The sequence below is a fragment of the Impatiens glandulifera genome, unplaced genomic scaffold (assembly GCF_907164915.1).
Source record: "Impatiens glandulifera unplaced genomic scaffold, dImpGla2.1, whole genome shotgun sequence".
Taxonomy (NCBI): Eukaryota; Viridiplantae; Streptophyta; class Magnoliopsida; order Ericales; family Balsaminaceae; genus Impatiens; species Impatiens glandulifera.
The window spans coordinates 967,301-1,039,389 of record NW_025919140.1 but is presented as its reverse complement, the minus strand read 5'-3'; positions in this window follow the sequence as shown (position 1 = coordinate 1,039,389).

The window sequence follows — 72,089 nt, the reverse complement described above, 5'->3', positions numbered from 1 at the left end:
CTAAGGGATTAGTGGCTAGCAGGAAGTCGTCTACTAAGTCAAAATCATACGCATTAATCACAACACAAAATAGAAAATCCATTAGAATATCTCAGATATGGATTCCTAAGGGACTAATTGATCAAGGACCCAATTGAATATGGGTACCAAAGTTTATAAATAGTTTCTTATGTAGGTGATGTAGGTGGGCTGCAGGAAGGAAGCATGGAGAATACTCTTTTGAGTATACCTTTTAGAAGATCAACAATGGCATCTGCCATTCTAGAAGACTAAATGTTTTTCTTTTTTGTTGTATTAAAAATACTTTTGGTCCTAAGGACCTCAAAACATTTATTTATTCATTTTGTTCATGCACAAAATGAGAGGGAGAAATTATTTTTTAAAAAAAGATACTCTCAAACGAAATGCCTTAATCGGTCTATTTGACGAAGTCGTCTAAAGAAAGAGGCATGTACTTAGACGTATTTTTGCTCACACTCTATGAACCTAAGTCTATGTGTTTTGGTTTAAAACATGCACGGTTAGACGTACACGTCTAATAGACATTAGACGTTTTTACGTCAAGAGCAAGTGGATGCTCACGTTTAACCAAACACACGTCTAATACGTGTTGTGCATGCATAATTAGACGTACACATCTAATAGACATTAGACATATATATATATATATATATATATATGACACGTGATTAAACGCTTGCGTCTAATATACCCATGCGTCTAATAGACGTTTAGTTTTCATTGATGGGTGAAGTAAGAAAAATGTCTAACTACGTGTGTAGTAGACCGATGAAGGACAACTGGCCCACGTGAGGAGATATCTATTTTTCCCGCTCAAACATAAAAACATTCATCTTCAAATAACATGAAGACACATGTCTTTCAATGTTAAGAGAGATTGACTAATGTACCCTAATTTTAATGATGACTCTTTGGAAAGGACGTCTAAAATTAATTGATGGGCCATACCCCTAGATTTTCTCATTCAAGATTTCTAAGAACCCTAGATTTCTCTGATTTTTTCTGTAAAAAACCCTTGATCTTTGTGTGTCTGTTCGTATTCTTCTGAAAAATGGGAAACAAGAGAATCACACTTGGCCATTGTACTTTGTAGGTGGATTTTCCTTCTGTTTACACGTTAGATCAGCATGAGGTGGTCGAAATGTTCAAATCCCTTGAATATTCTGGCCTGGGAAAGTATCTGAGAGGGCCGTTCATCTTCCACGAAAAGGAAGTGAGGGAGTTCTTCAAATCTGCAACAATGGTGGGCGATTCCATTATAGCAACCATAAATGGAATCGAAATCTCCTTCAATGAAGCGGTCTATGCGGAGTTCTTTGAACTTACATCAGAAGAGCATACGTTCAACCAACATCTGCCACAAGTGGTGACAGAGGAAATGAAGATGGTCTTATCTGCCGACGGCTCGACGATTCATATTAATGGGTGTAAGAAGGCTCTCAAACCTCAGTTCATTTTACTGAATGATGTGGTGGCAAAAGCGTTTCAGGGAAAGGTTGGGTTGTTCAATCTCTACAGTCAAGATCGGTTTGACTATATGTCTTCCATCTCAAAGGGGATTCAGGTCAACTAGGCCCCAAAACCTTTGCTTCTCAATCAACCTGGAGAACAAAGAGAGCATAAACTTTCCTGCTCAGCTAAGTCGATTGCTGGAACATTTAGGGGTCCCGATGGAGGATTATGAACCGATCAACCCGACTAGGGTGTACACCATCTTCATAGTTGCTAACACCCTAGTCAGAATGAATAACAAGAAAGAGTCTCTTTCGGGAGCCACAAGCCAATAGACAGCAGGAAGGTCTGTTACCTGATCCAAACATCCAGCGGCTTCTGTCCTGTCTATAGGAGCCAAACGAACCAAAATGGTGAAGGAGTCTGAGGCTAGCTCTACCAAACTTAAGAGCTCATCGAAGAAGGATTCTGGAACAGTTGATTCTAGAGTCAGGCAAGGTCAAGTAGAACTTGCCACCATTCCAATGTCTCCCCTGTCTCCGGCTGCTAGTCAGTTGCAGAGATCATCAAGGTCCTCTGTTTCTAAAGGAGAAAAGTCAAAGGCGCCCCGCGCGTCTAAATCGATGAAAGTGTCATCGAAGATAACCTCTCCCCAATCCCTGGCCAAAGTGCCCAAATTTAATGTTCCTGAGATGGAACAAGAAAAGTCCGATTTTATTCCTGTTAAGGAATCTACTATCGGGCCAACTGTTGAGCTAGTTGGTCCAACTACTGAAATTCATGACAGGGTTGCGTCTCCTGTTCAACAACCTGATCTCGTAGCAGGGGGTGCTACAATTTCTACTGAACCAGAGTAGGGTGCTGCTCTTACTTCATCTGTTGATGGTGAACTTGAGAAGGCTACTTCTATGTTAATAGAACTACCTTACGATCCAAACATTGTCCCAACGGAGTCTTTGGTGAGTGGGAAGATTGTTCCAGCCGAACCTACACCAGGACGTTTCGACAAACCCTTGGCTGTCCATGAAATCATGCATTCGACAAAGCCTGTTGAGGTTATTGGAAAAGGGAAGGATGTTGCAACAAATCTTGATGAGGAAGTTTCCGAGGCAACGTGTATTGTTGACTTCATGATGGATCAGGCCAAGGCTGTTGCTGCTGAAAAGATATAGATCTTCGATAATTGGGTACTAAATAGAATGTCTATCAAGTACACTAGGGTCATCAAAGGAAAAGAAATAACCAGTCAATGGTTGCAGCTAATTAAAAATGAAAAAAGGGTCTTGAAGTGGGCTAAGACTTCAAAAGTGTATGAAGCTCTTAAGAGGAAAGATCTGGTGGAAGCAAACTTAAGAAGAAGAGCTATCTTTCCTATTCTCTAGGCCAGAAGAGCCAACTTCAATCCTAATGAGAAAGGTGCTGAAGCAGAGGCAAAAACTTTGAAGAGATTAAACGAGATTATGGAAGATTATATCTCGGTGGTTACTCGGTACTTTGATGGAACAAGATGCTCAGGAGCTAGCCCATTTGGTAGTTCCTCAGATGAAGATGAACGAATGGACATCTCTGATGATGCCGCTGTAGATCAAGATGAGCAAGATGTTGCTCATATGATTGAACTAGGAAGATTTTCTGCAGAAGAAAATCGTCTAATGGTTCAACCCTCTTTTGAGCAAGCCGAGGAACCTATTCAGTCGAACCCATCTAGAGAAGAAGAAGTTGTTCAAGAGCTCGTTCAAACTTTTGTAACTCAAGAAAAAGAAGTTGTTGAAGAGCCCGTTCAAGCTCTTATTACTCATGAAGAAGAAGTGGTGGAATCCCCTGTTGTCCGAACAGAGAGATCTCAAGAAAAAGAGGCTAAAGTCAGTCATCCTGAGGTTGCCAGATCAGAGGGAGAACCCTCAAAAGACAAAGAAGCTGAGGAGAGTTCCTCATTTGAGGGAGAACAAGATCAAAATGATCAAACATTCAAGCCTCTACCATTTCCCAATATCAATTCTGCTAACATTTATGAGAATATTCTCAATCCTTATCACAGTTTAGGGAACTTACTTGAAAGGATTAACAGGGTAGAGAAGGAGTTGGAAGAAGAAGAACAAGATAAATCTGATAGTGAATCAGAGAAGGATGAACCTGAGCAGTCCATGCAAGTTCATACTAACATCAACCCAATTCAGATCGTTGTTGCAGATCGTTGCTAATGGTACAAATCTCATTAAGTCCATGTCAACTCTGTTAGCAATGCTCCATAAGAATATGGCAGTTATGCAATCCAATATGATGAAAATTATGAAGGCCCAGAAGGAAGACAAGAAGAACTTTGCTGATCTTGTTAAAACTCATAATGAGTTGGAGCAAACGTTGAAGAAAAACACGTACGAGGTTCAAGTCTTCAATACAAATTTTGCAAGATTTGAAAAGAAACTCTTTCATCGACAATCTGAAATGACGAGCCTTGAAAGACAGGTCAATCTTGATAATCAAAGAGAGATTATGGAAGGAATGGGCTTGATCCAAAATCAGCTGGTTGAAATTTAATGCAGCATGAGAAGAAAATATGCTAAAAGACTAGAGTATGTTGATTCCATTGCAAGGAAATTTCAAGCTGAAGAAAATGCTAAAGCTGTTGAGAAAGAGTCGAATCTTATCTCTTAGGGCGAGGCTGTTAGAGATAGAAGAGGTGACGATGCAGCAACCGACACCAGATCTAAACGAAGGCCAACCAATGATGAAAACCCAAGGCCAACTAAAAGAGGCAGAGGTCGCAGTGATGGTGATCGCGGAGGCCGAAGCAGTGGAAGTGATCGCGGAGGTCGAAGTGCTGGCAGCGATCGTGGAGGACGAAATGGTGGAAGTGGTCGTGGTGGACGCGATCTTCCTCCATTCCAAAACCTGTTAACTGGTAAAGGGATGAGCGGTGAACGATTCACCTATCCAATTGATCCTCGAGTGAAAGGGAAGGCCAATAATCTCTCCTCCTTAAACTACTCTTTTGTTGGTTTATGATTTTGGTTTTCAAAATATGGTTTCTGAATATTGGTGGTTTAGAAAAGTTTTTATGTAAGATGGATGAACAAGTTTTACTTCTAATTTATATGATGAATGTTTAATTTGTTATCTATACAAAGGTTTTAACAACATCATCAAAAGGGGGAAATTGTTGGGTCAAATTATTATGACTAAATGTCAATGTAGTTTGACTATTATAATTTTGATGATGAATGTATATTAAACTCAAATCTATGTCGTCTAATTGTTCTTGGTGCAGGTGTTTCGAAAACAGGTTATATTATTTGTTAGGATCTAGGTCGCGGTTGGAGGACCGGGGTTGGGCCGGTTAGCGCGTCTCACTCAAAGGGTGGTGATTAATCCGGTTAGAGATTAACATCGGGGTTTCAATACTACACAAACTGTCACAAACCCTTGAACCAGGTTCAAGCGCGGAAGTGGTTTGTTTCAAGTTGAAGCGGCACAATCTTAGGATAGGTAGAACCGGTTTTTAGATAAGACGGGTTTGGAAGTTGCTGGGTCGGTTTTGTAACTTGGTGATTTGGTTTAGGTAGTGTAGGGTCGGTCAAAGTGATGTAGGTAGGTTAGTATAGCTCGGTTATAAAGTAAATTAGGTGGAAAGTAAATAACAAGACAGGTTTTTAAGGATGTTCGGAGATAAAGCTCCTACGTCACCCCTTCCTCTCGAAACCGCGAGAAGGATATTCACTAATGAATACAAACACAATCCGATCGAGACTTATTTCCTGCTCGATAACACCAGTACAATTTTAACTGGAATTGTAAAAATTACACTTCAACTTTAGCACTTATGCTTTCTAAAGATAGAACACACTCTTTTCACTTGTAGATTAAATGTTCACTGTGTCCCGCATTTACTCTTCTTCAGCTGCTCCTTTTATAGGTGAAATATGCCAACGGTCATATTTCGCTTCCTTGAATTTGATTGGTTGAGCAGAGGTTCAGTGATTCAGACCTGGCGATCAACCTTTCAGACCTGGCGGTCTGATCTTCCAATATGTAGGGCAAACCAGCTAGGTTTGTCTTTTACTCAATATGGTGACTGTCGGTTAGACAGTTGTCTGTACTTGGAGGATTGCCTTTCTGATTTATCCTGAAGTGGAAAGATCTTGTAGGACGGTCTTCTGCAGCCTGCAGACTGTCCTCAGACTTGTATGAGTATGGCAATGTTCAGTCTGTTCCTTTGGTATCATTCTCAACAGATACCCGAAGTATCTTCTTATGCTGGTCGGTTATTTGTCTTAACCGGATGGCTTCCGGTTATTGCTTTGGCTTCTGGTTGGTTAATGACCGACTATCTGGTGTTTCCGGCCTTTAGTTTTGGCCGATCTTGCCTTCTTTTGTGCGGTCATGTTTCTGGTCGGTTTGATAACTTGACTGGTGGAACTTCTTAATCCGGTTGATTACTTTGACCGGTCCGGTTCTTTGTTCCTGTATAGGAGGTTTATTTATGTTAAGTTCTGTTAACCGGTCTAATTTTATCTAACAATTTCTCCCTTTTTGATTATTTTATTTAAAATTATCAAAATCATGTAAGATTGCAAGTGTAGGCCGGTTCTGTTTTTTTTTACCGGATTTTTGAAACTGACTTGGGAGAATTTTTCGAAAAATTTTGGAAAAAGTTTTTGAGAAAAATTTTGGAAAGTTCTAATCTTTTATCTTATCAATTTCTCCCTTTTTGATTATTTTATTTAAAATTATCAAAATCAAGTAAGATTATAAGTGTAGGCCGGTTTCCAAAAATAACTTTATATATAAAGATAACCGCAAAGGGGGAAAATATTATATATGCAGAAACCGAAATAAACATAAATAAAAAAAGAGAGCCCCTAGTTCAATTTAGATGGCAGGAAGTCATCCATCATGTCATCGGTTGGTTGTTCCTCATCCGGTTGAGCCGGCCCTGAAGAAGAGCCTCCAACTTGCGGTTGACCGACCGTGCTTATTGGAACCGCATTGAGAACTCGCTGTCTTGTAGATCGCGGCTCGAGAGTCTCTTCGATTTCATCCTCGGTTAGCTGATCCGGGTTCGGTGGAGTTTCAATAACCGTCTCGGTGATCCTCTCCAGAATCTCAGTTACTTGAACCATCCTTGAGGGTGCTTTCCTTTTCCGTTTTGCCGGAACCGAAGAGGAGGGAGCCGCCTTGGACTTCTTGTGAGCCTTGGCATATTCGGCGAGCCTTTGTTTTTCAGTGTCTAACCGCTCTGCCTCCTTGGCTTCTCGAGCTGCTATGGATTTTGCAAGTTCTGGATCTTTGGCCGTTAATAACCGTAAGCGATCGTTGAAGTTCGCATCAGACCGTGGTGCCTCCTTCTCTGTCCGGTTCTGGTCATCCAGGGCATCCTAAAGTTCTTTAGCCGCTTGAGCATTTGCCTCCTCAACCGCTTTATCAGCATTAAGCTTGGCATTTATCAACTCAGTCACCTGTTCGGTGACCGCCTTAAGGTCGGCTTCAAGCTTGTCGTTGCGCTCTTCAAGACTTGCATTCTTCTTTTCAAGATCTGTGAGCCTGTCAAGTGTCGAACCGACTTCGGTGCTTGACCGCCCTAGGTCCTCATTGACCTTTGTAAGCTGTTGTTCGGGTTTCTCTTGAAACCGTTCCAAGTCATCCATCAACTTGGAGGTCTTATCTTCCAAGTCTACGGTTCGCCTAAGATGAGCGTCGTACATAACCGTGTCGTCACGGTAGTTGACTTCGATCTCTGTGATCCGAGCATCTGCCTTCACAATATTATCCCTCGTTGTTTCGGCCTTCTTGAATGCCTGAACCGCGACCCTCTTAGCTTTCTTCTTCCAGGGCTTAACCGCGTCGTTGATCAACTCTTTAATGAGAGACTTGACTTTTTCTTCTGTGACGGGCGGTTCTGAATTCCCCGGTTGATCGGATTCAAGATTGTCGGTTACAGGATGCTCTGTCCTATCGTCGGTTTCGTTGATAACCGGATCCGCTAGAGGAGACTTATCACCCGGATTCGAACCGTCACCGGTCTCAAGAGTTGGAGAGTGCGTTTGATTTTGCTGTTCGCGCACCGCGTCAAGCCGCGCCACTTCGTCTATAAATTCTCCTTTCTTGACCGCAAGGATATCCAACACCAATAATTGTAGTTGAGCCTTCGATGTTCCTGGAATATACCTTTCGGTGAGCTTTGGCATATGCTCGGTTAACTTTTGTAGCCGAGCACGCGGTTCCACTATTGCGTGTCGGTCCATGGCTTCGTTGGGATCCTCAGCGTTTGTTAGGCTGATGACATCTTCCTCTATCTCCAAGATCCTTTCGAATCTTTGTCCGGTGGTTAGGCCCGGTAGCACATGTTTGAAGAATTTGTTGCACCGGATCTTGAACCACTCGCTGTATGCTTGGGATGCCGCATGAGCTTGCAGATCGATTTCCTCCAAAATTTTGCGTACTATGTTCTCGGCCACCTTCTGGAGTTTGTTTGTATTTTGAACGTCTTCTTCCCTAGGGCCGTCTGCACCGGTATCGATGTTTTCAAGACTTACGGCCGCACCGGCATTGTAAAGAATTGTGGCCGATTGTTCTTCTTCCGATGACCCCTTTTCTTGATCGGACAGATTTTCATCGGTTTTCTGCGAGGCGGTTCGGTCAGACGTGGAGGCCGAATCTTCCTCATCTCGTGTTTCCGAGGGCGGTTCCGTGAATATTATTGGTTCTTTATCCTTCTTGCATCCGGACCTGCCCTTTACCGGAGCCGGTTTCTTAGTGGCTGATTTCTTTATTCGGCCACCTGTAGAACCGGGGGCCGGTTTCTTCTTTTCTAAGAATTGTCGTGACCGTATAATCTTGCTTGAGGGAAGAATAACACCCGGTCCGATATTAATGTTGTTGTGAAGCATGATCTTCCCGAGTGGAATGGCGTATCCCCATGACCGGGGAGAATCAGGTGCTACCATTTCTTTAAGGTTGTGGAAGATCTCCTTTGCCCAGTTAACATTTATGCCGTTTAAAAGACCGGCAAGCATCTCGATTTTTGCCTTGGTGAGGTTGTCGAAATTTCCACCCCTCGCCTGAACCGACTTGGTGAATATGTCACAAAGCGGTATGTATTCCGGTCGCAATGTTGATTTCTTTCCGGAGACCTCTACAGGAGCCTTGGTTGCCGAGAGAACCTGGCAAGCCGCCTCGAATGTTTTCCGGTCTAGCTCCATCGAATCGTTGCGTCCATCTGTTGGAAGGCGTAAGATTTCTGCAACTGACTCTTCGGTTATATCGAATTGTTTACCGCCTACGGTTGCGGTTATTGTACTGCCAGATAGAGATGCAGTTTTAAAGAATTCTTCAACCGCTTCCTTGTAAAGAACGAAAGGACCGCCTAGAAAGTATTCGAGTCCGGCTTCGCAAATCCGGGATAGAACTTCCTTTGCCGGAACCGAACCGTTTCGTCTGATTTCCTAAAAATCCACCTGGATGATATGTTTGAATAATGTCGAATCACGACCCATTGTTGATGATTGAGAGATTTTGAGGGAGCAAGAGAAAAACCGCAATGAGAGAGTTTGAGAGCTAGAGAGAGAAGGCCTATTCGCGTAAGAGTGAAATGAAATGGCCAATGATCCTTTTTATAGGCGCGGTCTGGAAGCCCAACCGCCGCAAACCATCCAATCACCTTTTGGCGAGAATTTTCCCTCCAAGCCAAAAGGCGGCAAACCTTGGGCGGTAATCAAAAAGGCGGCAAACTATGGGCGCCAAAACAGAGGCGGGAAGTTTGAGCGGGAAATTTCCCTCCAAGGATTTGATTTCGGTTTTGATGAGGCGGTCCCTTTTTGAAACCGTTTTATGAAGTGATTTGTGAACCGCGATGCTGCGGTGTTTTGACCTTGACCGGAAAGTTCTAAGAACACAGGTTTGTTTATCGATTTTAACCGGTTATTTGAATGAGCTGAGTTTTTGCAACTTTGAGTAAGCGGTTCTTCTTGAAACCGTGTATAGCCGCGAAGATGCGGTTTCATTAATATTGACCGAATACTTCAATGAGAACGAAATTATTTGATAATATTAACCGGTTACCTAGATGTATAATCTGATTGCAGAAATGACCCGGTTATTTATACTGAAATAGATTTTTCATTGAGAAAGGTACAAGATAGAAACCGATATATGAATCGGTTTGAAAATATAAAAGGAAAGGAGTACAGAAGAGAAAACGGTACAACTTAGGCAATAACCATCCTAAAGAACTTGTCTTCCACCTCATCCACATCAAGAATGTTTGAAAAGGATGCCGGTGTACCCGGTCCAAATTCTGGTCGGTACTTGAGAATGAGTCGACTGATGTGAGGGGCGTAGCCGAGACCTCTTTTGGTCAACACCATGTTTTTCAGGTTGTTGAAAATGACCGATGACCAATTTATGGGAGCATAGCTCATGATGTAGGTCATCATGTTATACACCTTTTTGGAGTATCGCTGGTAAGGAGATTGGCAAATTAGCGAGCGATTGACAATTTCAAGTAATAGCTGGATGTGGAACCGAAGACAGGTCTTTGGCCCGTTGTTCTCCACCGGCACCCCGGTTCCGGAGAACATCCAAGCATAGGATTCCGCGGCGAGGCCCTCTCTTGGCGGAAAGTCCGAAAACCCTTCGGTGGGCAGGTTGAACATTTGAGCAAACTCGTCTTCATCCAGCCAGAAGGTATGGTGTCGTACCGTGGAAATAATATTGTTTCCTCTAATGCAAGCACTTCTAAAAAAGGTCTTGACATCCTCAAGAAGTATTGGGCCGGATTCTTCTAGAAAAGTTCGAAGGTCGGTGTCAATGAGAGACTCAAACAACAACTCCTTTGTTTCTTGATCATTGATTTCAAGGCATGAGTCGAAATCAATGCTTAGGAAGTTTGGTAGAGTTCGGCTCGACATGATTCAAACTTTGCTAAGAGAGAGGAGTTCAAGAGATTTTTTGATTTGAGATGTGTTAAGTTGATTAGGGAATGACTCTTTATATAGATCCGGTTTTGGAGGGAAAAACATCAACATTGAATGTCAGTTTTGTCTTATTAGAGAAGAGAATATTTATGTTTCCAAGGTGTATTGGGAAGAGGCTACTTTTGACCGATTGCGGAGCTCGAGGTAGGCATTTAGTTGAAAAGTAACCAAGTTAGTTGGATAGTATTTACTCAGGTGGTTGGGAGTTACTTCATTAATTAAATGTTACTTTTCATTAATGACTAATGCAACAACAAACTGAAAAGTAACCGATTGAAACCGAAGACAACATAGATGAAGCCGAAATGATCATAAAGGAGTTGAACAAAGATACAGCCGGTGCGTGCAGCAAAATGACCGGTTGTAGGAAGGAGTGACTTAATATCCGCTGGAGGTGACAACATCGTTGGGGTTGTTGCGGCGGTTCCTCCTCTTCCAAGCCTTCTCAAACCGCTCAAAGAAAGAGTCGGTGACTTCCTTGGTGAGCACTTGAGCTTGGTTCAGACCTTTGCCCGGACAGGTCGGAACTCCAAGTTCAAGAAGCAGACAGCTCAGTTGGGGAACGAGGCCAACTGTTCGAACACCAATCATCCAGATTAGGACGTCGAACAGTACCCTTGACCAATTAACCGATGTACCGGTGGTGATAGCAGCCATCATGTTAAAGGTTGCGGTACAGTAGGTGTTCGTCACATCTCTCCCTAAGATGCTTCGACCGATCACGTCATTGAGGAGCTGATATTCAGCCCTCAATAGTGACTTCATACCATGGTCATCAACGGGTTGGTTAGACCGTGCAAAGGTGAGGGAAATCTCGGCTTTTAAGTCGGCCGGAACATTGATATCGGTCAGCCCTTGCTTTGGTAGGCTGAAACACCTTGCAAAGTCATTTTCGGTGAAGTCAAAGACTATACCACCCACTTTTGATTGGATATGAGTATTAAAATGAGGAGTTCCTCTGAAAACCCTGGCATTGTAGAAGAATTCCAGGACAGATTCAGAGTAGATGACGTGCTTGTCATCTAGGAAATACTGAAGACCGGTGTCTTCAAGTGATTTGATCATCTTGAATACATCATAGTGTTCAGTGCTCAGGGCAGATTTGAAGTCCACTTGAAGGATGTTTGGAAACTGAGACATTTTTGTCTTAGTGAGAGAGGGAGTTATAACTTGTGATTGTTTTGTTTAAGGTTTGCTCAACTTATATATTAGTGGAGGGATGATCTTATTATCTAGTGTGTCACAAGTAATAATATATATTAACCATAGGATAACAGGTTTTGCATGAAATAAGCATGTCTATAGCCTGGGTTGTTGGTCATAGGCCTGGACTGTGAAAGATATCATATCTTCACGTCTTTTTAGGTGTGACCATTTTACTCCGAAAAGGTAATTTTTCAGAACAGATAAGTATAAACACAGATAATTATTCCACTTTTGTTCGAAGGCCAAATAATCCGAGATAAGCTATTTCCGAACCGGTAAATTACTGGTTGTTCGTCCCGATGCGGTTATTTGGTGCATGCACTAAGTAACCGGTCGGTTTACTCTAACTGATAAACCTTGCGGTTCTTCCATAGAAACCTTGGTAAATTTGGAATTCGACAAGTTAGGAAGAACTATCGGTTTTGTCTGTCCGAGCCGATTTCCCTTTTTAAGCATCCTTAGGGATGATCTGACTAATATCGGTTAAACCGAGTGTAAGTCTGAATTGAGAAAACTTAGCTTCCTGTAAAGGCTTTGTAAAGATATCGGCTACTTATTGATCTGTCGGTACGTATTCCAGCGGATATGCTTCAGCATGACATGTTCTCGAATAAAGTGATGTCTGATGTCAATGTGCTTGGTTCTGGAGTGTAGAACCGGATTGTAGGTGATTGCTATGGCACTTGTGTTATCACAGAAGATTGGAGACTCTTCGGCTGTGATACCGAAGTCCTTCAGTTGTTGTTGGATCCAAAGAAGCTGTGAACAGCAGCTCCCGGCCGCCAGGTATTCAGCTTCTGCGGTTGATGTGGCAACTGATGTTTGTTTCTTGCTGTGCCATGAAACAAGCCGATCACCTAGGAATTGGCATGTTTCGCTGGTGCTTTTTCTATCAACCTTGCAACCTGCATAGTCTGCATCTGAATAACTTGTAAGGTTAAACGATGAATCTTTTGGATACCACAGATCGACGTCAGGAGTTCCCTTGAGATATTTCAAGATCCTCTTTGCGCCTGTATAGTGAGACTGTTTTGGGTTGGCCTGAAATCTTCCACACACACCGACCGCAAACAGGATGTCCAGTCTCCTTGCTGTCAGGTATAGAAGGGAACCGATGATTCCTCGGTAAGCAGTCAGGTCTATCGCTTGACCCTCATCATCTTTGTCCAATTTGACCGATGAACTCATTGGAGTAGCCGCTGAGGAGCATGTGTCCATCCCAAATTTCTTTAGGAGTTCCTTAGTGTACTTGGGTTGTCTTATGAAGGTTCCTTCTTTGAGTTGCTTAACCTGAAGACCTAGGAAGAAACTTAATTCTCCCATCATACTCATTTCAAATTTGTTAGTCATCAGAGTTGAAAATTTATCACACAACTTAGGATCGGTTGATCCGAAGATGATATCATCTACATAAATTTGAACAAGTAGGATATTTTCCTTCTTCTCAAACTTAAAGAGTGTTTTGTCCACCGAACCGATGGTGAAGTCATGGTTCAACAGAAATGCGGTTAGTGTATCATACCAGGCTCTAGGAGCTTGCTTTAGACCATATAAAGCTTTGTTAAACCGGTATACATGGTTTGGTAGTTCAGAATTTTTGAAACCTGGTGGTTGCTCGACGTATACCTCTTCACGTAGGTCACCATTCAAAAATGCACTTTTAACATCCATTTGAAAGACTTTAAAGTTTTTGAAAGCAGCAAAAGCTAGAAAAATCGTAATAGCTTCAATCCTAGCCACAGGTGCAAATGATTCTTCAAAATCAATGCCTTCTTCCTGTTTGTATCCTTGTGCTACTATCCTAGATTTGTTCCTTGTGACCAAACCGTCTTCATTGAGTTTATTTCTAAATACCCATCTTGTTCCTATGACCGGTTGATCTTTTGATGTAGGGACTAGGTACCAGACTTTATTACTCTCAAACTGCTTTAGCTCTTCTTGAATTCCCAAGATCCAATCTGGATCTGACAATGCTTCATCCACTCTTTTCGGCTCAATCTGGGATATAAAGGCGGAATTGAAGTATTCCTCCAGAATTTGACGCCTAGTTCGAACAGGTTCTGAAGGGTCACCTATAATTTGCTCAGGAGGATGCTTGGTGTTCCTTTTGAAATTCGGTTCAGGAGTGTCTACCAAATTACCGTTTATTTGATCAAGGCTAGACATATCGGTAGGCTGAACAGGGATGTCAGACCGACCGATTTCCTCAGTTTGGACCGAAGTGTCAGCTTCCTGTCGTGGGACAGCTTGATCCGGCTGGGTTTCATCATTACCCATTTGGTCATGGACAAACCGCCTGAAGACCGAAATTTCATCTTTACCATCAGAATGAATATTGTTATTTTCCAATCTGTTGTGTAGATCAAAGCATGATGTAGTGTTACTTTCAACCGATTCATCGAAGACAATATGAAGTGATTCCTCCACGGTTGCAGTTCTGTTATTATACACTCTATATGCCTTACTTACTGCTGAGTAACCTAACATGATTCCAGTATCGGTTTTTGCATCAAAAGCAGATATATAGGTTTTGCCATTTATATGAATGTAGTATTTACAACCGAAAATCTTAAGGTACTTAAGGTTGGGAACCCTGTTAAAATAAACCTCATAAAGTGTTTTGTTGTGAAACTTGTTGATTAAAGACCGGTTTTGTGTGTAGCATGCAGTATTAATAGTCTCAGCCCAGAATTTCTGAGCAATACCCGAATCGGCTATCATGGATCGTGCGGCTTCCTTGAGAGTTCGGTTTCTTCTCTCGGCCAGGCCATTTTGTTGAGGAGTCCTAGCACTAAACAACTCGTGTCTAATACCGGATTCATCAAGAAATGCGGTTAAAGTACTGTTTGTAAATTCGGTTTCTCTATCACTTCTAATGCTGTTAATGCGTGTTGATTTTTCATTTTGCAAACGTTTAAGCAGTGTGATTAAGTTTGATGCAGTTTCACGTTTGGATGGTAGAAATATTACCCATGTGTACCTAGAGTAATCATCAATAACTACCATAGTGTAGAGCATACCTCCTAGGCTTATGACTTGAATCGGTCCAAATAAATCCATGTGAAGAAGATCTAAACATCGGTTAGATTGAATGTGTCCTTTACTTTTAAAGGTTGACCTAGTTTGTTTACCCATTTGGCATGCTGAACAAACCTTATCCTTATTAAACACTATGTCAAGAACTCCTTCGACTAACTTTTTACCGCGAATGTAGTTTAAGGTTTCATGTTTAAGTGATTTAGTCTTTTATGCCACAGCCAGGTTTGATCGATTTTAGCTATCATGCATACATGATATTCTACTTTAGTTTTTCAGTCTACCTTGTAAATATTTCCTAGCCTATTTCCAGTTAGGAGTATGGTACCTTGAGAATTCTTAACTAAGCATGCATGTTTAAGAAACTCTACAATGTATCCAACATCACACATTTGACTAATGCTTAGCAGATTAAAACGTAGGTTTTCAACTAAGAGTACATTATCAATTGTTAAGTTACCATGGACAATCTTACCCTTGCCCACAGTTCTACCTTTTGAATTGTCACCGAAGGTGATTAATGTACCGGTTTCTATTCTGATGTCGGTTAAAAGGTTGTTGTTCCCGGTCATATGCCTGGAGCAACCGCTATCCAAGTACCATTCAGAGTTTCCTAACTGTTTCTTTATATCCTGCAAAATGTACATATTTACAACTATTTGGTACCCACATTTACTTGGGTCCACATGCGATTAGTCCCTTGGGTACCCAGACCTTGACGAACCGGACAACTTTCCTAGTTAAGGTTTTAACTGTCTTTCTGACACTAGGTTTCGGGTCTTTCGGTTTTCCTACGAAGGCCTTATATGAGGGTGATCTTTGGTTTGTCCTATGCGGTTGTGGATTTGCTCTCCTATTTTTGAGCAGGTTGGCTTTTCTTTTCTCAGGGTCAAGCCACTTCTCAGAGTCAGTTGGACCTACATAGGTTAATTTTTCTTCCGTATAATAAGCAGTCAATTCCTCCTCAGCGGTTAAGGAACTTCTGACGAAACTTATGAAAGGAAGGTCATTCTTTGAGAGCCTTACTTTCTCTGCGGGTTTTTGGTCTTTGGATCTATCCTTTTTGTATCCTAGGCCAAACATGCAAAAAGGGTGTCTTTTATAACTACACATCTTGCTCACCATGTCACTAGATCTTTTATATGCGGCCATTTTATACTGGAGTCGGGCATTTTCCTCCTCGGTCAATTCTCGAGCTGGCTCATTAGACCGTTCGGTCTTAGGTGATGGTTCAAGTTCTGACTTAGTTTCTAAGATAGGGGTTTCATCAGGTTTTATGATCTCTGGTTCGGTCAAGATGGGTACTATGAGGTCTGTTCTAAAGTTAGGTTGCTTAGGTAGTAGAGCCAGTAGGTTCTTATACTCTGCTACCATATCATTCAATGCATTATATAACTCATCTTTAGTAAATTCTTCACAAGGAGAGTCAAATACCTGTTCCTCATTTGCCATGAGGCATGTGAGTTCATCATCACTGTCATTGTGAGCCCATAAGCTTCCTCCATCATCGGCTATCAGTGCTTTCTGAACCTCACTCCCTTCACTGGTGTGTTGATAGTTGTTTCGGTTATTTTGATTGTCCGGTTTCCGGTCATCCCTCCTCGGTTTTCTGCATTCCCATTTGAAATGTCCCAAACAGTTGCAATTATAACACCTTACATTTGATTTATCACCGTAGGTGTAGTTGTTTGTCGGTTGGCTCCTTTTCATGAACCTCCCAAATTTCTGTGCAAGCATTGACATGGCATCCTCAGTGAACTGTTCAGCGGTTTTGATCGGTGCAGGTACAACCGGTTCTGTGGATGTGATCAATGCTCTGGTTGAGGTTGAGGCTGAGACTTCTTCTTCTGTCCTAGATCTCATTTCAAACTCATATGCCTTAAGATCTTTAAATACATCGTGTAACTTCATCTTACTTAGGCAGTTTGATTCCCTCATCACCATTGTCTTTATGTCCCATGCACTAGGAAGAGATCTTAGTGCTTTCATGATAACCTCCTTGTTGTCATACCTTTTGCCAAGGGTTGCTAGCTCATCTAACACACCTGTGAACCGGTCACTGTATTCTCTCATTGTTTCTCCCGGTTTCATCTTGATGCTTTCAAACTTCTGAGTAGCTACCATTACCTTGTTTTCCTTGGTTCTTTCATTTCCCTCATGTATCTGAATAACGGTTTCCCATGTTTCCCTTGCGTTTTTGTAGTCTCTGATTTTGTAGTATGTGTTTCTATCCACACCGTTGGAAATCCGGTTTCTAGCATGGTTATCCAGGTTGTTTCTTCTCCTATCTTCAGCTGTCCAATCCTTCCTATCCTTGTCAATGATTATGGGTCCTTCGGCTAGAATGAAATGCATTTCGTCATCCATGGTTATTAAGTGTAGGTGCATGCGTGCCTTCCAGTTGGCAAAGTCATCACCTTCTAGCATAGGGGGCCTATCGAACGACATGCTTGCTTGAGTATTGAAACTAACTGCTCTGATACCAATTGTTAGGATCTAGGTCGCGGCTGGAGGACCGGGGTTGGGCCGGTTAGCGCGTCTCACTCAAAGGGTGGTGATTAATCCGGTTAGAGATTAACACCGGGGTTTCAATACTACACAAACTGTCACAAACCCTTGAACAAGGTTCAAGCGCGGAAGTGGTTTGTTTCAGGTTGAAGCGGCACAATCTTAGGATAGGCAGAATCGGTTTTTAGATAAGACGGGTTTGGAAGTTGCTGGGTCGGTTTTGTAACTTGGTGATTTGGTTTAGGTAGTGTAGGGTCGGTCAAAGCGATGTAGGTAGGTTAGTATACCTCGGTTATAAAGTAAATCAGGTGGAAAGTAAATAACACGACAGGTTTTTATGGATGTTCGGAGATAAAGCTCCTACATCACCCCTTCCTCTCGAAACCGCGAGAAGGATATTCACTAAGGAATACAAACACAATCCGATCGAGACTTATTTCCTGCTCGATAACACCAGTACAATTTTAACTGAAATTGTAAAAATTACACTTATGCTTTCTAGAGATAGAACACACTCTTTTCACTTGTAGATTAAATGTTCACTGTGTCCCGCATTTACTCTTCTTCAGCTGCTCCTTTTATAGGTGAAATATGCCAACGGTCATATTTCGCTTCCTTGAATTTGATTGGTTGAGCAGAGGTTCAGTGATTCAGACCTGGCGGTCAACCTTTCAGACCTGGCGGTCTGATCTTCCAGTATGTAGGGCAAACCGGCTAGGTTTGTCTTTTACTCAATATGGTGACTGTCGGTTAGACAGTTGTCTGTACTTGGAGGATTGCCTTTCTGATTTATCCTGAAGTGGAAAGATCTTGTAGGACAGTCTTCTGCAGCCTGCAGACTGTCCTCAGACTTGTATGAGTATGACAATGTTCAGTCTGTTCCTTTGGTATCATTCTCAACAGATATCCGAAGTATCTTCTTATACTGGTCGGTTATTTTTCTTAACCGGATGGCTTCCGGTTATTGCTTTGGCTTCTGGTTGGTTAATGACAGACTATCTAGTGTTTCCGGCCTTTAGTTTTGGCCGATTTTGCCTTCTTTTGTGCGGTCATGTTTCTGGTCGGTTTGATAACTTGACAGGTGGAACTTCTTAATCCGGTTGATTACTTTGACCGGTTCGGTTCTTTGTTCCTGCATAGGAGGTTTATTTGTGTTAAGTTCTATTAACCGGTCTAATTTTATCTAACATTATTAGACTTAGTCTGAGGTTCATTACACCGATTTAGCATTAGATGCATAAAGTTAGACGTGCAATCTAACTAGCCGAGTTAGAAGTGCAGTCTAACTAGCGGAGTTAGACGTGCAATATATCTAGCAGAATTAGACGTGTAGTCTAACTAGCGGAGTTAGACGTGCAGTTTAACTAGCAGAGTTAGACGTGTAGTCTAACTTGCGGAGTTAGACATGCAGTCTAACTAGCGGAGTTAGACATGCGGTCTAACTAATAGAGTTAGACGTGCAGTCTAATGCGCGGAGTTAGACATGCAGTCTAACTATGGAAGTTAGATGTGCAGTCTAACTAGCGGAGTTGGAAGTGCAGTCTAACTAGCGGAGTTAGATGTGCAGTCTAACTAGCAGAGTTAGACGTGTAGTTTAACACGCGGAGTGAGACGTGCAGTCTAACACGCGGAGTTAGATGTGCAGTCTAATACACAGAGTTAGACGTGCAGTCTAACTAGTGGAGTTAGACGTGCAGTCTAACTAGCGGAGTTAGACGTGCAGTCTAACACGCGGAGTTAGACGTGCAGTCTAACACGCGGAGTTAGACGTGCAGTCTAACACGCGGAGTTAGACGTGTAGTCTAACTTGCGGAGTTAGACGTGCAGTCTTACTAGCGGAGTTAGACGTGCAGTCTAACTAGCGGAGTTAGACGTGCAGTCTAACTAGCGGAGTTAGACGTGCATTCTAACTAGCGGAGTTAGACGTGCAGTCTAACTAGCGGAGTTAGACGTGCAGTCTAACTAGCGTAGTTAGACGTGCAATCTAACAAACGGAGTTAGACGTGTAGTCTAACTAGCGGAGTTAGACGTGCAGTCTAACACACGGAGTTAGACGTGTAGTCTAACTAATGAGAGTTAGACGTGTAGTCTAACTCATTCAGATTTGTCTGAAGGGATGTATAGTTAGACGTGTAGTCTAACTCCTTCAGATTTGTCTAAAGGGATGTATAGTTAGACCTACAGTCTAACTAATGGAAGATAGACGTGCAGTCTAACTCCTTCAGATTAGTCTAAAGTGATTTGTAATTAGACGTAAAGTCTAATCCCATTAAACTAGGTGGTCTAATGGATGCTGCTATTAGACGGGGGCGTCTAATTTAATTAGACGAGGTCGTCTAAGTGAAATACATCTTATGCAAAGCTTAAGCAGTTGCTTGAAGCTAGCACCCGTCTACCCACAATCAACTAGTTGTACGCTACTCCTGCTCCACTTTCCTGTGAAGATCAGTACGACAACCAAATGTAACCAATTGATTAATGCCACGTAAGAAAATATTCTTCCCACTACTTGTTTTTGAAAGAATATCCTTGAAGAATATTTGACGCACTACTAGTTTTGTACGGCCACGATCTTAGTGCTCAGAGACTGCTTTGTACTATGAAGGCGTTCTAATGGAAGCTCGCCACGTGTCCTTATGAAGATTCGACCGTTGGTAACTACTCTTATTTAAAGATCCTCAAGGACAACAGAAGAACTTCCAGAACTTTGAGAGAACAAATTGATCTACTGATATTCAGATTATTCAATCTTAAACTGTCATATCGAGAGATGCTTTCTTGCTTTTACTGTGTGTTCAATCAACAGAGAGTTAGAATCAAAGCATTGTATTAGCTGAGTGATATTCTTCATATTGTAAGTTATACAGATTCTGTTTTGTTCAATAGTGAGCTAGTCGTGCAACTGTATTTGATTCGTTGAAAGGTTAGTGAATCTTTCCGGTGGTTGGAAGAAGGGGTGACGTAGGAGAGTTAACTCCGAACATCCATAAATAAACTCATGTGTTGTTTCTTTCTGTCATTTTTTCATTCTTGGTTTTTAACTTCAAACCCAAGCAAACATTTCCGCACTTGATTCGTTCAAGAGTTTGCAAGGGTTTGCGCATAATAGAAAGTGATTTAAATCCCTAACAGGATTTCTATAAAATCTTTTGTCCTAAGCAATTATCAATCGCCAGACCCCCGTCTCCATTGATTACAACGATCCTATCGGTCTGACTTCATTTGGAAGGCATCTGCTTCCCAAGAGGTTTCATCAGACCTATATTAAAATGGAAATAATACAGTCTAAACATGTGAAGGCTCCCCTCTGTAATTACCGAAATTGTTCTACCTAGCACTGAAAGGGAAACTACCGACTGTGGTTAGTGTAAAGTTGTCATAACATAAAACCGGTTCCGCTTCTTGAATCTAACTAGTCAAACTACCGATCGGATTACCGATTTAGCCCTTTGTGAATAACCGGTCAAGTTACCGTTAGCTGGATATTACTGGTTCCGCTTCTTGGAGTTAAAACTGGTCAAACTACTGATTTCGTATAATACGGGATAAATTACCAATCAAACTACCAATTGCGCCGTCTTTTATGAACCAAAGATACTACCGGTTAGACTACGTGTTGGTTTACCGGTTCTGCTTCTTGACATATTACCTATAATTTTATCGAACAACTTGCTGAGCGGTAGAGCCGATTTCTTCTATCAAACCGATCCACTACCGCTTCCGTTTCTTGTATAAATACCGAATATAAAGCAGATCAGATAATACCAATTTGCGCCGTCTTTATAACACCGATGCAATATTACCAGTTGTAATTCTTTAAGTAGATGACTGAACGAATTACTGATCATAGACTAAAGATAATACCGGTCCACTAGCTGAGCGGTAAAACAGATGTCCAATTACCGAACCGAACAGATAACCGATTTCTCCTCTTTGATAGATAACCAAACACAATGCAGATAACACTACCAGTTGCGATTTTACCGAATTCTGCATTTTTCCTTTAAGAAGAAATTGAACTTCTTTGCTTTCCAGTTTTTCTTTTTATTCTGCACAAAATGATGAATTTAGTTAAGTTCTTTAGATAATTAATTACTTACTAATTAATTATCTAATTTATCTAACATAATACTTATACTTAATTAACTATTTTTATTTAACAATTTCTCCATTTTTAATTATTTTATTATATATATTTAAAACATTGTAGTTTTATAATTGTTGGCTAATTATTCTAAGTTAGTTAGCTATTTTAATTTAACAGTTAATGTCATGAAGATATACAAGGGAACATAAAATTCTAACAACTTTCATGTGGGTTACTAACAAATAACACTAAAAGTTATCATATATGTATGATTGTGAGACTATCAACATATAAGTTTTGGTAAAAGCTAACAAACTTACTAATGGGGATTACTACCAAGTAATGCGTTGAGCAATCATAATCATATGATCAGATTACTATCCATAGATAGATTTATCGCAAGAGCTGACAAACTTGCCACGAAGGTCACTCACAAGTGAGGTTGATCATGATCATGTATAAATGATCGTGGAATTATCGACAAATAGATTTTCTTGCTTTTGTGAATTAGAAGGAGAATACCTATAGAGAAATAAGATTCTAATATACCTATCGAGAGATAGGGTTTTGTTTTGAGTACCTATCAAGAGATAGGGTTTTAAATACCTATTCGAGCGATAAGGTTTTAAATACTTATTCGAGAGATAGGGTTTTGTCAGGATCATGTTTGAATGATCATTGTGCTTGTTGATAAACAAGGCTTGGATACCTATCGAGAGATAGGGTTTGGTTTTTGAGATATTGGGTCAAAGTGATGTTGCGAGAGGGTATACTTATCCAAAGATAGAGTTTTAGTAGATCGTATATAAACCATGTCTCGACCTATCGATATATAGGTTTTTCAAATGAAATCGTGTACGAATGATTATCGCGCCTATTAAGAAATATGATTTTTAGCGGAATCGTATATAAACGATGTCTCGACCTATCGACAAATAAGGTTTTTAAACGGAATCGTATACGAATGATTAACGCACTCATCAACATATAGGGTTTTTAGCGGAATCAAATATTAACGATATCTTGACCTATTGACATATAGGGTTTTTAAACGGAATCGTGTACGAACTATTAATGCACTTATCAACGTATAGGAGTTCTAGAGGAATTGTATATAAACAATGTCTCGAGCTATCGACAAATAGGGTTTTCAGACAGAATAGTGTATGAACGATTAGTGCACCTATCAAGAATTGTGATTTTTAGCATAATCATATATAAACGATGTCTCGACCTATCGACATATAGGGTTTTTAAACGAAATCGTGTACGAATGATTAGTGCACCTATCAATAAATAATATTTCTAACGGAATCATATACAAATGATGTTTAGACCTATCAACATATAGGTTTTCAGATAGAATCCTGTACGAACGATTAACGCACCTATCAATAGATAGAGTTTATAACAAAATCGTATACAAACGATGTCTCGACCTTTCGACAAATAGGGTTTTCAGACGGAATTGTGTATGAACAATTAATGCACTTACAAATAGGGTTTTTTAAAGAATCATATACAAACAATGTCTCTACCTATCAACAAATAGGGTTTTCATATGGAATCATGTACGAACGATTAACTCATCTATCAATAAATAGGATTCTAACGGAATCGTATACAAACCATGCCTTGATTTATCAATAAATAGGGCTTTGACTGGATCATGTACGTATGATCTCAGGTCTGTGTTGACAGACAAAATTGTTAACGAATTATCTTACAAATGATTTTTATGCTTGTTAACAAACAAGGATGTACAACAGAATCGTGTACAAAACATTTCTCGCACCTATCGACATATAGAGTTTTTAGTGGAATCGTATATAAATGATGTCTAGAGCTATCAACAAATATGGTTTTGACTAGATCAGGTACGTATGATCTCGGGTCTTTGTCGACAAACAAGATTGTTAACAGATCATCTTACAAATGATTTCTATGCTTGTTAACAAACACGGCTTACAACAGAATCATGTACAAATGATTTCTCTTACCTAATGAAAGATAGGATTTCTAATGGAATTATATACAAATGATATCTTGACATATCGACATATAAGGTTTAGATACATAACTAAAATTATGGTTTAAACGGGTTCGTGTACGAATGATCTTACATAGCTATTGACAAATAGGGTTTATATACCTAACTACAATTAGGATGTAAACGAGGTCGTGTACGAACGATCTCATGTACCTATCATCATATAACGTGTAGATACCTAACTACAATTATGGTTTAAGCGAGATCGCGTACGAACAATCTCACATTCTACGTGTTTTTTTCGTTGCTCCTAAGAAAACTACCTCGTATTTAAGGTGGTTTGTGCAATCCAAAAATTATCGACCTCATACCTTACCTTCCTCACGTGCTCCCACGGTAGGAGACGAGGGATTTTTATGGTATGTTCGACCTATGCACTGTTTTTTTAAGAGAAAACGTTTTTTTGTGTGTTTATGCGAGCTATGTTAAACAACCCCTTAACTTACATTTTTATGTGTCCCGTAAAAAGTAGAAAGGGAGGGGCAACCAAAAATAGAATTCTCAAGCATAGGCCTTTAGAAATGGCCCGTACAAGTTTTAAATCGATCAACTCGTAGATGTATCAATTTAATTGACTTTTGAGTCGCCACTTTATTTTTCTTCTCAAAGAAATTAAAGAAAAGAAAAATGAGATTAGTTTTAAGAGTCTGGTGTTTATTTAGGTATTAAGAAAAGGTCTACGCCTCTATGTTCTCCTAAGTAATTGTTCAGATAATGTTTGAAGAATTGTTACGTTTTCGTTCAGAGTTCAAAACTATTTTGCTTGTGTGAGTAAATCTTAGGGGGTGCTTTGTTCAATTAAGGGAATGAGAATTGGAATGGAATTGATAGATGTGTTGAATTAGAATGGGTATAAAAGTGTAGTGTTTGGTTAGAAGTGTTAATCATTCTCATTCCTATTGATAATGTTTGGATCTATTAAAGAAAAATATTATTATTATTTTGTTAGTAAAATTAATATTAATATCTCAGTTTTTATTTTATTATATTTTATTTAATTTGAATATAAAATATTATTATTTTTATATCATAATTATTTAAAATATATAAAATATTTAAGTTTGTCATAATTTAATAAAATATAAACATTTAATATTTAATTATATTAATTATATTTAAAAATTAATAATTATAACAAAAAAAGTTGAATGATTATAATTTTTTATTAATTATAAATAAAAAATTATCTATTAAACATAAATATTATAAGACAAATTCTTTTAAAATATTATATATTAATAGTGGATAATATCGATAGTTTGCATAGTTAGGAGATCCTATCGCCAACCTTGTCAAAATGGTTCTTGTAGAGAACTCATTTCCCTTTACAAATTACATCGAGTATTGACTTGAAGCTTGTATGAGTTATGGAAGTTTCGGATCCGTTTAAAGCTCAATGGCATCCAAAGGCTCAAATTCACCTTTTCAAATAACCCCCCTCCCCCCCCCCCCCCCAAAAAAAAAGGAATCCAAGCTTTCCATAATTTGAAATTTTCAAAAAGAGCGGTCAAACTCCTCCCACAGATGGTTGACCCGCATTTGATACTCTTTTGATCTAGGTTGACTCGCCGATTGGTGAGTTGACTCGTCGGTTTGACTTGTTTATTCAGTTTCCCCTATTTTGAGCATCTTCTATATACAATTGGAAACAATAATATTAAAATCAAAATTCAAGATTTTTCAAAACACACAATATGAATATGTCATAGGTTACAGAAAGTGAGTCGTTATGAAAAATGGCGGTTTGACCGATAAACAAGCTTCAAAATGACCATTCAGTACATTTTCTCCTACAATAATATTGTATTCAAAATTCACGATTTCTCGTGTTAGTTATTATGAAGGTATGAGGAACTCATGACTTGAGTATTTTTTTGAAATTTTATAGGATCGGCTTTATCAATAGAGACGGGGGTCTGGCGATTGATGAAGACTTATGAAAAACGGTTTGAAAGAAATCTTGTTAGGAATTTAATTCACTTTCTATTCTACGCAAACCCTTGTAACACTTGAAATAGAATCAAGTGCGGAAATGTTTACTTAGGTTTGAAGTTTATGATCAAGAATGAGAAGATGATAGAAATGGACAACACAACAGTTTGTTTATGGATGTTCGGAGCAAACTCTCCTACGTCACTCCTTATTTCAACCACCGGAAGGATTTACTATAATATGCTTTGAATCAAATACAGTTTACACGAATAACTCACTGTCGAACAGAACAGACTCTGTTCAACTTACAATATGATGAATATCACTTAGCTAAAACGATGCTTTCATTCTAACACTCTCTTGATTAACACACAGTACAAGTAAGAAAGCAACTAACAGTTTGAATATTCAAGATCTTGATCTCAGGGATTCTTCTCAGAATGCGAATGATAGATTGAATTCTCGAGATATTGTCCATTGTCCTTTAGATTCTTTAAATAAGGCACAGGTACCAACAGTCGAATCTTCATAATGATACGTGTCACTCTTCTATTAGAATGCCTCCATAGTACACAACAGACTCTGAATACAAGGATCGTGGCCGTACACAACAGGTAGTGCGCCGAATATTTTTCAGAGATTTACCTGCAAAACAAGTAGTGGGAAGGATATTCTCTTACGTGTCATTGGTTGATTGGTTGCGTCTAGCTGTCGTACTGATCTTCACTAGAGTGGAGTAGGAGTAGCATACATCTATAGCACGTGGGTAGGCGGGTGCTAGATTCAAGCAACTGCTTAAGCAAGGCATTAGACGTATTTCAATTAGACGACCTCGTCTAATGAAATCAAACATCCACATCTAATAACAGAATCCATTAGAGCACCTGGTCTAATGGGATTAGACTTACGTCTAATTACAATCACTTCAGACTAATCTGAAGGAGTTAGACTGCAGTATAACTTTCACAAGTTAGACTACACGTCTAACTTTCACCAGTTAGATTGCACGTCTAACTTTCACATGTTAGACTGCACGGCTTACTTTCACCAGTTAGACTGCACGTCTAACTTTCACCAGTTAGACTGCACGTCTAACTTTCACCAGTTAGACTACACGTCTAACTTTCTCTTTCCATTAGACTGCACGTCTCACTCCATGAGTTAGACTGCACGTCTAATAACTCTAGTTAGACTACACGTCTAATACCGCTTAGTTAGACTACACGTCTAACTTCGCTAGTTAGACTACACGTCTAACACCATGCATCTAATACCAAATCGGTCTAATGAACCTCATTAGAACCAAGTCTAATGAAATCCGATTTTGATACACCTGCATCAAAAACAATTAGACGCATATATAATCCATTCATCATTTCATCATCAAAATTCCAATAGTCAAACTATTTCAACACTTAATTAAAATAATTTGATCTAACAATTTCCCCCTTTTTGATGATGAGATTGAAACTTTGTATAGATAACAAATTAAGCATTCATCATATAAATGCAGGGTAAAACTTGTTCATCCATCACACATAACCACTTTCAAAAACCAATATTCCAAAAACATAGTCAAAGAAACATAGTTTAAAAACATAACAAAGTAGGAGAGAGGAGATTATTGTTCTTCCCTTTTCACTCGAGGATCGATTAGATAGGTAAATCCTTCACTGCTCATCCCTTCACTAGTTAGCAGGTTTTTAAACGGAGGAAGAGCGCGTCCACCCCGACCGCTTCCACAGGATCTTACACCACGATCACCGCCACTGGTACGACCTCCTCGATCACTACCAGATTGCCCACCACGACCACCACTACTGCTTCGGCCTCTGTGATTACCACCGCTTCGACCTCCACCTCTTTTAGTTGGCTTTGTATTTTCATCGTTTATTGGCGCTTGCTTAGATCTGGTGCCGGTTGATACATCGTCACCTCTTCTATTGGGCTCACCTTCGGTGATACGAGTTTGTCCTTTTTCAGCATTAGATTTTGTATTCTCTTCAGCTTGAAATTTCCTTGCAATGGAGTCGGCATACTCCAATCTTTCAGCATCTGTTCTTCTCAGGCTTCCTTGAATTTCAACTAGCTGATTTTTGAATAATTCCATTGATTCCAAGATCTCACGATGATTATCAAGATTGATTTGTCTTTCAAGACTCATCATTTCCGATTGACGACTGTAGATCTGCTTTTCAAATTTGGAGAAATTTGAATTTGAGACATGAGTCTCATACGTATTCTTCTTCGTTGTATTATCAAACTCTTTAAGAATTTTGAGATGTTCAGCGAAGTCCTTTCTGTCCTCTTTCTGGGTCTTCAAGATCATTGCCATATTTGATCTTAGAGTTATCACATTCTTCTGAAGAGAGGAAAGTAGAGAAGTCATAGTCTTTAGAAGTTTGGTACCATCAGTAGAGGATCCTTCATTAGATGAATTATCTTGTGAGTCTGTTGCCAAGCTCTAAATAGGATCAAATTGGGTGTGAATCTGCAGGTGAATTATCAGTAGATGAATGTTTCTCAGACTCATTTCCAATTTTGTTCTGCTATTCTTCTTCCAGCTCCTCTTTTGCTCTCTGAAATCTTTCATACGGATTACCCTTGTTGTGAAGAGGATTGAGAATATTTTCATAGAGGTTACCAGTATTAATATCAGGAAATGGTAGAGGGTTGACAGTTCTAGAATTTTGATCCTGTTCCCCCTCAGATGAGGAACTCTCTTCTTCGGCATCTTTGTCTTTTGAGGGTTCCCCCTCAGATCTGATAATCTCATGCTGACTAACTTCCGCCTCCTTTTCTTGAGCTTCCTCTGTTCTGACAACAGGGGATTTCACTATCTCTTCTTCATTGATATTAAGAGTTTGAACGAGCTCCTCAACAATTTCTTCCTCTTGCGTTATAAGAGCTTGGACCGGTTCTTTAACAATATCTTATTCTTGAGTCACAAGAGCTTGTTCAGGCTCTTGAATAATCTCTTCTTCTACTTCTAAGGATGGATTCTCATAACGGGTTCCTTATTTTGCTCGACAACGGGTTGAGCCAGTAAACGTCTTTCTTCTGTAGAAAGATTTCCAAACTCTATCAGAAGAGCAACAACTTGCTCATCTGTATCAGCAAGATCTGTAGAGACATCCATTGGTTCGTCTTCATCGGAGAAAATACCAAAATAGCTAGCTCCTGAGCAATTAGCTCCATCAACATATCGAGTGACAACAGAAAGATAGTCAGCCATGAGTTCGTCTAATCTCTTTAAAACTTTCGCTTCTACTTTAGCACCTTTCTCAATAGGATTGAAATTTGCTTTTCTGGCTTCAAGGATAGGGAATAAAGATTTTCCTCTCAAACATGCTTTGATAAGGTCTTTTATTTTCAGAGCTTCAGACACCTCTGGAGTTTTAGCCCATTTAAGAACATTCTTTTCATTTGCTACAAGCTTACGCCATTGACTACTTATTCCTGAACCCCTGATGACATCATCATACTGGATTGACATTTTGTTCTGGATTCAAGAGTCAAAAATTTCCATCTTCTCAGCAGCTATAGCTTTGACTTGATTCATCATGAGGTCAACAATGCATGTTTCCTTAGAAACATCTTCATCTACGTTTGTTACGACATCCTTCCCTTTTCCAACAACCTCAACAGGTTTTGGAGAGGGTCTTGGTTCACCAAATACTATTCCACACGACTGCCTTGTGGAACGCATCAATTCATAAGCAGATTGTGGTTTCTTGAAGAGTCTAGGAGGAAGCTCTCCTCGAATGACCTTCTCGATTACTATGTAATCTTTTGAAATGAGATTTGAGGAGGAAGGCTCTCTGAAAGAAACAGAGGAAGCCTTTTCGACAGTATCACCAACAACAAGGGTAAGGACTGCACTTTGTTCTGGTTGAATAAACTCTGTTGCACCAACGGCTACAGGATCAGGTTGTTGAATAGGAGTCTCAGTCTTGTTAATATTCACAATATTTGGACCAGCTGACTCAACAACATGCCTTACAGCAGATTCCTTTTCAGGAACAAAAATATATTTATCTTGTTCCATCACAGGAACATCAAACTTGGGCACATCGGCCAGAGATTTAGAGGAGGTTACCTTTGATGATGCCTTCATCGATTTAAACGCACGGGGCACCTTTGACTTGTCACCTTTTAAGACAGATGACCTTGAAGATCTCCGCAACTAACTGGCAGTCGGAGACAGTGGAGACATGGGAATGGTGGCAAGTTCAACTGAACCTTGCCTGATTCTGGAATCGACTATTTCAGAATCCTTCTTTGAAGAGCTCCTTAGGCTAGTAGAATTAGCATCTAATTCGTTGACTGTTTTGGATCTCTTTGCTCCTGTCGACAAGATGGAAACGACTGGTTGTCTGGATCGGGTAACAGATTTTCTACATGTCTGTTGACTAGAAGCACCTGAAGGAAATTCTTCAAGGTTCTTCATTCTGACTAGGGTATTGGCGACTGTGAAAACAGTATACACCCTAGTCGAGTTGATCGGTTCGGGTTCACCCCTCAGAACCCCCAAATGCTCCAACAAACGACTTAGTTGTGCAGCGAAGGTTATACTTTCTTTGTTCTCCTGGTCGATAGAGAAGCAAAGATTCTAAAATAATGATAAAGCCCAGTTGACCTGGATCACCTTTAAAATGGCACACATATAGTCAAATCGATCTTGACTATAGAGATTGAATGATCCAGCCTTCACTTGAAGCGCTTTTGTCACCACGTCATTTAGCAAAATAAACTGTGGTATAAGGACTTTCTTACTTCCATTCAGATGAATCGCCGAGCCATCGGTAGATAGAACCTTCTTCATTTCTTCCATTACTTCCGGTGATAGATGCCTGTTGAAAGTATGACCCTCCGACGGAAGTTCGAAGAACTCTTCATAAGAGGCTTCGTAAAAAGAGATCTATGTACCGTTAACAGTTGCTACGATGGAATCATCCACCATTGTTGTTGTTTGGAAGAACTCTCGAACTTTCTTCTCGTGAAAGATGAACGGACCGCCAAGATATTTTCCGAGACCGGAATACTCGAGGGTTCTGAACATATCAACCACTTCCTACTAATCGAAAGAGTAGACCGATAGGAAATCAACCTGCAAGTACAGTGACCCAATGTGATTCTCTTGTTTCCCATTTTCAATAGAATATGAACAGACACAAGATTATCAATCTCATGCAAGAATGTCCTTATATAGACTATCAAGAGTCATATATGATAACCTTCGTTTTTCCTAGGGGTATGCCCCATCATTTAAAATTAGACGTCCTTTCCAAAGAGTCATCATTATAATGAGGGTATATCAGTCATTCTCTTTTAACTTGAGAGACACATATCTTCATGTTATTATGAGATGACTATTTTAATGCTTGAGCGGGAAAATCAGATATCTCCTCATGTGGACAGCTGTCCTTGATCAGTCTAATAAGCACGTAGTTATACGTTTTTCTTACTGCACAAATCTATAAAACTAAACGTCTATTAGACGCATGGGTCCATTAGACGTGTACGTCTAATTACGTGTTGTAAAATATACGTCTAATGTCTATTAGACGTGTATGTCTAATTACACATAAACACCACATGTTAAACGTGTGTTTAATTAGACGTGAACATCCTCTTGCTCATGACGTAAAAATCTCTAACGTCTATTAGACATGTACGTCGAATTGTGTAGGTTTCAAACCACAACATATAGGCTTAGATGTATAGATTGTGAGCAAAAATACGTCTAATAGACCGATTAAGGTCATTCATCTCCCACTTCGTGTCTTTGGATGTGTCTGTTTTGTTTATAACTCTACTCCATCGCGTGGAAAGTTAGATCCCCAGGATCTAAAATGTGTCTTTATCAGTTATTCTCCAACTCAGAAAGGGTACAAATGCTATAATCCTCCCACTAAACGAGTGTTTGTTAGTCATGATGTCACTTTTTTCTGGGAGTCAACTCCTTATTACACCTCTAGCTCATGTTTACCTCTTTAGGGGAGAGTTTAGAAAAAGAAGAAATAAACATGGAGTCTTCGTCCACTCCCATCGACCCTCTTACTTTTCCAAGACAGGAGGAGAGGGAAGCACCTTCTAGTGGAGAATCATGTTTGAAACCTGATAGGCTGGATGGAACGAATTTGGTGACATACTCACGCAGACAACATGGAGATGCTATATTACCCCTTAAATTGTCTGATACGGAAGTTAGTCCTACAATTGCTCCATCTTCCTATACAAACGGTAATCCTTTCTTTTCTGACCTTGATCTTCCCATAGCTGCTACAAAAGGTTCTAAAAAATGTACTCAACATCCTATTTCTAACTTCGTTTCTTATGATTATGTATCTCCTTCCTATTGTGCACTTGTTTCCACTTTGTCTTCTATTCCTATTCCTCAGCGTTGGCAGGATGGTATACTTGAACCAAAGTGGGAATGTGCTATGGGTGAATAGATGAATGCTCTTAAGAAGAGTAGAACATGGGATCTTGTGACTCTTCTTGTTGGAAAAAAACAGTTGGATACAAATGGGTGTTCACTATAAAATATAAGCCAAATGGGTTAGTTGAAAGGTACAAGGCAAAACTGGTTGCGAAGGGGTACACATAGACACTTGGGATTGACTATCAGGAGATGTTCACTCCCGTCGCCAAGATGAACTCTATTCGGATCTTAATTTCTTGTGCTTCCAATCTAGGATGGAATCTTCAGCAACTTGATGTGAAGAATGCCTTTTTGAATGGAAAACTAGAGGAAGAAGTTTATATGGATGTCCCTCATGGGTTCTCATCTCACATTATAGAAGGGAAAGTGTATAAACTCATGAAAACTTTGTATGGGATAAAACAATCTCCTAGAGCATGGTTTGGGAGATTTCACAGTGCTATGATAAAGTTTGCGTTAAAGTAGACCAACTCAAACCATACAATGTTTTTTAAGAGACAAGGATGCAAGATCACAATATTGATTGTGTATGTCGATGACATCAGTATAACGAGTGATGATGAAGATGAGATTAACTTAATCAAACAACGGTTGGCACCGAGTTTGAGTTCAAAGACTTGGGTTCGTTGCGGTACTTTCTTGGGATTGAGATAGATAGATCGTCTCGTGGGATCTTTCTCTCCCAATGTTAGTATGTCATTGATCTCCTATCTGACACTGGGATGTTGGGATGCAAACCTGCGGACTCACCTTTTGAAGCTAATCATAAGCTCTTCGGAGGTGTTGGTACCGAGGTGGATAAGGAGAGATATCAACGGTTGGTCGGGAGACTTATATACCTTTCTCATACTAGACCTGACATTACATATGTTGTTGGTGTTGTGAGCCAATATATGCATGATCCTCGTGAGACGAATATGGATGCAATATATCGCATTCTGAGATACTTGAAGGGAACACTGGGTATGGGCTTGTTGTTTAAGCCTCAAGGTCACCTAGATTTTCAATTATATACCGACTTAGATTGGGCTGGCTCTTTGGATGATAGACGTTCCACCTTAGGTTATTGTGCCTTTGTTGGAGCTAACCTGGTAACTTGGCGCAGCAAGAAACAAGCGGTGGTAGTAAGGTCTAGTGCCGAGGCAGATTACAGAGCTATGGCTCTTGGCGTTAGTGAGCTCTTGTGGACTCGGTCCTTTCTTGTAGAACATGATTTCACACCAACTGGTCCTATGAAGCTATTTTGTGATAACAATGTTGTTATCTCTATTGCTCATGATCCGATTTAACACGATCGAACCAAACATATTGAGATTGACTGACACTTCATCAAGGAGAAGATTTACAGCGGTCTCCTCTGTACCCCGTATGTAAAGACTGGCAATCAACTAGCGGATGTCTTAACTAAGGGTCTTAGTAGTAGAGATTTTGTTCCCATTATAAGCAAGTTAGGCATGATTAATATCTTCGCTCCAACTTGAGGGGGAGTGTTAAAATAATGGGTTAATATTGTATAGTATTTATATATTTAGGGTGTTATGTATTAAGACCCATATATATATTAAGGCCCAAATACATTAGGTTTTAAGCCTCTTATCTCTATATATAATCTCCATCTATTGGAGAGGCTGTAATTATGGAAAACCCTATTATTGAATCCTTTCATTTGTAACATGAACATTTTTTTATTCCTCCATTTCCTATCTTTTTTTTTTATCTTTTTTATGAGATTAGAATGAATCTTGATCCTTCAGAATGAATCATGACATTTTCGGATTCAAAATGTATTTCGGGGATAGACTTCAAACATATTTTTATTCCTTTATGATGATTTGTCTTTCATCAAGGAATAAGATTTTTTTCCTAATTTTCTAGATATCATCTATAAAATCAATCTCATGTGCACACGATTATACAGAATCATAACCGTCAAAGAAGATAATCAAAACTTTGGTATTTTGACAAGTATGCAACTATTTTTAGTTTCTCAGCCCTAAACCAAATTTCTTAAAAGTCCACTCATCCTCAAATTTTTTTTGAGAGGTTTATTAAATTTATTCTATTGTTGTTCATATGCCATTTTCTCTATTTTTTCTTTTGTTGACTCGCGTGTATATCTGATAGAATCGGTACATCCTTGCCATTGCCATAACAATCAAGACTAGAGTTTAAGTGAGCAACATATAATGATTTCAATACCTTAACCACTTGAGTCATTTTATTTTTGCATTTCCGAGATATATCTAGTAGAATTAGTACATTAGTTTGAGTGAGCACGAATGGTGATTTCAATATCTCAACCAACACAAAAAAAAATCAAATTATTTAGAGATTTTTGGGGATTATTCTAGTTTTCTTTTGTTATTTCATTGTTTTGTTTTTTTTCTTGCAAAATAACGAGTTTCAAAAGTAACGATGAAGTGTCATTTTTCAATTTGGGACTCTAGGTCTCGCTTTTATGGGGTTTTTTTAGGTTTTTTTCTTCGAAACCGTCTATGATAGTCAAGAGCTTATGAGCGAGATCTCTTGAATCAAAGTTATTGTAAAATCCTCGATTTTTTCTGAGAACATCACTTGAATGGAAGTGATATTCTAAGCTTTTCCCATTCCTATTTCTTAAACTCAGTCACATCGGTGTTAGGATAAGATCATGGTTTTCTTTCTTTCTCAAAAGATTTTCTCTTTCTTTTGAGGAAGGGACTGAGAGGTTTTATTTATTTATTTGAAATTGGGCCCGCAAACATGCATATTGTCTACGTATTTTCTCTCCTTTATTTTTCTGCATTGAGAAGAATCATGTCTCTATAGTTCAGACATGAGTCCTCTGTCCAGTGTACAAGTTATACAAAACTTGTAATTGATTCTGTTGAAATAAACTTCTTTCAAGGTCGAGCTTTAAACCATTCTACGTATAACTTGATATTATACAAAATATCTTTTAAGCGCATAGAGATTGTTGGGCGCAATGATTCCTTTCCTTCTATATTATATAAGTGGACACCTCCTCGAGAGACGATTTTTTTAATTAGGAATGGTCCTTCCCATTGGGGTCAAAACTTGCCCCTAGGGTCTAGGAGTTCTTGAGTTTGTTTGAGAACTAGTTCATCTTCTTTAAGGTTTCTAGGTTTTACCTTTCTATTGAAAGTATCTGACATGCGTTTTTGGTAAGCTTGAGTTTTACATTAAGCATTTAACCTCTTGTCCTCCAATAATATTAGTTGGTCATATCAAGATTTGAGTTAATCTTCTTCGATAATGTGCTCTCTAAGAGTATTCTTAGGGTTTGGATCTCAATTTTGATGGGTTGTACGACATCCATGTGATAAACCAAGGAGTAAGGAGTTTCATCCGTCGAAGTTTAAGCGGTCGTATGATATCCCCATAAGGCGTATGTCAACTTCTCGTGTCAATCCTTATACATCCTGGTCATCTTCTTGATGATCTTAATTACATTTTTGTTTGCCTCTTCGACCACACCATTGCTTTGGGTTATATAAGACGATGATTTTTGATGCTTGATCTTGAACTCGTAGAGAAATTGCAAAACTTTTCCTTGGAAATTTAGACCATTGTATGAAATTAGGGCATGATGAACTCCATATCTAGCAATGATGCTAGTTCAGAAAAATATTTTCCACTTGGGATGATTTCAAGACTTTGTAGGAGGCTACTTCAACCCATTTGGTGAAATAGTCTATGGTGACGTTTATGAACTCGTGTCCATTTAACATGCGTGGATAGATTTTCCCAATGATGTCAATGCCCCTTGTAGAAAAGGATCAAGGGGATGTCATATTATAGAGGAGCGAGACCGATGTATGCTTTATGCTAACATAGATTTGGTACCATGATAACTCCTTACATATATCTCACACATTCTTGTTCGAGGTTTACCAATAATATCCTAAACAAAGTATTTTCTTGGCTAAAGTCATTCCATTCATGTGTGGGCTGCATGTCTCTGCATGTACTTTTTCCATGATCCTCTTTGATTTAAGACCATCTATATAGAGCATGTTTTGACCGTTGTAAAATTGGCAATAAAGCTTGTTGGTGATCCAAGCATAATTGGCGGAATACTAGCGTAATTCCCATCGTTTCTTAGCTCAGAAGCGGGAAGGATATTCTTCGTAATCAATGTACTTATGTATAGAGCATCATATCAGGGTTTAACAACAATCTCACAGGAAGTTACTGCTCTTTTTTCAAAAGAAGGTCGTTGTTTTTGCCGGAATTTGAAGGTTTGACTTTGAATCCTTCGGGAATTTGAGTCATGACTGCTAAAGTAGCCAAGGCATCCGCAAAGATGTTTTAGCTCCTTAGAACATGAACAAATGATACTTGGTCAAATTTGTTCATAAGTTTGGTTAAGTGGGTGTGGTAGGGTTTCATGTTTTCCCCTTTTACTTACTATGTGCCTTTAGCTTGGGATATAACCAATTTAGAGTCACCAATGACTTCTAGCTTGGTTGCCCCATTTTCATATGCCAATCTGAGACTTGAGAGGAATGCCTCGTATTCAGCCTCCTTCTTGGTGATGGGATATTCAGGTTTTATGGATATTGGGTTGTATGTCCTTTCCGGGTCAACTAATAAAATCTTAATTCTATAACCCTAATTTCCGGAAGCTCTATCAAACATAAATTTCCATGTGTCTAATTTTATACTCATAATTTCCTTATTGAAGAATTTGAGTTCATCTTTTAACTTAATAATAATGGGTTAGTCAGCGAGGAAGTCTGTAATAATGCTTCCCTTCATAAACTTATGTACCATATAGGTTATGTCATATTCGGATAACATCATCATGCATTTGGCTAGCCTTTGTGATAGAAGGGTTCATTGGAATAAGAAGTGGGTCATGTCTAGTATTGATACCAACTTGATGTAGTGAGCTTGTATGTAGTGTCTCAACCTTCTAGTGACTCATGCTTAGGCCCGACATATTTTCTAAGCATGAGTATAATAAAGTACACACCCAATCATCATTTTACTGATGTAGTACACAGCCGTTTTGAGTTTATCCTCATTTTCTTGAGCCAATAGACTTTCCATGGTTATATCTATTATAATAAGGTATATATGCTGAGAGGAATGCCAGCTCTAGGCAGAATAAGTATGGGAGGTGTTTTTAAGTAATCCTTTATTCTTCCAAATGCTTGTTGATAACTTTCATCCCGTATGAACTTTTGGTCTTTCTTCAACATCTTAAATAGTGGACCGCATGTCATAGTAAGCTTGATGATGAATTCGCTAATTCATTGGATTTTTCCTAGAAATCCTTGGACATTTTGAGGGATCGACATAGCCGTGATTGCTTCTATCTTAGAGGGGTCGACCTCAATTCTCCATCATGTGATTAAAAAGCCTAGAATTTTTACCAGTTGTGACTCCCAATGTATATTCCTTCAAGTTAAGTCGTAAATGTTATTTCCTGATTCGTTGCAGGAATTTCTCAAGGTTTCAAACATGTCCTACTCGATCCTTCGACTTGACTATCATGTAGTCGACATATAATTCCATTTCCTTGTGTATCATTTCATGAAGGAACATGGCGGCTTCCCTTTTATTGGTTTCTCCCGCATTCTTAAGAACAAAAGGTATGACACAATATTAGAAGGTTCTTATTTTTGTTATAAATGTAGTATTTTCCTTGACTTGCGAAGCAATCAGGATTTGATTGTATCATAAAAATCCATCCATGAATGACAACAATTCATGATCAGCAGCATGGTTGACCAATATGTTGATGTATTGTAGTGGGAAGTGAACTTTAGGGATTGCCTTATTCAGATCCCAATAATCTATGTATAAACTTATTTTCCCGTCTTTCTTTAGAATGGGAATTACGTTTTCTATCCAGGAAGGGTATTCTACTACCTCGAGAAATCCAGCTTCGAGTTGCTTTCGGACTTCTTATCGAATCTTAGTCACGACTTACTCTTTCATTCGTCTAAGCTTTTGCTTTACTAGCTTAGCGTCTGGATATAGAGGAATGTGAAGTCGTGTGATCTTTTGATCAATACCTGATATATCCTTGTATGACTAGGAAAATACGTCTTTGTTGGCTTTTAATAGCTCAACTAACTCTAGACGTTCTTGTAGGTTTAAATTTTGGCCAATTAGTACGATCTAAGGATTGTTGGACGTGTTTAAATTGAATTTGATTGTCTCTTCTGCTGCGAGGACAATCTCATCCTAGATTTATAAAAAGTGTTTGGTTTTGAAGATTAAGTTAGAGTAAAAGGAAAGATCATTTCTACTCATATATTCGAAGTCAACTTCTTGTGTGACATCGATGGGTTTATTACATGTAAGAAAATATAATCTAAAAAGATCATTATTCTTAAATTTCTTATAATGTACAATAGTTAGCATCTCTACACATGAGAGGAGAAAGAGTTCTACTTTCGTCGATCACAATATCACCGGATGAAAGGGAATCAGTTCCTTGAAGACAGGAAGTGCTGGCTTCCTGGGCTGGACCAATTGTCTTGGGGATTCGAGCCAAGTTTTTTAGGGCGTCGCACCAATAGTTCTTTCTTTTCCTAATCACGCAAACAAAAGGGTTAGGATTATGAGCCCTCGCATATAAATTGTCCATTTAAGGTTGGTTGAACAACTATGCGTCATTTGGATAACCTTTCCTTGCAGATTTCTTCGAATCCTATAAAGATGTATCCTAGACCCTGGTGGTTCATGTTACAACATGGATGTGGGAATGATGGAATGCCATTGGCGTTTGAGCTTAAACCAATGCTAGGGAAATATCCCATTCTACGAATCATTCTGATGAATGGGAAGAAAAACGTACTAAAGTTAGGGTGTTTGGATGAGTCTTTACCTTTTGACAAGATTGAACATATCTCGAACCCCTTATTTTAACCTCATGGGTTTCAATATGTGAAGACCCAATGACTGTTGTAGTGTAAGTTTCTCACTTGACTATGATAACTTGGTCGTTGATGATTAACCTAAGCTTTTGGTGCAGCACAAAGGCTAAATGCAACCATGGTCTTCTTACAATCAAATTATAGAAAGTCTGCATGTTGATGACACAAAATTCAATTTGAAAGGGTGTGCCAACCACTTGGAAGGTGTACTTAAGGCAACCCATTATCTCACGATTAGAGCTATCGAAGCTTTTAACACACAAGTCAAATGGTATGATCTTGTCTTAGGATACACCTATTTTCTCAAGAGTCCACCAAGGACATATATTGAGAGTGTATCCATTGTCTATTAAGACCATTGGAATGGTCAAAGCTGATCATATTATGTTACAAACTAACGAATATGTAGAGGGCTATATTATGATCTAATTTGGCTGTTGGAAGATCCTTGTCTTCAAAGCCGATCATGTTATGTTGCAAACAAGAAGATATGATCACTACTAGCTCTTATAGGGTACTGTTAGTAGGGAAATTACCCTTGATTAACTCATTGAAGACTGCTTTCCTGTGCTGGATAGAGTACATCAAGATTTTCTTGATAGAAATGTTAGCTTTCGTCCTTTTTAATTGACTTAGCGCCTATTGAAGGCCTGGTTGAAACACCAGCTGTTGTGTCTACTAATAAGGTTGCTGAAACACCAGTTGTCCAGACAAATGTTAGTGTTGCTACAGTACAACTAAAACCAACTACTATAAAAGCAACTGTCCCTATATCAACCGTCTCTCCAGAGGCCATGCAAGAAGGGTTCCAGTTGCTAGAGGTATTGCATTTAGGGAGCATGTCCTTACTACTGCACAACCTGCCAAAGTTGTAGGAAAGAAAAAAGATCTTGTGGTCGTTGTAGTTGAACCTCTCTATATTGTGAAAGAAACAATCGATTTGATTATGGAGGAGGTGAAGACGATAGTGACGGAGAGGCTGAGAGTGTTCGACAACTAGAGCAATATATGGCTTCACCGGAGATTCACTTAATTCCTTTACGGTAGCGATCTAAGTTAGAAGTTTAAGGCACTGATAGTTTTGGAGAAATCAGTCATAAATTGGTCATGCACTAAGGACATTCAGGTAGCTCTCAAGAGGATAGAATTAGTCGTGACCAACGCTAGTGCAGGTGCCCTACATCCGTTCCTTCGCCAAAGACAGGCCAACTACGATCCTCTTGAGAAAACCACATGTCTGGATGCCAAAGTCAATTATAAGCTTCGCAAATCCTGGATTCTTTCAGCTCAACAACCATGTCTTTCATATATGGAACTGAGTCCTCCAATGACGCTGAGCAACATAGGGCTTTAACCTATGCACCATGCGGAAGTTTTCTGGCCTCCAGATCTGTGGTAGTGCCAAACTATCCAAATGCCGAACATCAACTTTTCTATGTTAAAAAGATATTGTTCCTTTCTGTTGAGAAGAAGCTCTCCTTGGTGGCAGTTTAATATCCCTCTCCTACTGTAGAGTAGTTGCCCTCCCAAGCTACTGAGCAGCAACTCAACCACGCTATTGAGCAACAACAACTCCCCATTTCTTTTGAACATCAGTAGATCTCCGAAGCTACTTAACAACTATCCTCCCCTGCTCCTGAGAAGTTGCTCTCACAAGTTGCTGTGACGCAGATCTCTTCAGACACTGAGCAACAAATCAGTCTTGCAATTGAGAAGCTCTCTTCTCCAACCGAGCAACAACCCCTTTAGATTGAGCAGCAACTCCTTCCGGCTGCATCTAGTCACTCTGTAATAGTGACTGGAATTATCAAAGACATATGTGCAGAGATTCAAAAGTTTGACTCCTCATCTCAAGAACTAATTCAAGTGCTCTCTTAGAGATCTTCCCCTAAGCCATATGTTATTCAAGAAAATGAACAGGTCGCCCCTCTTTAGATCCTACCAGTCATTTCTCAACTGGAACAGTCGACTCTTCATTCTCCAGAAGAGTCATCATGAAGAACGGTGGATCCCCGCACTCTATTCCAGGACAGCATTGCGCCTCAGCAATAGAATATTGCATTCATCGCTTGTGAAATAGAATTCTTAAAGGAGCAGATAACAACAACCTCGAAAGCATCGGCCTCAACAGCCTCGGCATAGGAATAAATCCTTAGCCAGGTCTCGAGGAGTTCTATTGAGGTAACAATTATCAAGGAATCCATGACAAGGCCGAAAACTATTCTACACAACTCCATCGTTGGCTATAATAGGGACCTCTCCGCGAATATTGATACTATCGATATGCAAATTGCTGAAGTAACAGGCTTTTTGAAGCATGCATTAGATAATCGAATAGAAGATGTTGATGTTAAAAAGGGGGAAAGTGGTAGAGGAGGCAAAACAACGAGGGGAATCCTAAACGAGGAGGAAGTAGCGAGTTAGTTGGAGCGGGCTCGGAAAAGTTACGAAGAATTGAAAAGGGGGGATATCTATACTCTAAATATTTTGTGTATTTATGTTCATATATAAATATATAATTACCTTTAATTCCATGCTCTTATAACATAGTTTTAAGATCGTCAAAAAAGGAAAATTGTTAGATTAAGTTAAAGAAAGAAAAAGGGGAAAATTATTAAATTAAGATTAAAGAAGAAATATTTAATCAAGTTGAAATATGAAAAACGATTTAATTAATTAAAATGAACTTAGGATAATTAAAATCAATACGATATAGTTTTGATGATGGGTTGATAAATGAATAAAATTAAGTTCTGCAAATATTTAATGCGCAGGTAGAGCTGAAGAGGCGTTGGCAATAGGGTTGCCAACAGTAGAGTTGACATCAACATGTTGGCAACAGGCTTGCTTCAACAAAAGAGTTGAAGAAGAGCTAACATCAGCCTTGTTCAACAACAGAGTTAAAGAAGCATTGACAACAGCCTTGCTTCAACAACAGAATTGAAGAAGCGTTGACAGGAACCTTGCTCCAATAGCAGAGTTGAAGAAGCGCTGAGCAGGCTTATTCAAGCAAAAGTCTGAAGAAGCGTTGATAGTAGCCTTGCATTAATAGCAGTCTAAAGAAGCACTGGCAATAGGCTTGTTCAAGTAGCAATTTGAAGAAGCGGTAACAGACGAGTGGCCAAATAGCAGTGTTGCGCCAACAGTAGAATTGCCAACAACAGTGTTGCATCAACAACTGTGTTGCGCTAATAGTAGAGTAGCAAACAATAGTGTTACGCCAACAACAACATTCACTATCAGTAGTCTTCCATATCAGCTTAATACGCCTAAATGTACAACTTCTATGTATTCGAATATTCCTTTATTTCGTGCACTACTATCCCATACACCACGTTCTACTGAATATTCAATCAGTCCACTACCATCCCGTATTCCACGTTCTACTGAATATTATTCTTATGCGTATTATCTCGTACACCTAGCGTACAACCATCAAAAAGTTGACATGTATCTACGAATTAGATTCGACTATTGTCATGCATTGAATATAAAAAAGGGCATCAAAGGACAACGACAAATTAAAGGCTATACAAATAAAAGTCTTCTAGTGGAATATCAACGTTGTCTATCCCATCGAATATAAAAAAGGCATCAACGTTGTCTGTTAAGACATATGATCTAAGTGAGTTTGTGTAAAGGTTATACAAATCAAAGTCTTCTAGTGGAATCTTTCTAGAAACAGAAGAAGGGGTGACATAGGAGTTTTATTTCTGAACATCCATAAAATCTTGTCTTATCTCCTTACTACTTCTTATAGTCTTTTATCTACAACTTCAAATCTAGCAAGCACTTTCCGCACTTGAAACCGTTCAAGAGCTTGTTAGGATTTTTCAAAGAATAGAAATAGATTTTCAATCTCTAATAGGATTAAAATCGCATTGAAAGTGAAAATTAGCACAACAATATTCAACCCTCCTTATATTATTGTCACTGATCCTAACATAAGACAACCTTTAAAATGTGAGGTGACGGTCGATGAAGCTCAACAGGGTTTAATAGCAAATACAATAAAAGGATGCCCATTGTATTACGTCATAAGTGATTATCATCAACATCATGATTGATATGGCATTCAAGGGGGCCATGCATTAGATGTATTTTGTTACCAAGGTTCTAGATAGGAAAAAAAGAAGTGTGTTCGTCATAATCCAAAATAGGTACTAAGGAGCTCGAAGTGCGATATGTCCCTCTCCAAAGGAGTAGGGGAAAAATACTCTTTGTATGAGGCCACATGATAGCCTAAAACTCTTCGAAGCTAGGAGTGATCGATGACGACCAATGATGAGAATGTGAATGCCTATACACTATTTGCTCTACATGTAGGCCATCAAGCGTGTGTCGACCCTTAAATGAGCTAAGGAGAGAATATTATCGAGGCCAAAATGCTCGAAATATATCATATGTGTCTTGTACATATCAATGTAAACAAATAGGCCTCAAAGTGGAGTAGATCTGTTGGGTCAAACTATTTTGATTAAAATAATTAAGAAGATAAGTGTATTCTATGTCAACATTATTTTGATGATAGGTGATTAAAACTTAACTGTGATTAAAACTTAGTTAAGAATGAAGCTAAATTGTCTATTTGTTTTGTGCATGTGCATAAGTCTATGCTAAATTAGACGTGGTCTAAGAAGGCTAAATAGACGTGTTGCGAAGTTAGACGTTGTAGTTTAACTCCATTAGACATGGTAGTCTAATGGGAAACGTAGTTAGACGTTGGAATCTAACTCCTTCAGACAAGTCTTAAGTGATACATAGTTAGACGTTAAAGTCTAACATATACGTAGTTAGACGTTAGCGTCTAACTCCTTCAGACAAGTCTGAAGTGATACGTAGTTAGACATTGCAGTCTAACAAATACGTAGTTAGACGTTGAAGTCTAACTCAATTAGATGTAGTAGTCTAATGGGAAACGTAGTTAAATATTGAAGTCTAACTCCTTCAGAAAAGTCTGAATTGATACGTAGTAAGACGTTGAATTCTAATAGATATGTAGTTAGACGTTGAAGTATAACTCCATTAGACATGATAGTCTACTGAGAAACGAAGTTAGATGTTGGCGTCTAATTCCTTCAGATAAGTTTTAAGTGATATGTAGTTAGACGTTGCAGTATAACATATACATAGTTATATGTTGAAGTCTAACTCCATTAGACGTGGTCGTCTAATGGGAAACATAGTTAGACGTTGAATTCTAACTCCTTCTGACAAGTATGAAGTGATACGTAGTTAGGCGTTGAAGTCTAATAGATACGTAGTTATACGTTGAAGTCTAACTCCATTAGACGTGGTAGTCTAATGGGAAACGTAGTTAGATGTTGAAGTCTAACTCCATTAGACTTGTTAGTCAAATAGAACACGTAGTTAGACGTTGATGTGTAACTCCCTTAGATTTGACAGTCTAATAGAGCAAGTCTAATGCATGCTTCAATAGCCGTCTGAAGTTAGCATACGTCTACCCACAATTAACTAGATGTCTGTTAATTTGCTTCGTTCACTCCTGTGCAGTCTGACAAACCAGCTAATTGTATCAAATGAACGAACACCACATACGCAAATGTCCTTCCAACAGTTTGTCCAGTACATGACAATATCAGAGAGGATATTCGGCTCACTACCAGTTCGGTACGACCACAATCCATTTTCTCAGAGTTTGCTCTCTTGTACTATGGGCGGCCTTCCAATGGACGCTTACCACGTGTCCATAATGAAGATTCGTCCGTTGATGTCTTTATCCTACAAATAGATGCTCAAGGACGACAGACGAATCTCTCGATCGATTGGCTAGTGATAGAATTTACATGCTTACTCTTGTACTTACTGATTTCTTACATCATTCAAACTCAATAGAGAAAGAATCAAAACAATGTCTAGCTGTGAGAATATAGTTCCTAATATTTTAATTTGAATAGAGGTTGTTCTGTTCAACAGAGTTTTAGCTAGTTCAGTAAACTGTATTAGATTCAAATAATTTTGTGAAATCCTTCCGGTTGTGAAAGAAGGGGTGACGTAGGTGGGTTTTCTCCGAACATCCATAAACAACTCCCTGTGTTTTTTACATTTTGTCATTCATCTTTCATTGGGTCAAAGCTTTACATCCGACGAACACTTCCGCACTTGAATTCGTTTCAAGAGTTCGAAGGATTTATGAAGAATAGAAATAGATTTTAACTTCTAACAAAGTTAAAATCGAATCGTTTGTCATAAGTTGTTATCAATAGCCAGACCCTAGTCTCTATTGTTAGCACTGATCCTATCAATTAGTATCAGAGTCTCGTTTTCTATTCTCAAGCATCAAGAAACTGAATCATGTCGGTCATCAACCAAATCCCTGTGATTTCAAAAGAAAACTATGATTATTGGATGATGAGAATGCAAGCTCATTTGGCTTCCTTTGATTGTGACATGTGGAATGTCATCTTTAATGGTCCTATAAAGATTGATAAACCAAGATGTAGCTAGATGACTGTAGATAAGATGATGAACAACTTCGACAACGTCGCAAAAGATATCTTAGTCAAGTCAATCAACATGAACATATTTAGTGAGATCAAGTCCTGCTCCTCCGCTAAAGAAATCTAGGAGAAGTTGATTCAAATTTATGGTTATAATGTTCAAACAAAGAAGAACCGAAAAGAGAAGAAGGTTCTTATAAGTGTTGAAAGTAAGTCCAATTGGGCCAATAGCGACTCAAATGACTCATCTGGCGAAAGCAGTAACGAAGTTGTCACATGCTTGACGGTAGACAACAAATCAAAGGTATTCGACTTCTCATCCAAAGAATTTACAAGAGATGAGTTAACTACTGCCCTCAATGACATGGTCATTGAGTACAAAAAATTGTCAGACTCATTTAATGAAATGAAATTAAAATATGAGGCCAATAACTCTCCTTTATCTCATGTTTCTGAACCAAAAATTTCTAAAAACAAAGTAGCTGAGCTTTCATCAGAGAATAAGACGCTCAAAGAAAAGGTTCAAACCCTATTTTCTGAAAACCAACGTTTGACATATGTTGTCAGTTCCTGGACAAAGTCTAGAGACACTATCAGACATCAAATTTATATGTTGAGGCCTACCGGATGCAAATCCGGTTTAGGATTTAACAGTAATGACTTAGACAAATCCTGGAAGAAGTTAAACACAACAACAAACAAGTTTAAGCCTATAAACTTTGTCAAAGGGAGTTTAACTGATAATGGAACTGATCCAAGCTGTGAGTATCTAACATTAAAGGATGAGATTGTTCATATTCTGCCAACTGTTAGCTGGATGAAACCTAGGAAGAAAGTAGCCAACAAGTATGGCAAACTAAACATGAAAAAATGTCAATGAGTTTTAAACAAAAACCATCCTCTAAGGTAAAGGAACAATTGATAGAAGAAAGACATTTGTTAAACCTAAATTATATGCACTTATCACTACACAAAAAGGGAAATCCATCAAAATAACTCAAATATGAATTCCTAAGGGACTAATTGACGGAGGACCCAAGTGAATGTGGGTACCAAAAGTTTTTAAATATATTTTTGTGTAGGTTGACTGCCTGGAAGATTTAGTTTGGTATCTGGATAGTGGATGTTCCAGACACATGACTGTTGAAAACAGAATGCTTGGGTCCTAAGATTACTTTTGGGGATAACCATAAGGGTAAAACAATGGGTAAGGGTAAGATTATCCATGGTGATATAACCATCAACAATGTGCTACTTGTTGAAAACTTGTGTTATAACCTGATGAACATTAGTTAGTTATATGATAATGGATTTTTTGTTGATTTTCACACTCATGCATGCCTGGCTAAGGATCAACAGGGTAACATTCTATTGATCGAAAGTAGGATAGAAAACTCCTACAAAATGAACTGGAAAGCTAATATATCTAATTACATAAGAGATTAAATCATATTAATTTTAAAATCATTAACAACATTTGTTCACGTAATTTGGTTCTTGGTTTACCTAATTTGAAGTTTTTAAAGGACAAGGTTTGTCCTGCATGCTAGTTAGGAAAGCAAAGAAAATCATCGTTTAAAAGTAAAGGGTAATCTCAGTCCAACCGGTGCTTGGAACTTTTACATATGGATTTGTTTGGTCCAATTCCTGTAAAGAATTTGGGAGGAATGAGATTCACCCTAGTCATTATTGATGATTTTTAACAGTTTACATGAGTTATATTTTGCAATCTAAGGATCAGACAACTGAGAACTTGGTTAAGATCCTTAGAAGACTTCAAAACGAAAAATCATTAAGTATTAAAAGTGATCGGAGAACCGAATTCACCAACAGACACCTAACTTCCTATCTCGAGGAATCTGGTATTAGACACAATTTGTCTAGTGCCAGAACTTCACAGCAAAATGGTATTGCTAAGAGAAGAGTCAAGACACTAAAGGAAATAGTGAAATTGATGCTTGCCGACTTAGGAGTTCCTTAGAAGTTCTGGGTAAAAGCCATAAACATAGCATGCTATACACAAAATCGGTCAATAATTAATAAACTCTTTGGCAAAACACCTTATGAACCGTTTTATGGAATAATTCCTACAGTTTCTTACTTTCGAGTATTCGGGTATAAGTGTTTCATTCATAACAATGGGAAAGAATATTTGACCACTTTTGATGCTAAAGAGGATGTTGGAATCATGTTAGGTTACTCCTCAGTCAGTAAGGCTTTCAGAGTGTACAATAATCGAACACAAACTGTTGAGGAATACTTTCATGTTGTTTGTGATGAATCTGTTGTAAATATTTATATTGATCCCATCGACCTTGCTAACAGATTAGAAGCGGCAAGTCTTGAATTAGTTAGTGAAGATGAAGCTCATGTTCAAAGAAATTATTCGTCTGATCTAGTGGCTGATCCGGTTGAGAATCAACCAGACGTCCAAACTCCAGGTCAACAGGTTGTTGACAGTTCGGACGTCACAGAGCCAACTAATCCGACGTTTAATTCTTTTGGATCAAACTTCAGATGGAACAGATATCATCCATTTTAAGAAAGTCTCTCGAGCAAAAGTAAAAATCTCTTATTGTCTATATGTGATCATATTGTAATTGCATACTGTCTTTTTTATGAGAAACTTTAGTGTTGTAAGTTGAACAGAGGGTGTTCTTTTCAACATAGAGTTAGCTATATCAATGAGTTGTATCAAAATCAAAGTCTTAGTGGATTTCTTTCAGGTTGTGGAAGAAGGGGTGACGTATGAGTTTTATCTCCGAACATCCATAAAACACCATGTGGTCATTATTTTCTACCATTTGTATTTATTTCTCTAAAACTTAAAATCCAACAAACAGTTTCGCACTTGAATTTGTTTCAAGAGTTTGTGAAGATTTTCGAAGAATAGAAATAGATATTAATCCCTCACAATATTATTATCGAATCGTTTATAATAAGTTGTTCAAAATAGTCAGACCCTAGTCTCTATTGTCAACACCGATCCTAACACAATGAAATCATATTGAAGGCGTTGAAAGCTCTTCGTAGTGCTTGGGATGTTAAGACAACGGTGATGAGGGAGTCCAGAAACCTCCACAAGCTGCAGTTGCACAACATGTTTGATGATCTAGAAGACAGTGAGTTCGAGATGAACTCAAGGAATGAAGATGAGCTCTCATCCACGACAATAAGTATGGCATTGGTGTCCTCTATGGAACCAGCAGTCCCTTCACCCATCAAGTCAGCAAAGCAATTCAATGAAGATGTGATGGCACTGCTTGTCAAGAAGTTTGGAAAATTTATGAGGAAGAATCAATCTAATCCATCTTTCAACAACAACAAAAACTCTAATGATTATAAGGTTAACATTCATTGTTTCAACTATGATACTTTAGGTCACTACAAATTGGAATGTCGAAAACTAAAAAAAGAAGTTTAGAAGCCAACTTATCAGATGAACAAGAAGGATTAGAAAGAGATGTTGCCAGAGGAAAGCAAAAAGAAAGTGGGCCCAAAGTGATTCGGACTCTAGTGATAGAAATGATGAAGAAATCAATTGCTTCATGGCCAACGATGAAGAGGTATTTGACTTTGCCTCTGAAGAGTTTACTCGAGAGGACCTGATTACTGCACTCATTGACATGGTCATTGAGTCCAAGAAATTGTCCGATTTCGTTTCAACTCACCCAAACAATATGAGCAGTAAAACAAATGAACTATCCTCTTAGAATGAGAGGCTCAAGGAGATAGTTCAACTTTTAACCAAAGAAAATGAGAGAACCAACTATTTGATTGCTGAATGGACTAAGTCTAGGGATGCGGTCAATTAGATGACGAGTCATCAAAGGCCTATCAACTGCAAGTTTGGACTAGGCTATGACAACAGCAACCCAGACAGGTCATGCAAGAAGTTGAAACCCAAGAAATGCAAACTTCCTTCCATAAGTTTTGTTGAGGATACCTCAATTGACACTCAAGCAAATCACGATGCAGATGAGTCAGTAACTAAAAGGAAACTAAAATATATGGAGCCAACTGACAAGTCATAGTGGCTTAATCTTGAGAGAAGGAAAGTCAGTCGGTCGACTAGACATGAACATGACAGGCGGTCAAGGAGGTATCATCAAAAATCATCTTCAAAATAGTATGACTCATCTAAAGGAAAACAAAGAGATGTTAAGCCTAATGTAAGTAGAGTTATTAAGACTAACACTAGGAGATCCATCAAAATAACACAAGTATGGATTCTAAAGGACTCATAAATTGTAGACCCAATTAAATGTGGGTACCAAATGTGTAAGTAGTTCTATTTGCAGGATAATCAGGTTAGATTCTTGGAGGATTTAGAGTGGTACTTGGACAGTAGATGCTCAAGGCACATGACCGGAAACAACAAGCTCTTGACCAACGTTGTGAAGGAATCTGGATAAAAAATCACTTTTGGTGATAACTCCAAGGGTAAAATCGTGGGCATGGGTAAGATTGTCCATGGTAACCTCATCATAAACAATGTTCTACTTGTTGAAAAAATGTGTTACAATTTTCTTAGTATAAGTCAAATGTGTGATATAATATATATTGTTGAATTTTATAAGTAAGCATGCATAGTCAAGGATCAATAGGGAAGTACTCTATTGACAGGGCATAGGACAAGAAATGTTTATAAAGTCAACTGGAAAAACAAATCACCTAATCTTATTTGCATGATAGCTAAGAACGATCAAAATTGGATTTGACATAAGAGACTTAATCATCTAAACTTTAAGACTATTAACTCTATATGTTCTAAAGAGTTAGTTGAAGGGATTCTTAAATTCAAGTTTTCTAAATATAAAGTTTGTTATGCTAGCCAAATGGGAAAACAGATCAAGTCAACTTTTAAAAGTAAAGGTAACATTCAGTTTGAAAGATCCTTAGAATTTTTGCACATGGATCTTTTCGGTCCAATTAAGGTAACCAATTTAGGAGGCATAAGATATACCTTAGTAATTATTGATGACTACTCTAGGTTTACTTGGGTTATTTTCTTAACTTCTAAAGATCAAGCTACTCCTAATTTGATTAAAAATATTAAAAGAGTGCAAAATGAAAAATCAGTAAGCATTAATAAAATTAGAAGTGATAGGGGTATTGTGTTAACTAATAGGACTCTGTCTTCTTACCGTGAGGAGTCTGGTATTAGACACGAGTTGTCTAGTGTCAGAACTCCATAGAAAAACGGTTTGACTAAAAGAAGAAATAAAACCCTTAAGGAAGCGGTTAGATCAATGATAGCCGACTCCGGAGTGGCTCAAAAGTTTTGGGTAGAGGTTATCAACACAGCATGTCATACTCAAAACCGGCAATGATTAATAAAAGATTTAACAAGACTCCTTATGAGAATTACCATGGAAAAGCTCCTAATATAAAATATTTTAGGATCTTTGGCAATAAGTGTAACATTCATAATAATGGAAAGAATTATATGACCACTTTTGACGCCAAATCTGATGTTGGTATTATGTTAGGATATTCTTCAGTTAGTAAAGCTTGTAGAGTTTATAATACGCAAACTTTAACTGTTGAAGAATCATCTCATGTTTTGTTTGAAAAGTTTGTCGAAAGTAACACTTTTATATCCTTTGATTTGTCAAAAAGAATGGAGGATGTCAATCTCTAATCTTATAGAGAAGATGAAGTCCAGGTCAACCGAAACATTGCTTTTGACTAGACGGCTGAGAACGTTGAAACTCAACAAGATCAGACCGCACCTCAATAGACGACTAATAATCTATATTGGGTCAAATTATTTTGACTAAGTGTTGAAATAGTTTGACTATTGGGATTTTGATGATGAAATGATTTATGCGCTTTGATGCAGGTGTATCGAAATCATATTTCATGAGACTTGGTTCTAATGAGGCTCATTAGACCAATTTGGTATTAGATGCACAGAATTAGACGTGCAGTCTAATGTATATGGAATTAGACGTGCAGTTTAACTCGTGGAGTTAGACGTACAGTCTAATGTATACGGAATTAGACGTGCAGTCTAATATATTTGGAATTAGACGTGCAGTCTAACTCAGCGGAGTTAGACGTGCAGTCTAATGGATTGTGAAAGTTAGACCAAAAAGTCTAACTCATTCAGACAAGTCTAAAGTTGAACCGTAATTAGACGTGTAGTCTAACTCGTGGAATTAGATGTGCAGTCTAATAGAAAGAGAAAGTTTGACGTGTAGTCTAACTCCTTCAGACAAGTCTGAAGTAAAACCGGAATTAGATGTGTAGTCTAACACAGTGGAGTTAGACGTGCAGTCTAATGGTTTGTGAAAGATTAGACGTGAAGTCTAATTGGTCAAAGTTAGACGTGTGGTCTAACTCCTTCAGATTAGTCTGAAGTGATTGTAATTAGACGTAAGTATAATCCCATTAGACCAGACGGTCTAATTAATTCTGCTCTTAGACGGGGATGTTTGATTTCATTAGACGAGGTCTTCTAACTGAAATACGTCTAATGTTATGCTTAAGCAGTATGCTTGAAGCTAGCACCCGCCTACCCACGTGCTATAGCTATACTCTACTCCTGCTCCACTTTCTAGTGAAGATTAGTACGATAGCTATATGCAACCATCCAACGAATGCCACGTAAGAGAATTTCCCTTATATTACTTGTTTTGTAGGTACATCACTAATGGAATATTCGACGCACTACCAGTTGGTGTACGACCAAGATCCTTATGCTCAGAACCTGCTATGTACAATGGAGGGTTTCTAATGGAAGAGTGTCATGTATCATTCTAAAGATTCGACCGTTAGTCTCTATACAGTATTTATCAAATTTCAAGGACAACGGATGAAAAACTTTTTGCCATTCGATAAACTAAGAGAAATACTATCTAAGAAGAACTACTGAGAAATCAATCTTTTGAATATTCAAGTTGTAAGCTGATTTCCTGATTGTACTATGTGTGAATCAAGAGAGAGCTCGAATCAAAAATACCGTTAGTTGAGTGATATTCTTCATCTTGTAAATTGAACAGAGAGTGTTCTGTTCAATAGTGAGCTAAGTGTGTGCAAACTGTATTTGATTTGAATCATATAATAGTGAATCCTTCTGGTGGTTGGAAGAAGGGGTGACGTAGGAGAATTTGTTCCGAACATCCATAAACAAACTGCTGTGTCATTTCATTTCTGTCATCTTCTCATTCTTCTTCTTGAGCTTCAAACCTAAATAAACAATTCCGCCTTGATTCTATTTCAAGAGTTTACAAGGGTTTGCGTAGAATAGAAAGCAAATTAAATCCTTAACATGATTTCTTTCAAACCGTTTTTCATAATCCTTCATCAATAGCAAAACCCCCGTCTCTATCAATAAAGCCGATCCTATCAATTGGTATCAGAGCTCTGTTTCTATTCTCAAGCTTTTCCTGAAAAATGTCGACCATAACCAAAGATGCCAGTTCTACAGCCATCCCAACTTTCTCTCGATAAAACTACATTGTATGGAAGAGAAGAGTTCGTGCTCATCTTTCTTCTCTTCATGATGACATGTGGAGTGTCATCACAGACGGTCCTATCAAGATCGATAAGGAGAAAGGTGAATGGACCGCTGAAGAAAAGAGGCATAACAACCTCAACAACATGGCTCTTGATGTTCTGTACAGATCTCTCGATGACAGCATGTTCAACTACATTATTGAATGCGATACTGCCAAAGAGGTCTGGGACAGACTCACTCAACTTTGTGATGGCAACGAGCAAACCAAGGAAAACAAGATTATGGTTGCCACTTAGCAGTTTGATAGCTTCAAGATGCGTCCTGGTGAAACAATGAACGACTTCGACACCAGATTCAGCAAGATTGTCTCCTCCCTATCCATTCTAGGCAAGACTTACAGCAACAGGGAGCTTGCTATCAAGGTCATGCGTGCTCTTCCAAGGTAATGGGACATAAAGACGATGGCAATGAGAGAATCCAAAGATCTTAATAAGATCTCTCTCTTTGATCTCTTTGCTGATCTCAAAGGCCTATGAGTTCAAGCATAACTGTAGGATGGAAGAAGATCAACCCGCATCCGTTATCATTGCCAAGGCGCTGGTGACTACTGAAGTGCCATCAACCGCTCCGGATGTGAAGATGGCAGCTCAACAGTTGAGCAGCGACGCCATGTCTTTCTTTGTGAAGAAGTTTGGCGACTTCATGAAGAAGAGCAACTCTAACTCAAACTCTTCAAATTCTAATGACAATAAAAAATCTAAAGCTAATTTTACGTGTTTTAACTGTGGTATTAAAGGTCATTATGCATCGGAATGTCGGAAGCCGGAACGTGAAGATGCCAAGGATGATGGAAAAGAGCTGAAGGCTCTTATGGCAGGTGACAGGAAGAACAAACGAAACAACCGTGATTCCTACTTCTCATCCAGTGAAAGTGATGAAGAAGAGGTGGCCTGCTTCATGGCAAGAGAAGATGAAGAAAGGACTCAGGAGACTGAGGTATTTGACTTCTCTTCCGAAAGGTTTTCAAGGGAACAACTGGTAGTTTCACTAAATGACATGGTCATCGAGTACAGAAAGCTAGCATAATCCCTAAATGAAACTAAATCCTCACCAGATGTAAACAAACCAATTCTATTTCAAACTGAAGAGTCAAATGTTTTTGAAAAGAAGGTTGAAGAGATCTCATTTGAGAATGAGATGCTCAGAGAACAAATTCAAACCCTTTCATCTGAAAACAAAAGGTTAAATTATGTTGTCTATGCATGGACAAGGTCCGGAGAAGCTGTCAAATATCAGATCAGCAAGTTAAAACCTACTGGATCTATATTCTAATTGGGATTTGATAGCAATGACCCTAACCTTTCCTGAAAAAAGTCAAACTCAGCAACTGAAAAGCTTAAGCCAATAAGTTTTGTCAAATGTAGTATGACTGACATTGAATCTGATCCTATTCATGTAGAAGTAGCTTTCAAAAATGAAATAATTTATGTTCCGCCGACTGTTAGTTGGCTTAAGAATAAGCTAGAAGCAGCTAACAAGTCTTGCAATCTAAAACATGACTCTAAGTTAAGGAGTTTTAAAAGAAAGTCTTCTTCAAAAGCTAAGGGATTAGTGGCTAGCAGGAAGTCATCTACTAAGTCAAAATCTTATGCATTAATCACAACACAAAATGGGAAATCCATCAAAATAATTCAAATATGGATTCCTAAGGGACTAATTGATCGAGGAACCAATTGAATATGGGTACCAAAATGTGTAAATAGTTTCATTTGTAGGTGATGCAGGAGGATTGCAGGAAGGAAGCAAGAAGAATACTCTTTTGAGTACACAACCTAGAAGATCAACAATGGCCTTTTCCATTCAGGTAGATTAAATGTTTTTATTTGTTAAAAATATATTTTGGTCTTTGGACCACAAAAACTATTTCTTATGCTTTTTGTCCCTATACAAAATGAGAGGGAAAATTACTTTGGAAGTAAAGATACTCTCTAGACGAATATCCTTAATCGGTCTATTAGACAAGTATGTCTAAAAGAAACGGTTTATACTTAGACGTATTTTTGCTCAAAATCTATACATCTAAGTTTATATGTTGAGGTTTAAAACCTACGCGGTTAGACGTACACGTCTAATAGACGTTAGACATTTTTACATCATGAGCAAGAGGATGCTCACGTCTAATCAAACACACGTCTAACACGTGGTGTTCATGCGTAATTAGACGTACACGTCTAATAGACATTAAACGTATTCTTTACAACATAGAATTAGACGTATGCATCTAATTGACCCATCCGTCTAATAGACGTTTAGTTATATGGATTTGTGTAGTAAGAAAAATATCTAACTACGTGCCGATTAGACTAATCAAGGACAGTTGTCCCACGTGAAGTGCTATCCGTTTTTCCCGCTCAAATATTAAACAGTCATCTCTTAACAACATGAAGACACGTGTCTTTCATGTTTAGAGAAAATGGCTGATATACCCTCATTTTTAATGATGACTCTTTGGAAAGGACGTTTAACATTAATTGATGGGCTATACCCCTAAGAAATGTGATGGTTATTCTGTATATCTTTTCTCTGTCTATATAAGGACATCCTTGCATGACTTTGAAAGTTTTTCATCACTCGAGATTCTTAAGAACCCTAGTTTTCTTTGCATCATTCTCTATAAATCTCTCTAAATCTTGTGTATGTTCATATTCTTCTAAAAATGGTGAACAAGAGAATCACTCTAGGTCATTGTACATTGCAGGTGGATTTTCCATCGGTCTACACTTTCGATCAGACGGAAGTGGTGGATATGTTTAGAACCTTAGAGTATTCTGGGTTAAGAAAGTATCTTGGAGGTCCATTCATATTTTACGAAAAAGAAGTTCTTTAACTTCCGATGGAGGGGCATACGTTCAACATGCTTCTCTCATCAGATATAATGCAAGAGATGAAGAAGGCTTTTTCTACCGATGGTTCGATGATCCATGTAAATAGAAGTAAGAAGGTCCTCAAACCTCACTTTATTTTGCTAAACAATGTGATAGAAAAAGTACTCCAAGGAAAGGCTGGTTCCTTTCATCTCTATAGTCAAGACCGTTTTGACTATATGTGCGCCATCTCAAAAGGAATCCAGGTAAACTGGGCCTCTACTCTTTTTCAGAACCTTAGCTTTTCTATCAACCAGGCGAATAAGGAAAGCATAACTTTCGCGGCTCAACTTAGTCGATTGTTGGAGCATTTGGGGGTTCCTATGGGTGAACCTGAGCAGATCAATTCTTCTAGGGTATTCTCTGCATTTACAGTCGCCAGCACCCTGATGAGAATGATTAACAATATGGAATCTGCCTTAGATGCCTCTAGTCATCAGACAAGTGGCAGGCCTGCTACTCAATCCAAACAGTCGTCTGCTTCCATTATGTCAACGGGGGCGAAGAGATCAAAGACCATCAATGAATCAGTGGCTAGTTCCTCCAGTCTGAAAAGCTCTACAAAGAAGGATTCTGATTAAGTCGATTCAAAAATCAGGCAAGGTCCAAGTGTACTTGCTTCTACTCCCCTGCCCTCCCTGTCTTCTCCGGCGACCAACCTGAGAAAGCCTTTGAGATCCTGTGTCTCGAAAGAAAAGAAGTCTAAGGCGCCCCATGCGTCTAAATCAATGAAGGTAACCTCCTCTAGACCATTGGTCGATGTGCCTAAGTTTGATGTTCTTGTGATGGAACAAGTTGAATCTGTTTTTACTCTGGAAAAAGAATCTGCTGAAGGGCCCGCTATTGAGTCAGCTGGGCCAAATATTGAAAATATTAACAGGACTGAGTCTCTCGTTATTCAACCTGATCAAGTAGCCGCAGGTGCTACAGAGATTTACCAACCAGAACAAGGTGTTGCCCTTACCCTTGTTATTGGAAAATATGTTGAAAAGGAGTCCTCTGTTTCTATCAGAGAATCTCCCTCGCTAAATCCCATTTCTAAGGATTCCTTAGTAGCCGGGAAGATCATTCGTGTAGAGCTGCCTACTCAATTGTGCAAGAATCCCCAATCGACGTACGAGTTGATGTGTTCCACAAGGCTGTCGGGTGGAATTGTGTTTAGTGATCCTAGACCTGCTCCATGACCCGTCAAGGTTGCTGGAAAATGTAAGAATATTGCAACTCCTGTTAATGAAGAGGTATCGGAGGCAACAGGCATTGTTCACCACGTGTTAGATCAAGTCAAAGCCATTGCAACATGCTAAAAAGATGGAAATTTTGAATCCTAGATCCCGAAAAGACTGTCTGTCAAGTATAATGAAGCACTAACAAATTCTAAAATAATCCGTGAATGGAAGAAGCGTGTAGCCAATGAGAAGAAGGCTCTCAAGTGGGCTAAAACTTCAGATGTGCCTGAAGCTCTGAAGAGAAAGGATCTTATTGAAACGTGCTTGATAGGAAGAGCGTTATTCCCCATTCTTGAAGGCAGAAAGAAAAACTTTAACCCTGTTGAAAAAGACTCTGAAGTGAAAGCGAAAGTGTTGAAAAGATTAGACGACATCATTGATAATTACGTCTCGATTGTTACCCGATGCGTTCATGGTGCTAACTTCTCTAGAGCAAATCCTTTTGATGATGATGAACCGATGGATATCTCTGACGGTAATGATGATACAGATGAGTTAGATGCTGCTCTCTTGATTGAATTTGAGAATCTTCTTCTGAAGAAAGACATATTTTGGATCAACCCGTTCAAGAGAATACTCACTTTAAAGAAGAAGAAGTAATTGTTCAAGAGCCTGAACAAGCTCTTCTAACGCATGAAGAATAAGTTGTTGAAGAAGATGTTGTTGGAGAGTCTGCTCAAGCTCCTAATGATGGAAATGTTTTGATATCCCTTAATGTTAGAAGAGAGGATGCCCAAGAGAAGGAGGCTGAAGTAACTCAGCCAGAAATTATCATATCTAAGGGGGAACCGTCCAAAGACAAAGATGCTGAAGAACAGAGTTCCTCATCTGAGGAGGAACAAAATCAATATGCTAGTTATGTCAGGCCTCTTCCATTTCCCGAGATCATTGCAGGAAGTGTTCATGAAAATGTCAACAATCCTCTTCACTACTCTGGAGATCTGTATGAAAGATTTTAGAGAGCTGAAAGGGAGTTGGTGAAGAAGAGAAGAATGAAGTTGGTAATGTGTCTGAGAAGGATCAACCAGAGTAATCCATGCAGATTCATACCCATTTTGAACCTATTCAGAGTATGGCAGCATAATCTCAAGAGAATTAATCTAATGAAGAATCCTCTGTTGAAGGTATCAAGCTTCTAAAGTCTATGACTTATGTGCTCTCCTCTCTTCAGAAGAACGTGGTCTCTATAGGATCAAATATGATAAGGGCTTTGAACATCCAAAAAGAAGAGAGAAAGGAATTTGCTGATTTTGTCAAAGTTCTTAATGAATTGGACAATACTCTAAAGAAGAACACGTATGAGACTCACATCTCAAATTCAAACTTCTCCAAATTTGAAAAGAAGCTCTACAGTCGTCAATCCGAAATGATGGACCTTGAAAGGCACATCAATGATGATCATCATAGAGAAACTATGGATGAACTCAGTTTGATGAAAAACCAGATGGTTGAAATTCAAGGATGTTTAAGAAGAACAGATGGTGAAAGATTGAAATTTGCTGACTCTATTGCAAGAAAATTTCAAGCAAAAGAGAATGCGAAAGTTGATGATGAAAGAGATCAACCTCGTATCACCCAAGGTGAGTCAAGTAGAAGAAGTGATGGTGTGTCAACCGACACTAGATCTTGACGAGCGTCGAGCAACGTTGAAAATCCAAGGCCAACTAAAAGAGGCGGAGGTCGAAGCGGTGGTGATCGTGGAGGCCGAAGCAGTGGTGGTGGTCGTGGTAGGCAATCTGATTTTGATCAAAGAGGTTGTGTCAGTGGCAGTGATCGTGGTGGGAGATCAAGTGGAAGCGGTCGTGGTGGTCGCATTCTTCCTCCTTTTCAAAATCTGTTAAGCGGTCAAGACATGAGCCCAACCGATCCTCGAGTAAAAAGGGAAGAACAATAATTTCTTTTCTCCTACTCTGTTTAAGTTTCTCAAACAACGTTTCTTTGATTATGTTTTGAATATTGGTTTTGGAAGTTTGTGAAGTTTGCTGTAAGTGAGCAAAAGTTTATTTATGTGATGAATACGTATTTTGTTATATATATGCAGGTTTTCAATTTCATCATCAAAAAGGGGGAAATTGTTGGGTCAAATTATTTTGACTAAGTGTTGAAACAGTTTGACTATTGGGATTTTGATGATGAAATGATTTATGCACTTTGATGCAGGTGTATCGAAATCATATTTCATGAGACTTGGTTCTAATGAGAATCATTAGACCAATTTGGTATTAGATGCACATAATTAGATGTGCAGTTTAATGTATACGGAATTAGACGTGCAGTCTAACTCGTGGAGTTAGACGTGCAGTCTAATGTATACGGAATTAGACGTGCAGTCTAACTCAACGGAGTTAGACGTGCAGTCTAATGTATACGGAATTAGACGTGCTGTCTAACTCGTGGAGTTAGACGTGCATTCTAATGTATACGGAATTAGACGTGCAGTCTAACTCGTGGAGTTATATGTGTAGTCTAATGTATACGGAATTAGACGTGTAGTCTAAGTCGTGGAGTTAGACGTGCAGTCTAATATATACGGAATTAGACGTGCAGTCTAACTCAACAGAGTTAGACGTGCAGTCTAATATATTCGGAATTAGACATGCAGTCTAATATATTTGGAATTAAACGTGCAGTCTAACTCAGCGGAGTTAGACGTGTAGTCTAATGGATTGTGAAAGTTAGACGTAAAAGTCTAACTCCTTCAGACAAGTCTGAAGTTGAACCGTAATTAGACGTGTAGTCTAACTTGTGGAGTTAGACGTACAATCTAATAGAAAGAGAAAGTTAGACGTGTAGTCTAACTCCTTCAGACAAGTCTGAAGTAGAACCAGAATTAAACATGCAGTCTAACTCAGTGTAGTTAAACATGCAGTCTAACTCAGTGTAGTTAGAGTGCAGTCTAATGGTTTGTATAAGATTAGACATGAAGTCTAATTGGTGAAAGTTAGACGTGTGGTCTAAATCCTTCAGATTAGTCTGAAGTGATTGTAATTAGACGTAAGTCTAATCCCATTAGACCAGGCAGTTTAATGGATTCTTCTCTTAGACGGAGATGTTTGATTTTATTTGACGAGGTCGTCTAACTGAAATACGTCTAATGCTATGCTTAAGTAGTATGCTTGAAGCTAGCACCCGCCTACCCACGTGCTATAGTTGTACTCTACTCCTGCTCCACTTTCTAGTGAAGATTAGTACAATAGCTATATGCAACCATCCAACGAATGCCACGTAAGAGAATTTCCCTCATATAACTTGTTTTGCAGGTACATCTCTGATGGAATATTCGGTGCACTACAAGTTGGTGTACGGCCACGATCCTTATGCTCAGAACCTATTGTGTACAATGGAGGCTTTCCAATGGAAGAGTGCCACGTATCATTCTAAAGATTTGACTGTTAGTCTCTACACAGTATTTATCAAATCTCAAGGACAACGGACGAACAACTTTTTGCCATTCGATAAACTAAGAGAAATACTATCTAAGAAGAACTACTGAGAAATCAATCTTTTGAATATTCAAGTTTTAAGTTTCTTTCCTGATTGTACTGTGTGTGAATCAAGAGAGAGATAGAATCAAAAACACCCTTAGCTGAGTGATATTCTTCATCTTGTAAATTGAACAAAGTGTGTTCTATTCAATAGTGAGCTAAGTTTGTGCAAACTATATTTGATTCGAATCATATTATAGTGAATCTTTCCGGTGGTTGGAAGAAGAGGTGGCGTAGGAGAGTTTGCTTCAAACATCCATAAACAAACTGATGTGTCATTTCATTTCTGTCATCTTCTCATTCTTCATCTTGAGCTTCAAACCTAAGTAAATAATTCCGCCTTGATTCTGTTTCAAGTGTTTACAAGGGTTTACGTAGAATAGAAAGCGAATTAAATCCCTAACAAGATTTCTTTCAAACCGTTTTTCATAAGCCTTCATCAATAGCCAGACCCCCGTCTCTATCGATAAAGACGATCCTATCAGTCTGGATAACTTTGAGCAAATTGGTCGGTCATATCTTGATCAACCAACCGTTCGGTCAAATCTCGATCAAATAATCGTTCGGTCAGAAAATGTTTCGGGACCAAACTTCAAATTGAATAGAAATCATCCTCCTAAGTTAATAATAGGTGACCCTTATGCACCTCTAAGGACTAGACATCAATCGTTAGATTGAGCCTGTGAAGGTTGACTAAGCATTTCTTGATCCATATTGGATTCTTGCAATGCAAGAGGAGCTAAACTAGTTTGAAAGAAACAAAGTATGGAATTTGGTTCTAAGACCAGCTCATCAATTTTTCATTAGAACTAGATAGGTCTTTCGCAATAAACTTAATGAAGATGGTTTGGTCACGAGGAACAATGCTAGATTAGTGGCCTAAGGATACAGATAGGAGGAAGACATTGACTTCTAATAGTCATTTTCTCATGTTTCTAGACTTGAGGCTATTCGAATTTTTCTGGCATTTGCTACTTTTAAAAACTTCAAGGTTTTTCAAATGGACGTTAAGAGTGTCTTTCTTATCGGAATAATTAATGAGGAGGTATACGTTGAGCAACCTCACGATTTTAAAAATCCTTCCTTGATGAGCCACATTTTTCAACTAGATAAAGCACTGTATGGTCTTAAATAGGCTCCTAGTGCCTAGTATGATACTCTTACTAAATCCTTATTTGATCATTACATTACCATAGGTTCTGTTGATAAGAAATTGTTAAGATTTGTCAAAGATTCTCATATTTTACTTGTTCAAATATATATTGATGATATTATTTTGGGGTCAACTAATCCCAAGCTATGTGATAAGTTTTCTAAGATGATGACAGATAAATTTGAGATGAGTATAATGGGGGGTCTAAGCTTCTTCCTAGTCCTACAAGTTCGTCAACTTGAATGAGGTACATTCATCAACCAGGCGAAGTACACAAAGGAGTTGCTGAAGAAGTTCGGCATGGATAGTTTCTCTACTACCTCAACATTAATGAGCTCATCAATCAAGCATGATAAGGATGAAGATGGTCAAAACGTTGACATCATTGTCTATCGTGGGATCATCAGCTCTCTGCTCTATTTAACAGCAAGCAGGCCATATATTCTTTTCGTTGTTGGTGTCTGTAGGAGATTTCAAGCTAATCCTAAACAATCTCATTATGTATCTTTTAAAAGAAATTTGAAATATTTTAAGAGAACTCAAAATGTGGGACTGTGGTATTCAAAGGATTCCAGTTTCAATTTGATTAGCTAATCTGATACAGATTATGCAGATTGTAAGGTGGACAGGAAGAGCACCATGTTCCGATCCACTTGTTTCCTGGTACAGCAAGAAACAGACTTACATAACAACATCAATGACTGAAGCAGAGTATCTTGTCGCTGGTAGTTGTTGTGCTCAGATACTATGGATCCAACAACTGAAAGACTTTGGTATCCTGGCTAAGGAATCCCCAATCTTCTGTGACAACACTAGCGTCATTGCCAAAGCCTACAATTCGGTGTTGCACTCGAGAAAAAGGCACATAGATATCATACACCACTTCATCTGAGATTATGTGGCATAAAAGCATATTCGGCCGGAATATGTCTCAACCGATCAATAAGTGGATGATATCTTCACCAAGCCACTCCAAGAGACTAAGTTTTCTTAATTTAGAAACATGTTGGTCTTCTAGACCTTAACTAAATTTTCTAAAAACTAAGGCATGCATTTAGGTAGAAGCCTTCGCTTCTCAAATGTCTTTATAGTATTTGTTTTCATAAAAATAACATGCATGAATTTAGGGAGAAACCTTCGCTTCTCAAAATATTTTTTATTGCATGATTTCATAAAATATTTGTTTGCATAAATTTAGAGGGAAAATAACTTGGCAAATGGATCAGACAGATAAAACTGGACGGTTTTCTCCTGTTGAAACTAACCAGATCATTCGATCGAAATAGCTGGAGATCAAACCGAACAGATTAACCAACTTAGAACTTAAGCCAGTTGGTTTTTTACAATTGGAACAAATACCGCTCGATTAAGTTTTCTCTTGAAGCGGAAGCGTTTTTTTCTCAAATTATATAACCGATACCTTAAATAAGGATATATAGACACCTATTTTGGCTATTTACATGAAAATTTTGGTAGTCTCATCTTCGGATCAAAATGGGAAAGCTGTCTTATTTTGTCATTATTTGTGTATGTATATTCCTTTTCAGAAATTAAATAGTCATATCTAAAATAACTTGAAGACACGTGTCTCTCAATATTCAAAACTATGACTAACATATGTAACGATAACTTTTCTTTTTCCAATGGACTTTAAGATTGACTTTAAATGACTACCCCCTATTTATTGATATTTTTATTAAGAGTAACTTACACATCTGAAGTGTTCCAAAATCTCTTTAAGTGACTCTATGTTCTATCTTCTATCGATCTATTTCTCCCCTTCACAAACAAAAGTCATCTTCCTCCTTCGAAATCAAGAAATGGAAGCCTTTGCTCGTAACACTTGGCTCATCAATTTCGAACATGTCTCTTTCGTCACGGATGAATAGATGGTCTCAATATTTGAATCCTTCGAGGATTCAGGCTTGAAGAAATTTCTTGAGGGATTCTATGCAATTTACGAATAAATTGTTTTTGAGTTCTTTGAGAATGCAAGGGTAATTGATGATATAATTATCCTATCAAAAGTAAGAGGAGAAGAATTCTTCTTCTCCAAAGAAGAATTTTCCCAATTCTTCAAACTTCCAACGGAGGGGTTATCAGATTTTCCCACTTCCCCAAGTGACATTATCTACGAGATGTCACTAATTTTTTCAGACACCTCCGTTCGTGTTGAAACTTGTGGGATTAAGTCCTCTCTGAACCTCAAATTCTCACTTCTCAACGACATCATTTCTAAATCTCTTCTGGCTAAAGAATCCACAATCATCTATTTCAAAAAGACTTTTGAAATGATGGTGACTACTACCAAGGATATACCCATACATTGGTCAAAAGTTATTTTCAACAACTTGGTGAAAATGATCTCCTCTCCAATAATGCTAATTGGATATGTTGTTGAACTTAGCACATTTTTCTTTGATCTCGGTTTTCGTGTTGGATTTGGAATTTCAAGGGAATTAGGAATTTCTAATATTTTTGATGTTGTTAAAGTGGGGAGGAATTCATGAACTCTTATTTTGTAACAGCATTTCTGAACCGCTTTAATTTTTGTTGAAGTTATATTCTAATAAGTGGTTTTTCTTTATTAAATAAATTATAACTTTTATTTCTATTTAAATAATTGTTATAAAGTATTCATGATTAAATAAATCATAATGAGCTTTTCTTGGGGATACATTTTGTTTTTCAAAAATGACGCATTTTTAACTTTAAATTAAACTGTTTGGGAAACACGCGTTATTAAAGTGACGGTTCAGTACTCATTAATAGCGGTTTGAAACACGTTTGTCATATCCTTTTAAAAGAATAGTGCATGCCAAAATTTTGCTTCACGTCCTCATTAAGATTTTCTTGAAACTCTAATTCATATTTGCTTTGTCTTCTCTCTAAAACTTCTTCATCTTCTTCATTTCTGCTAGATTGTCGACATGGCTAAAGATAATGCATTCTCTAACAGTTTTATGAATGTGGACTTTGAATCCATCTACGAATTTGGATTTCCGGAGATGGTGAAGGTTTTCCGATCAATTGAGGCCTTCGGCCTTAGGAATTTTATGGGCGGTCCGTTTATTTGTTACGATGAAGATGTACGGGCCTTCTTCAATTCGGCAAAGATTGTCGAAGAATCTATATCAGCAAAAGTAAAGGGAACGGATATTATTCTCTCTAAAGCTTCCTTCGTTGAGATTTTGAAGCTTCCGATGAAGGGTTTGGAATTTTCTAAGGCCATTCCCGAAAAGATATTGTTCAAAATTCAACTATTCTTCTCTGATATCGGTGTTCCCATTAGTTGCAGCGGGAAGAAGAAAGATTTCAAGTGCGAATATCGCATCCTTTGCGATATCACCGCTAAAGCACTCCAAGGGCAATGAGGTGGCTTTTGATTCGATAACCCAATCGAAGTTCGAAATGATGGCTGCAATAATAAGTGGTGAAGAAGTTAACTAGGGATCGGTTCTCTTCAACGTTCTCTACGAAATGGTGTCTCCCCACACCAAAAGGACTTTGAGCTTTGATCAGATGGATATTTGAGCATTTAAACATGCTCACCGGTCCAGATAACCCCTTAATCCAAATAAATTTGTATCCTCGAAGACGATTGCAATATGTATTACCATAACCAAGAAGGGAAAAGAGTCTAAACCTAAATCCTCTGGTCAGCAATCCAGTGGTGGTAAAATAGCCTATGTGAAATCGGTAGGCGGAAGATCGGTGGGCGGCTCTAAACTTTTAAACACTTCTACTCGTGCCTCGTCTACAAAAAGACTCAAATCTTCTAGGGTTGAGTCTACTTCTAGTTCCAATAGTATTGCCAAACTAGACCTAGAGAATCTGGTGTAATCAAATCATCTCGAAAGAGAACTCGGTTTAAGGTAAATATTCCCATTCCTCCGCGTTTTGATGCCTCATTTTTAAATATTTCAGTTTCAGGGAAAAGCACAGCGCCTCTTATCACCCTGATTGAGCTTGTGGTTTTAGAGGTTCAATCGGTAGTTGCTGATATTACAATCAAGGTGGTCAACTCTATTGTTATTGATCGGTCATATGCTTTTCAAACTGATCGGTTGAACATTTCTCAAAACAACCGGCCAGATGATGGTCTTCAAACCATTCCTCAAACCAATCGGTCAATTATTCTACAAACCGATCGGTCAGATATTCTTCAAACCGATCGGTCTGATGCTTTACAAACCGGCCAGCCAGAAGTTGTTGAAATCGGTCAAACTGATATTGTTCTAGTTATTCGGTAGGAGGTTCCAACTTCGGTTGTGGTCTCCTCAACGGGTAAAAACGTTGATAAGGTGGCTGATGTAGCCGCTAATAAAGAATTTATCCCTATTCCTTCCATTTCGTAAGGGATTCTGTACTCTTCGGCTGCTCTCAATGTAGAAGTGGAAGATGTCACAAATGAAGTTCTAGTAAAAACAATCCCAACGAGCTTCTCTTTATTTGCTCAAATGAGAACAGTAAGGGGATTTGAGTTCAGAAAACCTGTTATAGATCCTAAACCTGCTAAAGTTGTAGGGGCCAGAAAAGGCACTACTAATCCACCTTTTGATTCGCCTCTTGACGTTACTCCAGAAGCTCAAACATCTATCAACTTGATACTCGAATAGGCTGAAGCTGTTGCCAAGCTGAAAATTGATCTCTTCAACATCTAGGAAAGTATAAGATTAGACACAATCTTTCATGAAGTGCTCTCAGACGTTGTAGAGGATGAGAAGTGGACTGAATTGCTCAATTTGGAAAAGGTGATCTTTTCCCTACCTAAAATTAAATATGTTATTAAAGCCCTCACAATAAGTAAACAAACGCGCAATATTTATTTACTATAAAGACTGTAGAAAGAACTATGATCTGTTTGCTGATACTGCAAGAACAAACGCGGACGTCATTAATCATTTAAGCGAGCTATTGGAGAAGTACGTTTCTACTACTCTTAAATCTGTGGACGGTGGTGAATCCTCCAACAAAGAAGAATCTAGAATTACCTCTCCTCGAACCGATTTGAATTATTATGACGAGGACAAGTCAATGAACTTCGTTGAAGATATGCTTACTTCTCAAGGAAGGACTTCATTTATATATAGAACTAAGTAGATGTTCGATGGAGAAATAGAAAAGTCGAAGAAATATTTTGTCGAGCAGAAGAAGACTTCATCTGAGGAACGTCGTTTTGACATATTTCATTTTGGTGATCACTTACAGCCATGCATTAAAGAGTAGACTCCTATTCCTAGGTAGGGCTAGGATCAGACAGCCTTGGTGGTAGATGAGACGCTATCTGGTAAGAGAGTCTCAATAGGTATTTGTTCCTCTAAATATGAGGAAAGCAAGAAAGAGGATGAGCAAGATGAAGCTTCCTCGAAACCATTGTTCGTATTTGACAAGGGTCTCTCCTCCTCTCATCAAGTTGAAAACTCCTAACCGACCGGTAGTGAACATTCTCCTCCAGAGCAGGCGACTATCAAAAAGGAGGTTGAAGCTTAGAAATCTAAGTAGTCGACCCCTTCTCATTCTACTTCGGGTAAGTCCACTAAATCTAAAGAAGTCTCGGACTGTATTCGTCAAATTAGAGATGATATTCTTGAAGAACCGGTCAGTCAACAAAATGCTCAAATTAAACCATAGATGTCTATTCAGGTTAGTTCCCATCCTACTATACCTCTCCGATATGTTCCTATTTGCTCCCATATTTCCTTTCATTCTAATTTCAAGGAGGAGACACCAAAATTGATGGATATTTGACAAATTGTCATGGAGGCTATGGCTTAGTGGCAAGAAGTTTTTCGATCCTTCAGTTTACGATTGGACAGAATGGAGGACTTGCAAGCATCCTCCTCAACTATGCATAATTAGGAGCTATATAAGATGCGACAATAATTTTAAAAGGTGGAACTACTCTTCAACAAAACTTTCGATCTCCATAGTGAAACCAAGTCTTCAATTGATGTCCTTGCATCCCAAGTAAAGGAGATAGCTAGGTCATTCAATACTGCCGATGCGGAAAAACAAAAAGAAGAAGAGGCGATTGCACGAAGATTTCAGGATGAAGAAAATGCAGCCGCTAAGTCTGTTAAACAAACTCCTGAAGCTAATGACATTATCATAAATGGTGCCCTAACAAGAAAATCATATCACTCGTAGCTCTCGTTACACACGAAGCACAACTCAAAATCCATTCAGGTATCCTACCTCTCATGAAAAATCTTCTCCCCGAGTTGGAGGATCTCGAGCTCCAAGAGGAAGGGTCGTGGAGGTGACACCGACGGTCGAACCACTAGCAACTTTGTCACCAAACTGATGAAGGACATCGAAATGAGAACTTCAAGGGAGGAACACTAAAACTTCTTTACAGTAATTTTGTTGAACCTTATTTTCTTTTACTAATTGCATTTCTCGCCTTGGTTATCAAATAGGGAAAATTGAATGATGCATGCTTAAAACTTAGTTAACTGTTGGTTTTGATTATTTTAGGATAAAACAATCAAAAATAGAGAAATTGCTAAAAAATATACAGCACTGACTTTGATAATTTATTTAAAACAATTAAAAAGGGAGAAATTGTTAGATTAAAGTAACTAATTAACTTAGAATAATTAGCCAACAATTATAAAATTATCAGGTTTTGATAATTTAGTTTAAATAATCAAAAAGGGAGAAATTATTGAATCAAAATATTAATTATAAGTGTATAAATAAAAACTGAGTTGTGTTAAATTAACTTTGTGCAAATTGAAGAAAACAAAAAGAAAAGTTATCCGGTAGTTGATCAAATTCGGCATTTGATCAAACTTTGTTTTCCGCAAAGAGGTGCTTTCGTTTTTTATCTCCAATCCAATATTATATGAGATCGGTTTTATAAAGGAACGCGTCCGGTATTATATGATATCGTCTTTATATAGATGCGCTTCCAATTTTATATAACTTTAGTATTTTATCAAGACGCATCCGGTAGTTTATTCAAATTGGTTTCTGGATAAACGGCTCCGGTTTTATATCTACTTCGACTTCATATAAAGGTGCGTTTGGTAGTTTATTAGCTTCCAGTTTTTATATCAAATCGGTATTTTATAGAAACGTTTGGTAATTTATCCAGATCGGTTTCTGGATAAGCGCTTCCGGTTTTACCTCACCCTCGGTTCTATATCTAAGCCTTCCAGTATCTTATCATTTCGGTACTATACAAGTGTTCCTGGTTCCTGATCAATGTGGCTTCTAATCAAGCATTCTTTATGGACAGTCTGACAAAGTAGCAGAACCAGATCTAAAAGAATGTCACGTAATAAGATAATTCAAATACTCTAAGTTGTACATTCCTCATACACCACACCCCATTAATGAATATTTGTCTTGTTATTATCTAGTAGAGACAAGATCAAAAGAGGATCCTCTCTGATGTACTACTCTGGAACTCAGTCAATCAAATTAGGACAGGTTTCCTCTGAAGAAAATATGTCAGTTACAATTTGTCTATTTAAGAAGAAGATAGAGGACAATTTCCTCAAATACTTTTGAAAACCTTCTTCTCACCGCTTTCATACCTTGATACAATCGTTCATACCATTTACAAAATTAACACTGGTTTTTCTCATCACTCTCTCAACCTCTCAAAGTCCTAAAAGATTACAAGTTTGCTAGAGTGCTAAAGTTGTATTACATACTATTCATTCTGTGTGAGTTTTCAGTATTGTAAGTTGACAGAATTTGTTTCTGGTCAACAGAGTGTTTGTGTGATAGGAGTTCGGAAATAGGAAGTGTCTATGTCCTGGTTGTCTAAATGAGTTTGTACAAGTGTTGTAGTCAAACCAAATCTTCTAGTGAATATCCTTCTCAAGGTTGAGAAGAAGGGGTGGCGTAGGAGCTTTTACTCGAACATCCATAAAATCTCTTGTCTCTTGTGTTCCTTTCTTTCAATCTCATTCACCTGCTGCTTCAAGTCTAAACAAATAATTCCGCACTTTAACTTCGTTCAAAAGTATGTGATGACTTGCGAAGAATAGAAACGGATATTAACTTCTAAAAGAATTAATATCAAACGAAGTGTGTAAGCGTTCAACGTAGTGAGACTCCGTCTTTATTGTTGACCTTGATCCTAATATGACAAACTTCATTCTTGAAAAGAAGTTCACAATCTATAATCTATAGTGGAGGAAAAGCATTGAGACCACTATAAATAGCCATCTAGGACAGGAGAAAAAGAGAAGAAAAAAAAATTAAAAAATAATAAAGAAAAAGGCTTAAATCATATTCACAATCTTTTTATTTTCATTTTCATGTGTGAGGGTGTTTGAGAGTTTCTTACATGTTGAAGAAGCTTCTAGAATTTTAGGAAACTCTCATTTTGTCTTATCTTAATTTCATCTATAAATTTTAATTTCATATTTTAGTTTGAGTTATTTCATTTTACAGTTTAATTTCTTTAAATTTCAATTATTAATTGAAATTCACTACACTTAAAATTTTCTTTTTTCTTTTATTTATAAAATTAATTAACTAATATAATAAATTTTTAATTCTCTTTTGATTATTTTCTCATTTTTTTTTTGTTACAAGCATTACTAGTATATTAATGTAAATAAATAAATTGTTATCTTAGACTTTAATTATTAGTGTATAAGCTATATATTTTAGATCGGATAGGAATTGACAAATAAATTAATAAAAATAAGTGAAAAATATATTTTTTAAATGTCCAAAATATTAAAAGTAGAGACTATTTCTAACAGGCATGTGAGACATTTCATAAAAGTTCTTTTTCACGTGCAACCAAACACTGAATCCCTATAGAATCTCTTTTCCAAAGGCGTTATTATTTTACGTGCTAATAATTTATTCTTTGATAATTTTGTAAGAAAATTTTGGTGGTGACTCTATAGTCACAAAATGGTTTTTAAATAATTTCCTAATATAAAAGTTGTAAACATAGATAATTGACATACCCCAATTTATAATTATATTTATATAATTTTGAAATAATATTTTGATTTTTTTTAATTCAAAATAATCCAAAGGGGATTAAGAGTAAATTATGGCTAATTATTGTGATAATTAAACCCTAATTAGAAAATTTAATTAAAAATCCAAAAATAATTTGAGGTTAAATTTATATTACTCAAATTAAACCCAAATATTGGTTGAAATAATTTAATTATGATTTTAATCATAAATTATGTAGAGTTTATGGTTTAAAACAATAAAATAAATACTTTAAAATACCCAAAAATAAAATAAATAAACTCTAAAAATATTTTTTATTAATTTGGTGAAGAAAAACGCAAGAAAATGGTTAAAATTTGATTTCAAATAACTATTTTCTTAAAAATAAAAATTGAAATCCTACTTGGCCAAAATTATGTTTAAACATTGTCGTAGGATTTGTGGCCATCAGATAAGCGCATTGACTTCATCCAACGCACATGAATACACTGCATAGCCGGTTGTAACTAAAGTAGAGCGCATCCAGGTCCACTCTGGTTTAGCTAACGGGACGTTAACCCCGTTAGCCCAAACGCCCGATCGTTGACAGATCGCCACTGGAAGGAAACAACACGTTTCATAAATAATGAAACGACGTCGTTTTGTTCATCTTTCCCGATCGATAGGACGAACGCTGGAGGCTCGCAACTGACGCCATAATTCCTTCCAGAAATTCTATATTCTCCATTTCTCAACCTTATCCCTCCATTCTATCACCAACGTGCACATCTCTTCCTTGATGTCATTACCCTTAAGCTTTGAATTCAAAAGGTACCCTAGAACTAGGCTGTCGAGGACAAAACAAAAATGAAGAAGACGAACTTCATAAGGAAAATCAAAGTTGAATTCGACTATGAAAATGACCTAGTTCGAGTATAAATAATTTTTAGGTGTTCTTCTTCCAATCCATCGAACAAAATCCCAATATTACAGCTTGCTTGCATAATCTCGAAGAACTCTAGCGATTGTCTTTTTGAAGAAAACGTTCTAGCGATCTAAGCTTCAATTAAGGATCGAGAAAGATTCATATTGATCATTGGAGTGTTCTCCAATCACTAGAAAGCTTCTAGATCATCTGTAATTCAAATTAGTATTAAAAATTAGTTTTTCCAAGTTCGATCGGGTTTATCTTATTTAGGGCTCAATTTCAAATTTGATTTGTAAATCTATAAATTTCGAATTTCATGTTCTTGAGCTTTTAGGTTTAAATTATGATTAAATTAGCTGCCTAACATGTTTGTAAACATGTTAAGATGCTTTCCAAATTATAAAACAAACCTCCCGATCATGTTTGATCCAACTAAATCATTTTAAAAATGAGTTTGAATTTCAGTTTTAAAAGTTGTTATAGAGAGCTTTATTGATGTTCTTGTTTTGGTTGAGTTCGAATATAAACCTCTTTTAAAAGTTTTTGGAACAATAATTAGGCCATGATATGGCCTAAATAAAAAGTTCTCAAATCATGCCCTAGAAATCGGGTTCAGAAATTGATCATCTTAGAGCTCAATTGATCAATTCTAGGATTAAGGATTGTTATCTCTATATCCATATGAGTTGTTAGCAACTTACATATCATGTTTTCATGATTTGTAAATTAGTTACAAACTGCAATCTTCATGCCAAATAAAGAATACTTGGTCATGTAGGACCGAGGACTAAGAATTCTCGGTCCTAACTAAGATCAAAGACCAGTGTTCTTGAGTTAAGACCGAGCCCTAGGACTAGTGTTCTTGAGCAAGGACCTAGAAATCTGACATAGGATGTTCAACTAGGATCGAGAGGTTGTAC